Genomic DNA, 72,089 nt, shown 5'->3' with positions numbered 1-72,089 from the left:
GCGCGATGAGTTTACTTTCAGCGCAGCAGCGCCACCTGGTGGACGGCGGAAGAACTACCTTATTAAATCCCGGCCGGACCCGAATCCAGAGCGGAGAAGCCGCCGCTGGAACGCGAATGGACCGGGTAAGTAAATGTGCCCCACTGTTTCCATTATGCATTCCATTTTCTTTTTTTTTAAATCTTAGATTATAGTTTTATTTCATATTTTTGATTGCTTGTAGCCAAAATTGTAGCGGTCAACAAAGATTCCTGGGTTCATGCAATTAGGGGAAATACCAAAGTCACCATTTACTATATAGTCAATATTTATACGCTCAATATATATGGTCATGAGAAAAAGAGGGTACCCCCCTATGATTTTATGTAAGACAGTCTAAAAAAATCATATGACCAACAACACACCACAGATACTGCTATGTAATTATTTAACACACCCTTTTCATAGAGATTATAAGGTGCTGGGGCCGAGTGCTTCTAATTATATGCCCCAGTATTTGCATTCAATGCAAGCAGGGGTCAACAAGGAGATCAGCAGGTAAGTAAAAAAAAAACAGAATCTTAGATGAAGAGCAAGTCCATAGACTCACGAATTATAATTTAGGGAAGCGAGAAGACTCCCAGAGGCATAACTACCACCATAGCATCCGTAGTGGGTGCTATTATGCCAACGGGACCAGGGGGAGCAGCAAGGGCAGTTTTAGGGGTGCAAACTTCTCCACATGGTCCCCTGACTCTGCTCTCGATAGTGCCTGATGTGGCTACTTGACTACATGTATGGGACCAGTGCTGCAGTTCTTCTCCCTGCTGCTTCCTTTACACAGGCAGAGCAATGTAATGTAATGACGCCAGAGCCAGGGCAGATGGAGATGTACTGCACTGTGTCATCAGATAGCACCTGTCCCAAATTTGTTATTTGTGTGCAAGGGGTAGACAGCTCCACCTATTTCCTTCCTATCCAGTTATCATTACCAGTAAACAATGTGCAGTTAGATTGTCTGACCAGTCCTACTGCAATGAAATTGATGAAGGTTACTACTTTCGCTATTATGATTATGATTATAAGTTTTAGATACAGTTACTTAGAAAAAAAGTTTATGAACCATACAAATTTGTATTTGAAATTTGGTCAAACTAATCCCTTGATGTGTCACACACCCATGTGAGGACATTCCTTGGTGATGTCTAGGATGTTGGCCCACCAATGATTTCGTTTAGACTTACATTGGCGTTTTTTTTCCTCAGTGATTTTTAAAAGAAGCCATTTTGGCTTAGGGCTCTTTCCCATTGGCTTTGATGTTCAGCTTCAGTTGCGTTGTATTTTGTCTCCATTATGTCTCCTTTTTTATTCCATTTTGTCTTCGTTTAACACTGCTTTGAAAACTTCACACCTGGTTTTTCAGCCTGATCAGTAAAAAAAATGGATGTTTGAATATATATTTTTTTTTGCGGACCCATAGACTTCTATCGCCTTCCGTGATCGGCATTCGTGAAAAAAATAGTTTGTTTAATAATTTTTTTCACAACGGATCAGTGAAACTACCAGCCAATGTGAAAACAACCATTTAAAACACCCATTGAGAGGCATTTGTGGATATCATGGAACCACGGATGTTTTAAACAACGCCAATGTGAAAGAGCCCTTTGGACAGATACAAATTAGTTTTCGCTTCCAGGTTTCAGTGATTTTTTTTTTTCAGTGACGCCTTACTGAACCATTCTTATCAATGGGCTATTTAACAGTTCAGGTTTTTTCACTGTGGTCAGTTTAGGACCTGACCTTTATGTGTTCACTGTCAACATTCGATCATTGAAAAAAGAGAAGTCTTTAACCCCTTTGTGTCTAAGCCATTTTAGACCTTTAGGACCAGGCCTTTTTAAAATTTGCCCTGTGTCATTATAGGTGGTTATAACTTTGTGACGCTTTAACTTAACCAGGGGATTTTGAGATTGTTTTTCCGTCACACATTGTACTTCAAAGTAATAGAAAAATTTTGATGAAATCTTTTGGGTTTAGTAATGAAAAAAATTTAAATTTGGCAAAAATTTCTTAAAATTATTCATTTTCAAAGTTCAAAATTTTCTGCTTTTCAGCCAAATAGTCATAGCACCCAAGTAACTTCATAACTAACATTTCTGGAATGTCTGCTTTATATCGGCATAGGGTTTTATACATCCTCACCCTTTTTTAGGTTGTTAGGAGGTTCATAATTTTGGGTGCAATTTTTCTCATTCTCAGGTTAAAACAATATGGAGGGGTAATTTACAAGCTGTAATTTTTTTTAGACAATATATTCATTTTTGCCAAAAATTAAACAGTTACAAAGTATTAAATGACAAAAATCTCCACAAAGTTGATACCTAATTTCTCTCGAGTATGAGAATGCTCCATATGTGGTGGTGACTGCTGCACGGACACATGGCTGGGCATAGAAGGGAAGCTGCGCCATTCAGAGCAGATCTGCAATGTCACATCTTACAGGCTATAAAATGCTTATTTTTTGTAATTTGGACATATGGGGGATTATTTTTTTTGTGGATGAGATCCACTTTTTAGGTACATCATTTACGGGGGGGCTCAATAGCTAATAATCAGATTTTATTAACTCTTTCTTGGTGGAGGTTAAAAAAATCATTAATTCTTGTTTATGGTTTTTAGCATTCTTTTCGCCGGAGGTTCACCGTACCATAAAAATAATGTGTTATCTTTATTCTATGGGTCATCACGATTACGGCGATACCCCATTTATATGGCTTTTTTATGGTTAACTTGTTTTGCAGAATATAGAACTCATTTTGTGAGAAATTTGCTTGTTTTTGTATCACCATGTAACAATGGGCAGAACATTTATATTTTTTTGTTTACAGAGCTAGTTTAGAGCTTATTTTTTGCGGGACAAGCTGCACTTTTTCTTGGTATCATGTCGGGGTAAATGTTACTTTTTGATTACTTTTTATGCGCTTTTTATGAGGTCAGATGTGTAAATTTCATAATTTTTGCAAGTTTTTTTGTGTTTTTTTAACTGTGGGTGTTTTTTTACTGTGGGATCCCAGCTACCGCATACCGCCGGGATCCCGCGGCGATCGCACAGGCTCAGCTTCTGAGCCCGGGCGATCTCCATGAATTGATACTACGTCAAGGTGCGGGAACGACCTGTATCCTATGACGTAGTTTCACGTCAAGGTGCAGAAAGGGGTTAAAGAAGTCTGCTGGATCCTACTGATCTCCAATTATCATGGACTCATTTCACCTATGACTAATTTCATTTGACCAATGATAATTTATGGATCATGGACCAGAACTTGGCACCTAGAAACTGACCACAACTGACCATTAGAGATCTGGCATTTCATCTGGTGCTCAATAATTGGTACTTTGTACATCATAATCTATTCCCAGCTGGTGTAAGGTGGGCTAGAATTATTTAGAGACTGGCCTATTCACCCCATAATTAAAAACAATGCAATTTAGTTACTGGTATAGATTCCAGTACCAAGGTTTTGCCATTTTTATAGTAAACAATGTTCGGCCAATGTGCCCCAAGCCCATCTTGCTTAATCAACTCATTGCACAAACCAGTGGTTTGTCTATAGTCCTGCTACATTGGAACATAACACAAGAAAAAAACACATATATATATATATATATATATATATATATATATATATATATTTATATATATATATATATATCCCAGAAAATAACATATGTATGCAGCTGCCTCCTGTAATATGCCTGATCTCTGCACACCAGCATTATAATGACATATTGTATCGTCCACATTTGTGTGGTGACTCATTTCCTGTTTCTACTTTAAAAGAGCCATAAAGTTCATTGCTTGGCAAATCCCTGTAGTTGTTGATAATTATTGGGGATAACTATCTGATCAGCTGCAGACTAGTCAGACCCAATGGGCTAGATTAATTCCTCTCTTAAATGCTTAGCAAAACAGACCGTTTTAGAGACTTTTATGACTCTTAAAACAAGAGGTGCATTGGCTCAGAAAATGGGGGTGGCTTTGTGAAAAGGAGGCACGCACTAAAATTAACCGGTTAAGGGCCCTTTCCTGTTTTTTCATTTCCATTTTTCACTCTCCACCTTCAAAAATCTATAACTTTTTTTATTTTTACAGGTAAAGAGCTGTGTGACGGCTTGTTTTCTGCGTAACAAATTGCACTTCATAGTGGTATTGATGGTATTAAATATTCCATGGCATGTACTGGGAAGCGGGAAAAAAATTCCAAATGCAGTGAAAATGGTGAAAAAACGCATTTGCGCCATTTTCTTGTGGGCTTGGATATTACGGCTTTTACTGAGTGCTCCAAATGACATGTCTACTTTATTCTTTGGGTTGTTACGATTACAGGGATATGAAATTTGCATAGGTTTTATAATGTTTTCGTTACAAAAATGAAAACCTCCTGTACAAAATTTTTTTTTGGATTTTGCCATCTTCTGGCGCTAATAACTTTTTTATACTTTGTTGTACGGAGCTGTGGGTGGTGTAATTTTTCAATGATATCATTTTTAGGACTGTACGACCTTTTGATCACTTTTTATCGATTTTTTTTATTTTTTCAAAATGGCAAAAAAGTGCCATTTTCGACTTTGGGTGATATTTTCCGTTACGGGGTTAAATGCATTGAAAAAACATTAATATATTTTAATAGATCAGGCATTTTTGAATGCGTGAATACCTAATGTGTGATTTTTACTGTTTATTTATATTTATGTCAGTTCTATGGAAAGGAGGGGGATTTGAATTTTTAGTTTTTTTTATTATAATAAAAACCCTAGGTTGTCTGTACGTTCCTATCATATACTGACATACTACAGTATGGCAGTATATGGGGATTTTCCTCCTCATTCATTACAATGTGCTATCAGCCCTGATCATGAGCCTCTTTGATGACTGACATGAGTGATTATATCTATGGGACTATACGCAGCAGCTAATGAGTAAATTAAATAATTGATAAATCCTCAATACATCTAGTAAAGACTGAAATACTGAACTGAATTTAGTATAAAATTGTGAAATTATCAGGATTCCATATAATGTCAATAAACACCTGTCAGTTGGCAATTTATACTTGGAAGTAGCATACAGAGGAATGTCTGCGGAATCTACAGTCCGGTGATTCCCCAGTAGGTCTCCTGTCGCAGCCAATATTTAACACAGAAGCAACCTCTGCATTGAAAAGTTTAGATTCTGCATCAGAATCTGCAACAAAAAAATTAAAAACTGGTAAAAGCGTCCTTAGTCTATGTCCTTGCGTACAAATATTTTGCTGTGCAAAGCAAATTAAAATGGTGTAAAAATTATGTTTCAGGAAGATGATTCATACAAATGCCAACTAGCCAACTGAGACTAAGGCCCCTTTTACACTTGAGTTGCAGATCAAGTCCAAGCGTGAGGGCACGTTTATGGGATGCGTTGCTTTGCGTTTTTTGATGCATTTTTGACGCATTCAAAACACTTCAGCCTTGATCACATGCTGAGATTACATTGCATTTCCACTGCATCTGCTAAAACGTGTGATCAAGGCTGAAGCCTTTGGAATATGTCAAAAACGCATCAAAAAATGCAATACAACGCATTGTGTGAAAGTGCCTAACGCATGAAAGAAGATGTTTTTGCCAGCTCTTTTCATCAGTTATTGATGGTATTTTTCATGTACTTTTTGGGCATTTTTAATACCTCTTTAATTCACATGCAGTCAACAAGCATAAATGTGTGTGAAAGACTCATGACTGTGGTCTATCTTTTCCATGAAAATTGATCAGTGAAAAACACATTACACTTGCACGTGTCTCAGAGTGCAATGTATTTTTGATGCGTCTCCAGACACTGGAAGGGTACGTTTTTAATGTGCGTGACTTGAGCTTGTTGAGAGTTTCATGCACGTAAAAAAAAAGCATGCAAGTATTCATTTAAAAATATACAAGTCTGACAAAACCCATTCAATGCAATGGGACAGAGTGCCAAGAAAGTTCTGCGCGTCATAAACATGTGCAGAACTCACAAATGAAAAAATGCTAGTATGAAAGGGACCTTAGGGTGAAGACACACATGGCGTTTTTGGGCAGTTTTTGGGCCGTTTTTACTAAGTGCGTTTTCAGATCGTTAAAAACGCATGCGTTAAAAAACGCATCCGTTTTTTAAAAACGCATGCGTTTTTTGAAAACGCATGTGTTTTTTGAAAACGCATGCTTTTTTGTCCGTTTTCCGATATTGCGCAATGAAAAACGGACAAAAACGCATGCGTTTTCAAAAACCGCATGCGTTTTTTAAAAACGGATGCATTTTTAACACATGCGTTTTTAACGATCTGAAAACGCACTTAGTAAAAACGGCCCAAAAATGGCCCAAAAACGCCATGTGTGTCTTCACCCTAAGGGTGCGGTAACACGTCGGGTTTAACGCATGCGTTTAAAAATGCATTGCAACAGCTGAAGAGAGATTTGCCTATATAAACAACTGTTAACAATTGTGTTTACAAAATGCTAACGTTAACGTTTGGATTAATGCATATGTTAACATTGTAATAACAACTGCATGCGTTAACACATGTGTTAACAATGTGTTAACTGTAGCATTTTTTAACAGCTGTTTAATTAGATAAATCTCTCTTCAGCTTTTGCTATGTGTTTTTAAACGCATGCGTTAAAAGCGACGTACGACCGCACCCTCAGACTTTAGTACCAGACAATACTTCAGATGTACATGGATACAATAATTTCACACACAGTACAATATAAAGTCTAAGAAGTGGGTGGATGTTACAAGGGTAAGATAAAAAGTTATTTAGGGAGATTTATCAAAGGTTAGGAGACTTGTCGGAAATAATTGCAATGCCTGGTGGTTTGCTAGGCATTGTGATTATTTCAGGGCTGGTATGCGTGCAAGCCTTGATAAATCTCCCCCCACTAAGTATCAAGAACAACGTTTACCAAAGGGTCAAAGGTGGAAAACTAATAATTGTAAGGTAACAATAATAAAATCTACATACAAAGCAAGGTTGTATGAATCAGATTTCATAAGTTAGTAGTCACATGCAGTATGTTTTATTTGGTGATTTCTACATCATGAAATTCATTTATACATTGAAGTATAGTCAAAAGCATGTTGAAAAGATACAAAGAGGTAGAGGTTGTAAGGTTGCCTACATGTGGTAATACGATTACAAGTCTGTAATGACTAACATATATATTGTCATTACATTAAAATAAATAAGGCTCATTCTACTTTGTCAAAAATGTAAACCTTGAAAATCTGAAATCTAATTATGTCAAACAAACTTTCATTAGAATAAACCAAAAAGCCACAGCCTACTATACCATAGAAATCATGCTATAAAGAGAGCACAAAGCCTCTGATCGGCAGGAAAGGAGTCCAAACAGACAGCACGTGACAAATGAGTTGTACAAAGGTCTAATACACCTCAGGAATCTATTGTGAGCTACGGAATACACATAGACTTGAGCGTGGCCTCAATACACCAGCAGCTGGATCAATCATTTCCATTTTGCCTGCAGATTGTATTTCTGTTTTACTAAGCAAAAGAGACTCTGCCCTGGTAGGTGATATGAATGAGGACGGGGTAACCTGAGGAGTTCCACCATTAAGTCTCTAGAAATACAGGATTGTACCTCAGACGAGATAAAGTGACTGTAAAGTGAATTAAAGGGGTTTAACTCATGTTTTTAGCTTTAGGCCGGCGGCACACGTGGCCTTTTGAACTTGTTTTTGGGCCGCTTTTAAGCAGTCCGTTAAAAAAAGCATGGTTTTTGAAAAATGTATGCGTTTTTTGAAAACTCATCCATTTTTGACCGGTTTTACCAATTGTCTTAATTATACTGAGAAGAAAAGACGTGTGCTACACTGGACCAAAATTCAATTTTTAATACAATCCAATCTTTATTCCAAAATATCAAATTGTTGTATATTTTTGATATTTTGGAATAAAGATTGGATTGTATTAAAAATTTAATTTTGGTCCAGTGTAGCACACGTCTTTTCTTCTCAGTATATATAGTCTCCTATTTGTGTGCGGACCAGTATATACTCTAGCTGTGCACGCCCCACTCTGTTTAGTGTGTTGCCAATTGTCTTAATTAAAACGGGTCAAAAATGCATGAGTTTTTTTAACGGACTGCTTAAAAACGGCCCAAAAACTGGTTTAAAACGCCACATGTGCCACCGGCCTTAGGGGGTGGCCCATATGGCGTTTCGAACCCCATTTTAGTCATGCGTTTTCAGATAATAAAAAACGCATGCGTTTTAAAAATGTGTGTTTTTTTGTGTGTTAAGATAATTGGGAAAGCAGGACAAAAACCATTTTTTTTAAAAAAGCATGCATTTTTACAATCTGAAAATGCACGACTAAAAACGGCTTCAAAATACCACGTGTGCCATCATGGTTAGGGGGATGCCACACATGGCCTTTTTAGTCCGTTTTTATCCCATTTTTTAGCACTTTTTAAAAAAACTGCATCTGGTTTTGACTGTTTTTGTCCGGTTTTCCCAATTATCTTAAAGGGAACCTACCACCCCGATTCTACCTATAAAGGTAGAAGGGGTGGTAGGTGGATGAATGGGACGGGAGGAGAGCTCTTTTTTGGGCTAATCCTCACGTCCCGGGTGTCTTTTAGAAAACTTTATTGGAGGCATATGTACATTTTTTTATGAGGCTACTGAGGCGTGGAGTAGCCAGACATGAGGCTACTAGTCATGGCTACTCCACGCCCCAGTAGCCACGTTAGTCAGCTTACCATTTAATCTTCAGCGCGCAGCTCCTCGTAGCTGCGTGCCCTCGTCCTGGTCCCCTGGCATCTGCGGCCTTCTGCGCATGCGCAGTAGCTACGGCCCCGGAGCCACGGCCGTGCAGCCGAAGGCCTGCGTTCTGCGCATGCGCAGAACGCAGGGGACCAGGACGAGAGCACGCAGCTACGAGGAGCTACGCGCCGAAGATTAAATGGTAGGCGAAGTAACGTGGCTACTGGGGCGTGGAGTAGCAGCGACTAGTAGCCTCATGTCCGGCTACTCCACGCCCCAGTAGCCGCATAAAAAAAGTTACATATGCCTCCAATAAAGTTTTCTAAAAGACACCCGGGACGTGAGGATTAGCCCAAAAAAGGGCTATCCTCACATCCCATTCATCCACCTACCACCCCTTCTACCTTTATAGGTATAATCGGGGTGGTAGGTTCCCTTTTACAGATCAATAGGTTGTAAGCAGCCATGGTAAACGTCCAAAAATTGTCAAAAACGGATGCGTTTTCAAAACACATGCGTTTTTAAACTGACTGTAAAAGCATGTTAAAAACGTACCAAAAACGCCATGTGTGGCATCACCCTTAGTGCAATGCCACACGTGGCGTTTTTGCTGCATTTTAGATCATACGTTTTCAGTCCGTTTAAAAACGCATGCGTTAGGCGAGGAGAGTGTAAATCTTGATAAGGGTATTTATTGATAAGGGGCCATGTTGGTTGTACTCACTTATTAGGGAGCAGCTTCCCATATGGCAATGTTGTAGAGCTGAGCTGTGGCTACTTCTGGAGCCCTGGATTATACATGTGCTGCTCCCTATGATCAGCAATGACAGCTGTATAAGCAGGAGATGACTGGTGCTGTGCAGGGGGTGATAATGGAGTGAATATAACTCAATATTGCTATATCTCTTGTGGGTTGAAAGTCCTAAACACAGAAATTTTCTATAGATCCTCATCTTCAGCTTTGTGTGTAATGTCTAATTTCTCTGGTGCCCATTTATGTGCCCTCATCCCATTTATATGGCTATATACTACTGGGGGCTAGCTATATACCATGGGGGCTGGCTATATACCATGGGGCTGGCTTGCTATATACACTGGGGGTTAGATAGTATGGGGGCTATATACTATGGGGCTAGCTATATACTACAGGGGGCTGACTTGTCATACACAATGGGGCTGGCTATATACTACGGAGCTGGCTGGCCGGCTATTTACAGGGAGCTGGCTGGCTTAATACTACTAGGGACTGACTATATACTACTGGGAGCTGGCTGGCTATATACTACTAGGTGATGGCTATATACTACTGGGGGCTGGCTAGCTATATACTGAGGGTACGGGGCTGGCTATATACTGGGGCAAGGGTTGGCTGCCTATATACTGGGGCAAGGGTTGGCTGCCTATATACTGGAGGCAGGGGCCTGGCTGTCTATTTACTACTGAGGGTTTACCAGCTATATACAGGGGGCTGGCTATATGCTGCTGGGGGATGGCTAGCTATATACTATGGGGCTGGCTGGCTATTTACTTAGTGCATGGGGATGGCTGTCTACATACTATAGGGCTTGCTATATACTGGGGGCAGAGGGCTGGCTATATACTAGAGACATGTTCTGTCTATTATACTGGCTGGCTATATAATGAGGAGGAAGTATACAGTAGTATAGATGAGAATATATTGAATAGAATATATTGGGTCGCAGTGTATTATTTGTATATGCAGGTGGCCCAATCTGGAGCACCTAGCAGTTATCTAGGGGACATTATATTGACTGTGATTTTTTAGGGACGGAGTGTGGAGATGTTCTCCAGAGACCAAATTAACCAGAGCTGAAAATCCGGCAGTAATAAGTCACGACTGGGAGAAGTTGCCATGATGTTCTCTACCTGATGTTGAAGGATTTCCATCTATGAGGAGACTTTAGGAAGAAGAACGGGATGGACGAGACCACCACAGACATAGAAGGAAATAGCTGTGGCATAACAGTAAGTGATGTCTGTGCCAAAGTGCAGCCCAGATGCGCAGGACATTTAATGCTGATAAATAATGTGCTGTAAATTTGTTTTTGGTATACATTTATATGTGTGGCCTACTGGGGGGGCTGCTGGCTATATACAGGGGGGCAAGTGTTTGCTGGCTATATACGGGGGGAGGATGTGACCAATGCATTTCGCACCGTAGGTTTATACACGAGTCAATAGGTTTTCCCAGTTTTTTGGGTTAAAATTAGGTGCCTCGGCTTATACTCGGGTCGGCTTATACTCAAGTATATATGGTATATAAGCAGTGCAGAATATATTTGAATGGGAAACTGCTGCTTTACCAGTTAGTTGGTAGCATAACAAGAGGCATATGCACAGTAGTAAGAGCCAGGCCCCTTGGTAATACCCAATTTTGGGGTGTCCCGACTTTCAGACCTACACAAGTTCATTGCCTCAAGGTAATTTAAAATTACAGCAAACTCATACAGCAAACAATAACCTAGTTCACATCTACGTCATAGAAGCATAAGAGAAACTAAATATTCAGGCTGAACCCAAGGTTCTTTATCCATTCTCCATATAGTTACATATACAGAATATTCTATGCCATCATATTTACATCATTTATAACAGCAACAATTATTTTGGCTGCTACAATGTTTTATATGGTTAAAAATATCAGAATGACATAATTGAAGGGGCATAATGCAGATCTGTAGCTTCAACATATAATAGTAATTTTATATTAGTTTTGCCAGTAAGATAATCGCTTTAGTGATATTTTTATTATACTCAGTACTGAAGGAGAGTTCTTGAGTGCAGATATGAGCTTTTATATCATGTTAATGATTTTCTCACCAGATGTTTACAGGTCTGTCACCACTTGCTAAATCCTTCAGCTTAAAGGAGTGAAAGGAGTGCAGCCTATGATCTTCTACCTTTCATATGCCCCTAATTAAGTAAAGCCTTTGGGGATATAACCACTCCTCCAACTTGCAAGCCCTAACACTGAGTACAGACCTATTAGCTGAAATCATGACGCAGTGATCTGTACTATCCAACTGTGTATTCTATTGTTCTAGACAATGTTAACAGCTGATGTTAAATTTAGTGCAATAACTAAAACAGAAACATAATTATATATATGTATATTATTGTATATGTATATTATTTATATGTATAATGAATATCATTTTACATTTGAGAAGATTTTTTTAAATACCCTAAATTTATGTCACTTTTTATAATACAGAAAAGCTATAGATTTTTTCAATGTGTTTTGTTGGTCTTCTTTTTTTTTTCTTTTTTAACGTTCTATGATTTTTTTCTTCTCTAACGCTTAGAGAGTTTTCTCCAGATCCCAGTGTCAAAGACTCAAAGACGTAGCAGGGTTTCCTATGGCCTGCTTCTTGCACTTCTCCCAGTCAAAGTGTCATTACTTGTTGTGTCTCCAGAGAAGGCGGGCAGCAGGGATCCAATTGCCCAGATTGCTTTGTTCACAGGCAAACGATCCATGTGGAATAAAAAGCAGTTAAACTGGCAGATCAGGCTGGAATTAAATGTAAGAAGCACGGCCAATACGCCCTCCCCCATGCTATCATGTCTAATTATACATCACTTTGCTAATTAGAAAGGGTGTCATTACACTGAGCTATTCCATTCTTGTCACATTAAGGTACTGATTCCACCCCTATCTTTTAGGTATTTAAAACTTTGCTACAGGTGACAAAATAGATAATAGTGACAAAAAATAAAGCACTTTAATATGCAAATAAAACATAATAATAATTAATTAATATTATTTGTATAGCACCATCATATTACGTACATATCATACGGGACATATACAAATAAAATAGTACATTACATAGTACAAACAGTCATAAGGAACAGGAGGAGTGACTGCCCTGCTCACAAGAGCTTACAGTCCATGAGGATGAAGGGGTAACACAAGAGGTATAAGAGCTTGTATAATGATCCAGCCATTCTGTATAAGGGAACGGAATAAATTAATTTAAAAATGCTGCCGCTTGAACCAGCCATCAGCCGCCATCTTATACACTAAGACCAAAGTCAGTGGGACTGCAGAGAAGCCTGGAGTCTGGTAAATATCTGGTGTTTTCCGGATAACAGGCGGGAGGAGGACACAGGATGGGTAAGTTAAGGGAGAGTTGGCATTTCATGCAGTTAGCGAGTGTGATAGGTTTGCATAAAGAGATGGGTTTTTAGAGTATGTTTGACACTTTGGAGTTTGAGCATTAGTCTGATAGTCCGGGGAAGGACATCCAGAGAATTGGTGCAGCTCGGGAGAACTCCTGGAGACGTGAGTGAAAAGTTTGAATTAAGGTAGGGAGCATTCTAACATAACTGGCAGATGGAATACCAGCATTAGAGTGAGATAGAGAGGGGAAGTAGGAAGGTGCAGCATTATGTATACCTTTGCAGATGAGGGTGATTATTTTAACCCCTTAACGCTCTGCGCCGTAGCTCTAGGCGCAGAGGTATAAGGGATGTATGAAGAGGGCTCACGGGCTGAGTCCTCTTCATACAGAGGTGGGGGTTTTTGCATTTTGCACAAAACCCCCACCGCTAATAACCACGGTCGGTGCTTGCATCGATCGCGGCTATTAACCCTCTAAACGCCGCCGGCAAAGTCGCCGGCGGCGTTTAAAAGACGGCGGCGCGCGGGCGCCGCCATCTTTTTTTCGATCGCCACGCCCCTGAACGTTATCGGGGGGCGGCGATCGGTTACCATGGTAGCCTCGGGTCTTCTTTTGACACGAGGCTACATGGTTTATGCAGGTTCGTTACAATGAGCCAGTGGCTCATTGTAATGTATGACCTGCAAAAATGCCATATATTGCAATACTGTAGTATTGCAGTATATGGTAGGAGCGATCTGATCATCTAGGGTTAATGTAACCTAGATGGTCTAAAAAATAGTGAAAAAAAAAAGAAAAAAAAAGTTTAAAAAATAAAAAAAATTAATAAAATATTAAAAGTTCAAATCACCCCCCTTTCCCTAGAACGGATATAAAACATAACAAACAGTAAAAATCACAGACATATTAGGTATCGCCGCGTCCCAAAATGCCCAATCTATCAAAATATAAAAACGGTTACGGCCTGCGGTGACCTCCGAGGCGGGAAATGGCGCCCAAATGTCCGAAATGCGACTTTTACACCTTTTTACATAACATAAAAAATGAAATAAAAAATGATCAAAATGTCGCACAGACCTCAAAATGATAGCAATGAAAACATCGCCTCATTTCGCAAAAATTAACCCCTCACACATCTCCGTGCGCCAAAGTATGAAAAAGTTATTAGCGTCAGAAGATGGCAAAAATTTTTTTTTCTTTTTTGTACACATTCGTTTAATTTTTGAAAATGTATTAAAACACAATAAAACCTTTATAAATTTGGTATCACCGCGATCGCACCGAACCAAAGAATAAACTAGGCTTGTTATTTGGAGCGAAGAGTGAAAGTCGTAAAAACTGAGCCCACAAGAACGTGACGCACGTGCGGTTTTTTTTCAATTTTTCCACATTTGGAATTTTTTTTCAGCTTCGCAGTACACGGCATGTTAAAATAAATAACATCACGGGAAAGTAAAATTTGTTACGCACACGTAAAAATGAAAAAGTTATGGATTTTTGAAGTTGGAGAGCGAGAAATCAGCCGAAAAACCCTGCGTCCTTAAGGGGTTAAACTGTATGTTAATGCAGTGACATTAAACTAAATAAATATAGCAGTACATATACATATATATATATATATATATACAAGCAGAAAAGTATAATCTTTTTTTAATGCAGTTTTGAATGACAAAATCGTGTACTTTAGCATTGGCCATTTTATGATGAAAAAAAAAACTTTATGGGTCACATTTACAAAGGATGTGTCTGATTTTTCTTCTTTCTAGTTTCCAGTATTCACTATATACAACCCCCAGCTATCATTATATACAGTACCCAGTAATCACTGTATGCAGCCCCCCCAGTAATCACTGTATACAGCTCCCCTAGAAATCTTTGTATAGAGCCCCCCAGTAATCACTTTATACAACCCCCCAGAAAACACTGTATACAGCCCCCAGTAATCACTATATAAAGCTTTCCCAGCAATTGCTTTATACAGCCCCCAATAATCACTATATACAGCTCCCCCAGCAATCATGATATATAGCCCTCAAGCAATCACTGTATACAGCCCTCCACTAATCACTGTATACAGCTCCCCCAGCAATCATGATATATAGCCCTCAAGCAATCACTGTATACAGCCCTCCACTAATCACTGTATACAGCTCCCCAGCAATAAATATATACAGCCCCCCAGCAATCACTATATACAACCCCCAGCAATCACTGTATACAGCCCCCCACTAATCACTATATACAGCTCCCCAGCAATCAGTATATACAGCTCCCTAGCAATCAGTATATACAGCTCCCTCAGTAATTATTGTATACAGCCCGCCAGCAATAAATATATACAGCCCCATTAATCCCTATATACAGCCCCCAGCAATCAGTATATACAGCTCCTCAGAAATTACTATATACAGCTCCCCGGTAATCACTATATACAGCCCTTAGTATTCAATACATACAGCTCCCCCGCAATAAATATATACAGCCCTCCAGCAATAACTATGTACAGCCCCCAGTAACCACTATATACAGCTCCCCACTAATAACTACATACAGATTCCAGTGATCACTATATACAGCCCCCCAGTAATCACTATATACAGCTCCCTGCAATCAGTGTATATACAGCTCCCCATCAATCACTATATAGAGCTCCCCGAGTAATCACTATATACAGCTCCCCAACAATCACTATATACACACCCCAGAAATCACTATATATATAGCTCCCAAGCAATCACTATATACAGCTCCCAGTAATCACTATATACAGCCCCCAGCAACCACTGTAAACAGCCTCCCCAGTAATCACTATATACAGCCCCTCAGTAATCACTATATACGGCCCCCAGCAATCACTGTAAACAGCTTGCAGTAATCACTGTATACAGCCCCCCAGCAATAACTATATACAGCCCAAAGCATTCACTGTATGTAGCCCCCAGAAATCACTGTAAAGTGTTAAAGGTGCACTAAAAAAAAGTGGCGCAGTCTGTCGGAACTGTGGGTGTCAGATTCGTGAAGAACAGGAGCCAGAAATCCTGAATCTGTTGCACTCTGCACTATACACATGCAAACTGCATATAGTACAGTTTGCACTGTTGTCAGTAAATGTGCCTATATTTGTGTGGCCATGTCAAAAAAACACTTCCAGACAACATAGCACAACAAAATGCCCTATTAAATGGGGTGATGATGGGTCCAGTTCTCAGGATTAACAAATAATAAAACTGTATGGGTTTGCTTTAGTGATCATTCCTCCCTGTAGTCTACCTCAAATAGAATATTCTGATACAAAAACATGCCAAAGTGTTGCATCTTCAATCAGTTCTGCATCTATTCTTCGCTGACCTATGTAATAGGGTCTTTAGTCTGGAGCATTGTCCTGGGCAATCCCTCCTGCATGAATTCATTGTAGGGTTAAATTCCTCCCTGCAGGATGTATCCAGCTCTTAATTTTGACTACATCTAGAAAATGAGAATGCATGACAGCTGTAAAACACAAGTGACCCCCAGAGAACTCAAAGAACAACCTTAAAAACAGTCTATGAACACAATGCTTGTAATCCTGCAACCTACGTACATTAGATTTTAGTGACCTCACCCAATCCCCAGAACTTTTAGGAAGGTCAACCAAAGATTCTATCTGTGACAAGAGAAATAATCTCTCACATAAATGAACATTGCTGAGACAGAAGAGTACTGACAGTATCCCTGGGTGGAGGATGAATGGCTGGTGAGGTGGCCAGAAAATCTATCAACCAATTTTACCTTTCATGCATTTGTGACAACAAAATCCCTGAAACCCCAAGCATGTAGAAAATATCCTTCAAATAGACATACACACACACAAATCCATGCAAAAAACGGTGGTTATAATACATAAGTGGCAACATATTGGCTCTTATGCAAACTGAGCATTTCTCAAGTAAAATTACAAGTGCAAGTGAACGTATTTATGCAGTATGAGTGGAATACATTATAATCAATTAATAATATCTATAATATAATAATATAATTATAATATAAAAATGAATGAATAATATCTAAACAAAACATACATATTCATATAATGTTCAATCTATAAAAATCTCATATACCCACAAATAGCTTCTAAAATTCATAATCATATATTTATTGTGCAGATGTAGATGTCCGCAGCCAATATCTGCTTGTGCAAAATACTAATGCGCATGCTTCTGCTGTAGAACTACAAGGTTGTAACACAGAGCAGGCACACTAGTGCCAATGTACCAGCTCAGTGCCCTATTAGAGCAAGGAATATTCCAACATATAATTAGAGTGTCATGCGCAGACCATCCATAAAGAAGTCATTTGAGCCATATTAAAACAGCCATATTTAATATTCCATGCCGTGTACTGGGAAGCGGGAAAAAAATTCCAAATGCAGTGAAATTGGTAAAAAAAACGCATTTGTGCTGTATTCTTGTGGGCTCGGATTTTACGGATTTCACTGTACGCCCCAAATGACATGTCTACTTTAGGTTTTATAATGTTTTCATACATTTAATAAAATTAAAACCTGTACAAAAAATTTTTCTGGATTTTGCCATCTTCTGGCGCTAATAACTTTTTTATACTTTGGTGTTGTGCGGAGCTGTGGGTGGTGTTGTTTTTTGCGGATTTTGGGATTTTTAGGACAGTGCGACCTTTTGATCACTTTTTAGAGAATTTTTTATTATTAAAGTGGCAAAAAAGTGGCATTTTCGACTTTGGGAACGATTTTCCAGTACAGGGTTAAATGCAGTGAAAAACTGTTATCATATTTTGATAGATCGGGCATTTTAGGGCCAGTAATCATATCTCCGTTCAGTTGCCTTCTGTTATTTTGTTCAGTTATTGTGTGCCAAAACCATAGATCAGGTAGATGAGGTATAGTGGTAGTCCTATGAGTTTGTCCACCCTTGTTTTTTGGCTAAAAAAAACTGAAGAAAATAGCTGAATTGAATGGAGATGTGATTATTGGCCTTCACCGGTAGTGTTTTATTGTGTCATTTGTTGTTGACAAATTGTCTAAAAGCTATTCAAAAAATTGTAAGCTGTATGCAAGCAATCTAGACAGACAATGAACTTTGTGAAAAAATAAAGGATGTTTAAAAGTTCATATCTATATCTTGATTACTGGCAAGAAGAGCTTGGTAGTACTTGAAACCTGTGTAATGACCTGATGGGTCTGGATATGTGTCACAGATCTTTGTTACATCACAAGATGGGATGGGAATTCTCTTATGTTGTTTAAGGTAGCCGTGGATCCAGGCAGTATAAGAGCAGTATGCAGCAAGCGTAACGACCTAGGAAAATACAAAGCATGAGGTTGGAGAGTTTTACAGTTCATGTTTGTTTCAAACAAATGCTGAAGTTCATCACATTCATGACAACAAATAGACACAGTGACAGACTTCATGTCATAAATTTGTGGCCTGATATACGTCCCCCATAGGTGGACGGCCTTGGTACGGTGAGTACAAAAAGTGGCTATATTTTCTATGGAGATGGTGGGCGTGAGCACCGCTCACCTTTCCTCCTCTCCAGCGTACCTGAATTCACCCTTAGGCACATGCACACACACCGGTGGCCGCCGTACCGTAGCACAGTGGGCACATGTTGGTGCCGGGGAGAGGAAGAGGGGGTGAGTGCCGCTCACCCTGCCCCTCTCCATAGAGCAGTGGTGGCGAACCTATGGCATGGGTGCCAGAAGTGGCACTCAGAGCACTTTCTGTGGTCACCCAGGCCTTTACCTCAGCACAGAGTTTGCCAGGCAGGACTCAAGGCTTCTTCCTGCGGTCCAAAACAGCCCAGGACGTGACATGCTCAGCGCTATTTTAAAGCGACATACTTGGCTGCCAGGACTACAGGACAAGCAAGAAGGTGTGGACATAGATGGATTATTGTTGGAGCTCCTGCTCAGGGTCCCCTGATTCTTCCTCAGGGGACCCTGGAGAGAAGCTACAATTCAAATTTCTCCATTTTTTTTCTATTGTATTGGTGTCCTCAGGATGCCAATACAATTGAAACCTGTGATACAGCAGGGATCAATAAGTTATTGCCTAAATTGTCATGTCGGCACTTTGCGACATGTAAGTGGGTTTTTGTTGAAGTTGGGGCACTTCGTTTCTAAAAGGTTCGCCATCACTGACATAGAGGAACATGGCACACGGCGGCGTATGCTTAGAACAGATAGGACATGTCTACAGAACGGTATGGTGCCGCACATGTACGGCACCTTACTGCTCCATACGGACCCGCGTGCCCATTGCCGGCCTATGGGGGACGTATATCAGAAGTATATACATTGCCATATATACATCGCCCAACGGCTGTGTGAATGTTCCTTACTCTGTTGACTAGGTTTTGTATGTCCTAAAACTAGAACATATAAAAAGTTGCATGTATTGGCTACAATGTTTTTTTTAAGTAACAGTAAATATGATGTTCAAATCATTACCTGACTATAAACTCTACGATTTGTTGAGGTATTTTCATCATTCAAGTCTGATTTATAAGCAGTTTGTAAGAACAACATTGTAGTAACCAAGATGAACAATAAACTTTTAGCTCTGCTAAAATAATGTACCTCTTGCAAAGTTTCAATCGCATTATAGGTATTAGTGCACACTATTCACCGACAAAAGCCCCTATACAATGTAGATATTAGTGCACACTATTCACAGGACTTCCTTTACAATCTAGCTATTAGCGCATGCTCCTTACTAACAGGAGCACCTTTACAATCAAGTTATTAGTGTGTGTTATTCACTAACAGGAGCACCTTTAAAGTCTAGGTGACAGTGCACACTTTTCACTGACAGGAATACATTTATCATCTAGGTATTACAGCAGGCTATTCACTTACTGGAGCACCTTTACAAACTAGGAATTAATGCACTTTATTCACCGACAGAAGCACCTTTACAATCGATGTAGTGCATGCTACTCACCGACAGGAGCACATTTACAATTAAGTTATTTGTGTGTGCTATTTACTGACAGGAGCCTTTACAATCTAGGTAACATTGCATATTATTCAATGACAGGAGCACATTTATGATCTAGGTATTACTGCACCCTAATCACTGACTGAAGCATCTTTACAATTTAGGTATTAGTGTTTGGTACTCACTCAAAGGAGCGTCTTTACAATCAAGATATTAGTGAACGCTATTCACTGACAGAAACACCTTTACAATCTAGGTATAAATGTGCAATATTCACTAACAGGACTATCTTTACAATCTAGGTATTAGTGCATGCTACTCACTGACAGGAGCACCTTTACAATCAAGTTTTTAATGTGTGCTATTCACTGACAGGAGTAGGTTTACAACCTAGGTAACTGTTCTTGCTATTCACTGACAGGAGCACCTTTACAACCTAGGTAACAGTGCACGTTAGTCAATGACAGGAGCACATTTATGATCTAGGTATTACTGCACACTATTCACTGATTGGAGCAACTTTACAATTTAGGTATTAATGAACACTGTTTACTGACAAGAGAAACTTTAGAATGTAGGTATCAGTGCACGTTATTCACTAACAACAGCACCTTTATGATCTAGGTGTCAGTGCATACTATTCACTGAGAGGAGCACCTTTACCATCTTGGTATTAGCAAGCACTATTCACTTACAGCAACACCTTCCAATTTTGCTATTAGTGCACACTATTTACTGACAGGAGAAACTTTACAATGTAGGTATGAGGCCACGTTATTCACTAAAACAGCACCTTTATGATCTAGTTATTAATGCATACTATTCACTGACATGAGCACCTTTACAATCTAGGTATTATCATGCACTATTCACAGATATCAGCACCTTTATGATTTTTCTGGAGCTGAAAACTATACAGACACAGGACATTCAAGATCTTGCTGGATGTTGCTTTAAATACTAATATTCCTGTTGGTCTTTATGCTCTAGGTCAGTGGTGGCGAACCTATGGCACGGGTGCCAGAGGTGGCACTCAGAGCCCTCCCCATGGGCACCTGGGCCTTGCTGTACTCAGTGCTATCTTAAAGCGACAGTGCTGTTCGAGACTACAGGAGGAATGGGAAGGTGTGGGCAGGTCAGGATTATTAATGTAGCTTCAGCTTCAGGCCCTAATTTTCCTATTCAGGGTAACCTGAATTTGTCACTCTCTCTTTCTACTATATTGGTTTTCTTGGGATACTGATACGATTGAAAGCTATGAGCGAGAAGGGAGCAAGAATTTACTGCTTAAATTGCACTTAAATGTTGGCACTTTGCGATAAATAAGTGGGTTTGGTTGTAGTTTGGGCACTCCGTTTCTAAAAGGTTCGCCATCACTGCTCTAGGTATTAGTGCATGCTATTCAATGACAGCAGAACCTTTATGCTATAGGTATCAGTGCACACTATTCACTGACAGAAGTACCTTTACAATCTTGGTATTAGTGAGCACTATTCACTTACAGCAGCACCTTTACAATCTAGGTATTATTGCACACTATTCACTGACAAGAGCACCTTTACAATATATATATCAATGTGCGCTATTCACAGATAGCAGCACCTTTATGATTTTTCTGAAGCTGAAAACTATACAGACACAGGACATTCAAGCTCTTGCTGGGTGATGCACTAAATACTAATATTCATGTTGGTATTACAAGTATTTCTGCATAATCCTTCATAAGCAATAATAATATCCCTGATCTACAGCAACCTAATACAGTTCTTCATTGTGCCCTAAAAAGGGTTATTATTTCATATTTCCACTTATCCGTAATAATAGCAGTCTCCTCTCTATACCTAAAAAGGGCAATTACTGGTTTTGAGAAGTCCCTGCCTATCTGATCGACCATACGAAGAGCAGCAACCTCTCCCTAGTTCTGTCTCCTGTGTGGAATTGCATCTGGACATGTGACTCTGCTATTATACTGTACATGTCGCGCCGCCATTCACAGGCATTTCGGTCAATCAAGCAGATTGACCCGGATCCCGAATAGCAGGACTTGTTCAGTCTGTGGGTCCCGAACTTTGCAGTTGGGGTTGATTCATCATTAATCTCACAAGATCCATGTGAGTAGATTCTAAAAAGGTTGAAGGGGAATGGTCAAGTATAGAGCTGATTTTATACACAGGACATGTAATTTTGGGGAGGATCGCCATCATTATCCAGGAGCGAATCCTCCACAAAATTCCCGCATCAAGTGCTGCCGATATGCACGGCCATAGCTGTGATTTTACCAGTGGCATTTGCCAGGTGATTTTGCCAGTGGCATTTAAAGCGTTGGGGTTAGGCCAAACCCAGACCCCAACTTCAATTGAAGATTGGGGTTGAGCGTGGAGGACCTGAACCCGCACAAACCCAGACTTTGCAGTTAGGGTCCACTCAACACTAATTAACTTATTTATATAAAGAGTTCAATGGCTCTACATAAACTAGGATAACGTACTCTTTTCATTGGTGCCAGGACAGGATCAATCATTTTGTATTATGCACCCTGTTCCCTCTTGTCTATATTATATGTAATACATGTTAGTTTATGTCCTACACCAATTATAAAAAAAGAAATGATAATGTTTGATGATCTTATGGAGATGCTTTGGGAAATGCAGCTTAGTTCCGGTTGCTTGAACTCTTCCCGTTGCTGCATTCCCAGCTGCCATCAACCAGGAAAGAGTTAACACGGACAGGTGATGAAACTCATGATGCTTTCTGAAGCTTCTGATGCAACGTGATCCAGGAAGGGGGATGTGAAATCCCCTTAGACTGTAAATTTAGTAACATGATGGAGAGTGTTGTTTACAGGTAGGAGGTGAGTTTGTTGTATCCAGTATTTCAAGTGTAATTATAATGGCTTCCATTACAAATGACAGGCTCAGTGACAGGTTTGTATGGGAATGTATATGTGATATGCCATGAATATAACATGGTGGGACAGGACAGGAAATAGGATGTATGTTACTCCTGCTGCCTGTCCACATCCCGGGAAGAAAAGAGCAGAACACTTTTTGGATCGAAGTTGAAATATCACCTGGAGGAAACCAGTTCAGCTGGTTCTGCAAATTGTATCTGAGTGCCTTGTGCTGCCAAAACCGGGAGTAAAGTGCTGAACATTATCATATCCTATATGTGTGTCAAGCTTTTACATAGCTAATGAGGGAATTGGGAATAACAAACAGCAGTTAAAGGGACAGAAGCAATATACATGGAGACCCAGGGAGATGGTATCCTTTTCCTCTTTTCAAAGAATAAATAGATATGTAGCTGAATCAATCCATCTCTTGTGGCAGGTTTATACCACTGCCTTTATAGTGTAGGTGAATTGCATTTTATAGTAGCTATTGGGGGTCATTTACTAAGGGCCCGATTCGCGTTTTCCCGACGTGTTACCCGAATATTTCCGATTTGCGCCGATTGTACCTGAATTGCCCTGGGATTTTGGCGCACGCGATCGGATTGTGGCGCATCGGCGCCGGCATGCGCGCGACGGAAATCGGGGGGCGTGGCCAAACGAAAACCCGACGTATTCGGAAAAACCGCCGCATTTAAAAACCGAAAAAGTGTCGCTCGGGACCCGCTTACCTTCACTCAGACGGCCTCGGTGAATTCCGGCGCGTTAAAATGCTTTTCAGCGCAGCAGCGCCACCTGGTGGACGGCGGAGGAACTACCTTATTAAATCCCGTCCGGACCCGAATCCAGTGCAGAGAACGCGCCGCTGGATCGCGACTGGACCGGGTAAGTAAATCTGCCCCATTGTGTCTTCAATGCCAAGTGAACTGAAATGTCATCATGGTTCCAAATTAGGAACTAAATCTCCCTCCTAGAAAGAGAATGGCCATGAAGGACAGATGAACCCTCTCGCACTGCAGAAATCTGGGACAGGCAGGAATTTCATACATGTACAGTTACAAGCAGAACAAGACACACCGGTCAGGGCTATATTTTTATCCAGAGCCTAATATCCTATCCTTCAAGAATCACATATGATAAATGTGGATACAGCAGCTAAGCTAAATAGAATCACTCATTATAAATCGGGTTGCATCAGGTTGCATGTATGCCATATATTAATAGATATAGGTTATTAACAGACTGTTGAGGCTGCAGTTAAAGGCATTCTGGGCTCCAGGCTGCTGTATATTTTTTCTCTTGTGTAATAATTCCGCTTTATTCTTTATGGGATACAGGAAGTGACATGAAAGGCAACAGCTCTGTGCGGGAACCACAGAATCTTTAATGAGAAACTGAAATTACAGTTGCAAAAACTATTTGTATTGGCCCGTAAAAAGAAAGAGAGAACAATTGAACTCCTGAATTTTTTCCTCAATTGTGAGGATATATCAGGAGGATTCCCAATACATGCTTGCAACAAAGAGCTTCAGCGTATTCCACATGTATGCTCACACAGTGGTATTTGGTCTCCAGCTTGGCTCCTCACCCCTGAAAACAGGAATAGGAGTAGGCACCAACAGTTACAACACTATGGAAACATCCGTAGCAAACGCTCAGTGGAGGCCTGACATGGAGGCACCACTCTGACCATAGCATAACAATGCTCTCAAGTTCACGCTCTTTGGAACCAAACAAGCCACAGTAAGGCTCAGTTCACGCATGGCCGTTAGGATTTCCGTTTCTCTTTCCGCCTTAAAATGTAAAATAATGAAACTTGAACAGATCCGTTATAAATCCCATTGAAATCAAGGTAAATTGTTATGTCATCCGTTGTCATCTGTTGTCATACAGTGATCGTTTATTCTTCAGTTTTTTTCACAGAAAAATGACAGAGTTTGCAGTTCCTTTTTTCCATTTAAAAAAAAAAACTGATTCATAATGGATGATGCCAAAGTGACCATAACATATGACAATAAAGGGGTATTCCAGAAATCGGCATAATTCATATACAAATTGGTCCTCAAAATATAAGCTAATATATAATTAATTGTTATTAAAAATGTTGCTCCTCTTAGCAGAAAAATGCTGCTGACATGAATTTAATGAAGAATTAAAATGCTACTGGCCCTTTAATCAGTCCGTTGATTTCTTCCACGCAGAGCAGACACAGGACAAAAGATGGCTGCTAGTCACATGTCCACATCACATGTCCTGCACCTGCTTGGGCAGGTCATTTTATTGTCACTAAGTTTGGCTGTAGCTGGTTGGTTGCAGTGCATCCAATTTGGCCAGTCTTGTGGTGAGACATTATCTTAGTGAGGTAATGTGCAGTGAAACCAAAAAAGTATGTTAGATCATCACTGGGTGCAGAACAGAGGTAGGAGGAGTTACTGAGAACTAAAGGATCATGAGACATGTAGTTTCCAGTGGCGGCCATCTTGGTGATAACTCTGCATACTTTAGAGAGTCCATAAAATTTTGTAAATCACAAAATCAAACTATTTAAGCTCCATTTTGTGACTAATGACATTGAGTTTTGTTGTATTAATTTATTTATATCATCATGGGTATTTGTATCAGACGTTCATATTCCCGGAATACCCCTTTAAGTGATTTTTCTAGTTTAAAAATTTTTTTAGATGAAGAAATAGACAGATATAGATAGTCAGAGTCTATATCTGTCAGAAATAGTTAATATATAGTTATATATATAGATAGATGGATAGATAAATGGATAGAAAAGCAAGATAGTTACATAAATAGATACATAAATAGATACATAGACAGACAGATAGAAAAGCAAGATCAATAGGTAGGTAAAAATTAGACATATATCGATGGCAACTATTCTGAGATATAGATAGATAGGTAAAAATATAGAAAATCAGCAGCACGGTCCTTCCAGCAATAAAAGAGAATGGGTGCTATCATGTAATTGTCACCTGCAGAGTATGGCAAATAGATCCAAAAGAAAAAAGACAAAGGCTGGGTTCACATCTGAAACGTTGCTAGGTGGAATAAACACCACATTTTTTCACACTCTGGAGTGCTTCCGTTTTTCTTTTGGATCTAGATAGATAGATAGAATTGAGGGATGGAAAGATATACAGATTGAAATACAATAACTTTGAAATGAATCATCAATGATAGGACCAGGTCTGTCCTGAAACAATCAAAAGAGATCTGCAGCATATTTTGTGTATTATTCACTCTGTGAACTTCACATAAAAACTCACATGCAAAGACGCTTAATATATTGAGGAGCATTTATTATTTTTGGCGCTAGGTGTTCTTTTTTGGCACCCTTAGCTGTGATTTGCAGTGTGATGTTATATTGTGACACATGGCCTTAATGTATTAGGCACACTGTAAGAAATGTCAAACCACCTTCATGAAGGGTTTAGAAGTTGGTAGACTTTCTTTTTGTTGGTCTAAGTTTGCGCCAAAAAATGCACCAAAAAAGAGTTGTGAGGGGACTAGAAGTGCCGGAAAAGAGTTGGGATACAAAAGCTGTGCCCTAATTGAGTGATGTTTCAGGAAAGAAGCTAAATAACAGCCATGGTTAGTAGGTAGGGGCGTCATCACATAGATAGGGCCTAAAATTTCTTCGTGGGAAAACCCCTTCAAGGACACAGCAAATTTTCACTTTAAGGACCCGGTCCAATTTTTTAAATCTGTGTCACTATATGCGATTATATCTTTGTGACATGCTTTACTTCATCTTACTGGTATATTTTGGTTGAAATGTTTTGCATTTATTTATGAAAATTTGTAGAATTTGGTGAAAATCTTGAAAAATTTGTGATTTTCTGATTTCTATATGTTGTGCTCAACACACAGTACGTCTATCCTCTCAAATAGGTTACTAACTATCAATTCTCAAGACCATGGACAGATTTCTATCCACTGGAGAAAACATAGAAGCTTTCTATAGCAGGACAGCAAGCAGAGATCTAGAAAACTGTGAGGAATTGATATATAAAGTATATTGAAAAATTGTATAACTATTCATTACACAAACAATATCAAAGATTTACTGAAAGTAGACAACCCCTTTAACCATATGTCTGCTTTATGTTGACATCATTTTTTAATGTTATTTTATTAGGATGTTAGGAGGCCTATTCATATTTATAGGGGTTTTAAAAGTTCTATTTATTAGATACTCCCCATACAGTACAACATTTTTACATTTCTTCCATCAAACTATTCAAAACAGCCCTTGTTAAGCTTGTTAACCATTTAAGAATTGAACATGAAATTTTGAATATAAAATTTTGACAATAAAGTGTTTATTTGGCCTTAAAATTTACATGTTCAAGCAGGATAAAATGAGGAAACACATCTCAGATTTTGTTGTACAGTTTCTCTCAAGTATGCCAGTACCCCACATGTTGATGTAAACCACTTTGTGGGCCCATAAGAAGGGAAGGAGCACCATCAGCCTTTTGGAGGGCAAAATTTGCTGAAACAAATTTCAGGCGCCATGTAGCATTTGCTGAACCTACAACATACCAAAACTAGAGAAACCCCTACAAAGTGGCCCCAATTGAAAACTAAATCCCTCAAGGAGTATATTTTGGGGTGGCTGTACTCCATCGATTATATTTTATTACCCTTCTTGGCGTGATGGCAAAAAATAATCTACCGTATATACTCGTGTATAAGTCGAGTTTTTCAGCACAAAATAACTGAAAAACCTCACCTCGTCTTATACACATATACATACTCAACCTCTGGATCTGGATCCTCGTCATGGCTCCCGATGCTCGGCGCGGCTCCTCTTCTTTCTTCTCTGTGCTGTAATTAGCCGGCAGAGTCGCTCCATGCGATCTGCCGGCCGGCGCACACTATGATGACGTCATAGTGTTCGCTGGCCTCGGTCACGTGGAGGCGTCTGTGTCAGCTGTTACAAAGAGAAGAAAGAAGAGAAGCCGAGAGAACCGGAACATCAGGGAGCTGTGCCGGGCCTCAGGACCGGTGAGTATGTAAGTTTTTTTTTTTATGCGCTTGGCTGGCTGGCTGCATACTATATGGGGCTTTGCAGGCTGTATACTACTGGGGGGCTGGGCAGGCTGTATACTACTGGGGGGTGGGCAGGCTGTATACTACTGAGGGGGGTGGGCAGCCTGTATACTACTGGGGGGCTGGGCAGGCTGTATACTACTGGGGGGGGGGGCAGGCTGTATACTACTGGGGGTCTGGGCAGGCTGTATACTACTGGAGGGCTGGCAGGCTGTAAACTACTGGGGGGCTGGGCAGGGTGTTTACTACTGGGGTCTGGGCAGGCTATATACTCCATGGGGGGCAGGGCAGGCTGTATACTCCATGGGGCTTGGCTGGCTGAATACTCCATGGGGCTGGGCTGGCTGTATACTCCATGGGGCTGTGACCGATGCATTTCCCATCCCAGTCAATAGGTTTTCCCAGTTTTTGGTGGTAAAATTAGGGGTTTCGGCTTATACTCGAGTATATACAGTATTTTGCTACAGTTTTTCACTTCTATGTTTTGTTTTATATACCATATGGCATTGATATCATGTTATTTAATATGGGTCAGTATATATATTTATTGGAATGATTGTGGTGTAAATGTGACATTTTGATTTTTTGCTTGGTACAATGTGAAAAAAATCTTTTTTCTTACAGTATTTAAGGTACAGGTTCATTAATATGAGGCATTTAGGGGACTTTTTAATAATTTTTAAAATTTTATTCTTTTATTTGGAAAATTTTCTATCACTCTACCACTGTTGTCCATGGTGCCTGTGATGTGTCTGTAACTCCACTGGAAAACATTGGGGCAGATTTATCAAGCTGTCTAAAAGTAAGAATGTTCTTAGTTGCCCATGGCAACCAATTACAGCTCAGCTTTCATTTCACTAGTGCTCATGAATATTTTAATGGGAGCTGTAATTGGTTTTCAGGGGCAAATAAGAACATTCTTACTTTTAGACAGCTTGATAAATCTGCCATTTTGTGTCTGCTCATGCCAAGGACAACCAACTGGAAAAGGGATGCAGATGCCTTAAAATGGACTGTTGGCTGGTTGTCCTGCTGCCAAGTGGCTAAGTGTGAGAAAGTCAATATTGCAACACAAAGTTTCAGTTGCTAAGGGCACCCAACAGCGGCAGCATGTGGGCTGTCCCATCTGTGGAGAAGATGGAGCCGTGTTGGAGGTGCAAACTTGTAGATGTCCATGCATCTCATTGTCCTCTGGTCAGGAGGCTGGAGAACATGCCAAATAAAAGTCGTTAGTTGGTGGAATCCCACTATCTGTCTTCAGGATGTATTAATAGTGAACCCAGACATGTTACCAGTGACTGGCAAGACTAGATGGATTGAGTTTAAGGCTACATTCACACTGCCGCATAGGGGACATATATAGGGCCGATATACGTCAGCTCCGTACCCCGTGAAAAGATAGGACATGACCAATCTTTTCACGGCATACGGCGCCTTCGCCATATATCCCTATGGAGAGGGGCCGGGGTGAGAAGCGCTCATCTCCTCCTCCTCTCCCCGCACCATGCCGTGTGCCCGCCATGCTACGGTACGAGGGGCAGCGGCAGTGTGAATCCAGCCTAAAACTGGTTTTGCGACTGTGACACATGTGTTTGAAACCTGTGAAGACCAGTTCATGGTCAAGTTCATATTGGGCAAAAACTTTCCTTATTTCTTTCACTGGTGGGAGAGTATCCCATATTGTGCCAAAACTGCATTTTCAATAGGAAAAACCTTCTGCTCTGTGTGCTATCCAATGATCTAAAAGGGACAGAACAGAGGAGTTACACACAAAACTTCCTGAGGTGATGGTGGGCCGAGTCTCACTGTCTAAACTGAGATCAAAATGGGTTGAATCCAAGGATTGATGAGTCTCTACAGCTGGGACTTACAAAGTCTTATGGACTATTGACAATGTGATATTGACAATGATATGTCTTGTACTGTGCATAGCCTAACTTTAACCCATCACACAGATTGATCTTTTAAATGCAGGTTCTCATAGAAGTGCAGCCATAGGTCAGGAGGGTGTTCCTTCCCCTAGAGGTTGTGGGTCAATGTAATTAGGCAAATAAGAAGTTGTAATACGTTTCAAACGCAATGAAAATGCAACCAAAACGCAACGTATAAACACGCCCTGAGGTTTATTAGGAGGTTTGTTTAAAGAATATGTGTGTGAACAATGCCAAAAGTGGCATCCACAAAAAGGAATGACCTATGATATTTGGTTTGGGTAAAGAGGTTTATGAATGCTGTATTTGTCATGTGTCGTAAGGTGATGCCACACATGGCATTTTGAACCCGTTTTTGGTCCATTTTTAAGCTGTCCATTAAAAAACGCATGCATTTTTTAAAAATGCATCTGTTTTTTGACAGGTTTTACCAATTATCTTAATTAAAACTAGTAAAAAACTGATGCGTTTTCAAAAAACGCATGCGTTTTTGGACAGACTGCTTAAAGGGGTTGTGTCACCATAGCAAATGGCTGTAATTGGGTCCAATGCATTGTGACAAGTACTTTCACCATTTACACTTATTACAAAATCTGCAGCCTTACTGAGATAACTCCTTTTGTCCTGGTTGCTGGCGCCCCTGCTGGTAGCTGTGTCCCGTCCTGAGCTACAGCTGATCTGGACGCGTCTGCGCACAGGGATTCCCCCAGCTGCTATGCACTACAGATCACTCCACGGGCTCACAGCTCCTCTCCACACTGAGAGATCACCTGACACACTGCAGCCAATACGAAGTGAGAGAGGAGGAGGGGCAGAGATTGTGCTGTGATGGCCACTACTTACCAGCTCCTCAGGAGCTTCCAGCAGCAGATACAAGGTAACTGCAGCCAGACACTGCTGCACAGAGGAGTCGTCCCCCAACATGGATCATAGCAATGTAGCAGCCCTCTCCTCCCTCCACCATTAGTCAGGTCACACAGGAGGCTACAGCAACAGATACAAGGTAACTTCAGCCAGAAATGACTATCTGCTGCACAGAGGAGTCCTCCCCTAAAATGGATCATAGCAATGTAGCAGCCCTCTCCTCCCTCCACCATTAGTCAGGTCACACAGGAGGCTACAGCAACAGATACAAGGTAACTGCAGCCAGACATGGCTATCTGCAGCTCAGATGAATCCTCCCCTAACATGGATCATAGCAATGTAGCAGCCCTCTCCTCCCTCCACCATTAGTCAGGTCACACAGGAGGCTACAGCAACAGATACAAGGTAACTGCAGCCAGACATGGCTATCTGCTGCACAGAAGAGTCCTCCCCTAACATGGATCATAGCAATGTAGCAGCCCTCTCCTCCCTCCACCATTAGTCAGGTCACACAGGAGGCTACAGCAACAGATACAAGGTAACTGCAGCCAGACATGGCTATCTGCAGCTCAGATGAATCCTCCCCTAACATGGATCATAGCAATGTAGCAGCCCTCTCCTCCATCCACCATTAGTCAGGTCACACAGGAGGCTGCAGAGATAACACAAGTAACAGGCTGAGCTCTGACCTCTCCTGATGCAGTCCACCTCCTGTACTCGCCACCATTCACTTTCCCTCCAAGCTACACTGCTGTCCTGCAAAGGGGCCTGACTAGCAGGGAAGTAGCTAAAGATCAGTAACATGTGAGAAGCTGTCACCTATTTATCTATCCAAGTCCTATTATCTATCACCTGTCATCTTTCTATCTATCTCATATCTATCTATCTCATAAATATCTATCTATCTAGTGATTTAGTTGCAATTCAATGTATTCTCACAGCATCATGTTAGGTCAGGCGGACAGTATAGTGTAAATGTGTCGGAGGTCTAGAAAAATGGAGGGACGGCAAACTCCATTGGTATCCTCACTTTGAAGTGACTTCCTCAGGGGTAAGTGTCACTTTGGAGTGACGATACACGTGGGGTTTGCCTCCCCTGCACCCACCTAGACTTCCGCCATGCATGTCAGCCTGACCGACCATGATGCTGTGAGAATACATAGTACATGTGTAGTGTGCAGGGGGCGCCAGATTCAGGATTTCTGGTGCACGTTCTTCATGAATCTGGTGCCCCCTGCACTGCTTTGACAGACTGCACCAACTTTGGTGCACTTTTAACATGGGGCCTATGACACATTTCTATTGGACTACTATTGGATCAGTAAATGCAGGGACTATTTGAGCACAGCAGGTGGAAGGAGACTCTGAAGGCTGAGCGCACTGTAGCACTGAGTTGTGCAATAACTGCCGCTGTCAGTGCTGTGCATGTACCTGGCCCCTCCCACATCTGCTTCTGTGTGGAGCAGAATAGAGGCTGAACAAGCATCATAATAACAAATAGAAAGGTATCTTTAATTCCAGGTAACCATTACAAATAGATTTTTGAAATATTTTAACCTCTTTGACAGCTTTTTGCAGTCAATTGTTTCGTGGCATAACCCCTTTAAAAATGGACCAAAAACGGCTTCAAAACGCCATGTGTGGTATCACCTTTATACAAAAAAAAGAAACAGTGAAGACCAATTTGTAATGCTTTGTGCAGCGCTGCGTAATCTGTGAGCGCTATATAAATAAAGAATTATTATTATTTTAGTGAAAAGACATATCACAGAAGCATGTGGTGAAGATTAATATTTTGTACTGTTCATCCCGTGATACATTTGTTACAAAGAAAAGTGAATGTGATGTTCACATGTGTAAGTTTTATGGGAAAGACTGGAAATACCCATGGCGCACACTTTCACAAATGTTATATAATTATGCTGAATCAGAAGTTTCCCAAAAAAGTGACCAGTGTGACATGTCCATAAACCTCACATGACGCATGATTGCATCCAGTCTGAATTTGTGTTGGAGTAGTGCTTCCACCCTGTTCAAAGTGATGTATATACTGATGAGAAGCCTGATGGTTCGGAACGAGAAGAGGAAGAAATAGATGAACCAGAGTCATCAGTAGTTTGTGTGAGGGAATCTGAACAACCACTGATTCCACTTCGTCCCTTCTAATAAACCCACAGGTAAGTTAATGAAAGAATCCAATCTTTCAAACCTCACTGTTGTTGATAACCCAGTGTATGATTAGATGCCAATAGACTACAATCACATGGTGAGGTAGATGGTTGTGTTATTACACAGGTCACTCATGTCTCTCAAGCTCTGAATGTTTTAAAAAGCAAAATGATGAAGCAACATTATCATGAAAAACCTAAAATGGAAACTGAGTGCATGGATGGTGGCATTCACCAAGAAGATCATTGTGAGGTGGTTGATGCCAATGAGAACGCTGCAAGTTCCATTTTTTTTTAGACATAGTTTTCTATCTCCAAAGCAGGAGTGCAGTAAAAGAAAACAGAGGAGTAACCCCTTCATTATCACACATACTTTTGGCTTTGAAACTGCATTGGAAGAACCGAACATATAAACTAAGGGCGCTGTCACACGTTGCGTTTGCAGACGCAGACCAAACCGCGCCCACCGGGGCGGTCCGCGGTCCAATCGCATCGGCGTTTCTCTATGTTTCTATGGAAATCGCCGATGCGATCGGACCGCGGACCGCCCCGGTGGGCGTGGTTTGGTCTGCGTCTGCGTCTGCAAACGCAACGTGGGACAGCGCCCTAAGGGAAAGCTGAGTAGAAGAGAGAGCTGGAAAAGTTGGGTATGTCTGATTAAGTTTAATTAGTTGCCAGCTGGAAGTGTTGCAAAAGTCATCACCATGCTTCACAATGGGGATAGTTTGTTAAGGGCGCGTTCACACGTTGCATTTTGGTCGCGTTTTCATTGCGTTTGAAACGCATATACAACAGCTGATGAGAGGTGATTTGCCTAATTACATTACCGTTTAAGTTTGTAAATGCAATGTTAACGTATGTGTTAACAAAACCCATGTTTATGATGCGTTTTGTAAACGGAAATGTTAACAGTGATGTAATTAGGCAAATCACCCCTCCTCAGCTGTTGTATATGCGTTTCAAACGCAATAAAAGTGCAGGTCAAAACGCAACGTGTGAACGCGCCCTCAGGGGACATTGTCAGTCTGGGCCTGGGATCCATACAGGATAAGTAACATAATGGGTGTAATTTATTATATTCAGGCGGTCCCCTACTTAAGAACACCCGACTTACAGATATCCCCTAGTTACAAACAGACCTCTGGATGTTGGTAATTTACTCTACTTTAGCACTAGGCTAAATAAACAGCTGTAACAGTTATCAAAGGTGTCAGCAGTTAAGCTTTATTGTTTTATCCCGTTTCTTATGACAATCCAACATTTTTCTCGAATTTTGCTCAATTTACAATTATGAAATATACAGCTGCTACTTGCATACAAATTCAACATTGATAACCCGATCGCATGCGTTTCTCTGGAAACGCATATGCGATCAGGCCGAGTCCCACCCTCTTTGTGCTAGCGTCGCATTATGAACGCAAAACTAGTGGACTGTGTGACCGCCCCCTAAGAACAAACCTACAGAACCAATCTAGTACGTAACCCCGAGACTGCCTGTACTGGCTCATCATGCACCAGCATATGATGAAAACAGTGCGGCTGTCGTACGATTGTACACCAGCCCCTGGCATTTCTGGAATATAACATATTGTAATTTTAGATCACTACAAATATTGTAATGTATTGTTCTGTATGAAAATAGAGTCTTCAGGATTATACTGAAATAAGATTTGTAAAATATAATGCAGGAATGAATTTAAGATCAGGACAGATGTCATTTATGTTCAGCTGTGACGTAGTACATATGCTATGACTCTGGATATGCCAGTTGTCTAGCAGTAGCCTTTTCACTTCCCATTCCAAACATAAGTTTGCTCAGCTGAGTCAAGTGAACGCCTGAGCACTTACAGCGCAGTTCGGCATTCCTATTGTACAGCACGGCAGTGTCTGTTAGCGTTATCTGAGGTTTCCAATAACACTAGCAGTGTAACACTGCTGCATCTGTTGTAGCACTAGGAGCTGCTTACTTTAGTGAGCAGCTCCAAGTGCCTTTTTCATAGGTGACAGATCCTCTTTACATTTTTTTTTTTTCAGGGCGCGTTCACACGTTGCGTTTTGGTTGCGTTTTCATTGAGTTTGAAACGCATATACAACAGCTGAGGAGAGTTGATTTGCCTAATTACATCACTGTAAACGTTTCCGTTTACAAAACGCATCGTAAACGCGATGTTAACGCATGCGTTAACAAAGCATTAACATATGCGTTTTGTTAACACATGCGTTAACATAGCGTTTACAAACGTAAACGGTAATGTAATTAGGCAAATTAACCTCACATCAGCTGTTGTATATGCGTTTCAAACGCAATGAAAACGCAACCAAAACGCAACGCGCCCTCAAACTTTCTGCCTTTTCTCAGACATCCTAACAATTTTACAATGCATTGTATATTTATCATCTTTGTTTATAATGTTTAACCTCTTGATGCTCAGCGTCCGATATCTAAGTCACCGCGATCAGCGTCCAATATTTCAGACGCTGAGCTGATGCCGGTTCAGCTCAAGATCTGAGCCAAAACGGCGTCGGGAAACATGGGGTGCCGCCTATACCTAATAGCCGGCACCCCAGTGTAACTAACAACCGCGGTCAGCGCGACAGCAGCATTTAACTTGCCTCTGGGCGGGTCTTTCCCCCACAATCGACCCCCCCCCCCCGAACCGTTTTCGGGTGGGGGGCGCCGATCGTTGCTATGGCATCTCTGGTGTCCGATCGGGACCCCAGGGATGCCTGCAGGCACTGCCTGTAAGATGGCGTCTGTGACGTGTGCATGTGCATAGGCTGACACTGCTAATACCCTGCAATACATCACTATTGCAAAGTATTATCATGAACAAGCAATCAGGTGAAGTAGTAAAAATAGTAAAAATATATCACAAAAAATGCCCATAAGCCCCATAACATATAAAGAGACATATAACGCTAAAAAAAGTCTACATCATAACAAAAACCCCACATATATAGTATCACTGTGTCCGTAACAACCTGTAGTATAAAAGTAAATCATTGTTGAACTGCATGATGAACGCCGTTAAAAAAACTGTTAAAAACCTGCCAAAAATTATTATTTTTACCTATTGAATCCCACAAAAAATACAATAAAAAGTGATCAACAAAACATATGTACTCCAGAATGATACTGTTGCAAATTACAACATCTCCCGCAAAAAAAAAAAGCCAGAAAAGTTAAAATGTTATGCTACTTGGAAGATGGCAATACAAAAATGATAGATTTTTCCCACAAATTTATTTGGCAAATTTAGTAAAACGTAAGAAAATATATTCATGTCTGATATCCCCGTAATCGTATCGACCCATAGAATAAAGATACCATGGTTATTAGGCTTTACGGTGAACAAAGAAAAAAAAAAGGAAAACCCAGTACAGAATTGATTATTTTCTACTCCTGCCCTCAAAAAAAAAGTTCTAAATTTTCAACAATAGGGAATACCATTCCCAAAATGGTAACACTGGAAAAAGCATCACATTCCGCAAAAAAAAATCCCATCACATGGCCCCAATAATGAAAAATTTTATAGCCTACAAAAGGGGTCAATGAGGAAACTAAAAACCTGGCAGCTGCAGGGTGCTCCTTCCCTTCTGCGCCTCACTGTGAGCCCATAAAACAAGTAATGGCCACATGTGGGGGGTCTCTGTACTTGGGAGAGATTGCAGAACAAATTGTATGGTGGATTTTATCTTTTGGAAATGTGTAAATGAACGTATAACCAACACAATTTGACCATTCTAAATTTCACCTCCATTTTGATTTCATTACTATGAAGATCTCAAGGGGTTAACAATCTTCCGAAAAGCTGTTTCTGGTAGCTTGATGGGTGCAGATTTGAAAATGGGTTGATGCATAGGGGGATTTTGATGCTAAATATGTAAAATTTCATTCAAAACTGTATTTATCCCCAAAATAGTCAATTCGGAAAATACGGAAAATCGAAATTTGATTTGTAAGCACATCAAAATAAATTATCCAGACATTTCAAAAATTATGAAAATGTAAAGTAGACATATGGGAAATGTTATTTAGCAACTTATTTAGGTGGTAAATCTATCTGCCTGAAAAAGCAATGATTTCGAATTTCGACAATGGCAAATTTTTAAAAAAATTCATAATTTTTTCTTTTTTTGTAAATAAAACTATACTAAATTGAAGTACAATATGTGGGGAAAAACAATCTCAGAATCGTTTTGACAAGTAAGTGTTCAAAAGTTATAACCATATAAAGCGACGCAAGTCATAATCCAAAAAATCAGGCTGAGCCTTAAGCTTTAAACTGGCTACGTCCTTAAGGAGTTAAAGGGGTATTCCAAGAATAACCATAATTCATATACAAATGGGTACTCAAAATATAATCTAATATGTAATTAGTTGTTATTTAAAATTTTGCTCCCCTTAGCAGAAAATGTTGTTGTAATACACTGTAATGAAGAATTAAAATGCCACTGGCCCTTTAATCAGTTGGTAGTAGTGCATCCAGTATGGCCAGTGTTGTGGTGAGACGTCATCTCAGTGATGTAATATGCAGTGATGGCAATTACACATCATTACTATGGTAACAGAGCAGGACAGTCTGTTATATCATCACCGGGAGCAGAGCATAAGAGGTAGGAGGGGTAACTGAGAACTAAAGGATCATGGGACTTGTAGTTGCCAGTGGCGGCCATCTTGGTGATAACTGCATACTTTAGAGAGGTCATAAATTTTGTAAATCATAAAATCACACTATTTAAGCTCCATTTTGTGACTAATGACATTGAGTTTAGTTATATTCATTTATTTGTATCATCATGGGTTTTGTATCAGACGTTCATATACCCAGAATACCCCTTTAAGCTTTTAATCACATCAATTATCAATCAACTATAGCTCCAAATCAAATGAACATGCACCAAAAAATAGAATTGTTAGAAATTGTTATTCAAATATAAATATAGTCTAAATATCTCATAAAATGGAGCTCACAAACTTTATTGTATTTTGTTTCAAGAGGAGGAGGCCTGATGTTTAGCTGTCAATGGCATTTGTAGTTCACCAGTGCATTGGTGCAGCCATTACTATTTCAGGGTGCATTCACACGTTCAGTTTTTCAGATGCAGTTTTTGATGTTCAAACAATGAATGGAGTGAAAGTAGGAGGAGGAGCAGCACCTTCCAATTATATGCAATAGAAAGGGGAAAGAGTCAGCTCACCTGGAGTCCATACGGCAATGTCAGGAGTGTTGGAGTACGGTTAACGTGCGTTTTTTCAACATGCATCCGTTTTTGACAGGTTTGACCAATTATCTTAACTAAAACGGGTCAAAAACGGATGCGTTTTCAAAAAACGGGTGTGTTTTTTGCCGGACTGCTTAAAAACATCCCAAAAAGGCGTTCAAAATGCCACGTGTGCCATCACCCTTAGGAATAAAGAGAAACTGAGATCAAGATTGGCATCACACTATACAAACTGAGGTAGTGGGAAAACTGTATTGAAGTGGCTGGAGTCAGATGACATGAGTTTTGCTGCTTGATAGGTATTTTTATATGAAAATTAGAATTAATGTAAATGCTTTTTCTTTAAGCCCATGTTAACAAGTGGGAATGATCCAGTGAGTGATCATTAAATAAACACTATCACAATTTGCTGTCCACTACATTGATACTGTATGTGTGACTGGTAAAACACAGACAGTAACGATGAACGCTTCAGGTATAACAAGTTAAACAAGTGCTGAACAACGGGTTATAATGCAACCCATGGCCACATCGTGGATTGTGATTTCCTTTACCAGTCTCCTCTGATAAGATCCTACCACCCTTTGTGTCACATACAACTATATATTTGTCATACGAGTAAATGTCTCCACTGAGTGACAGTATGTGACCAGTAATGTGCAGTATCTCCCGGGGGCAGATATCTGACCTCACACACTCAACAGACTCATGCTCTGCCTGGTAACAGCGAGTGATTGGTCAACACAGGATGACTGAAGTAGCAACATGAACCTGGGCTGCACCGTCCTGTATGTGAAACTCTAAACACCCTGGGCTTCTCCACAAATAGAAACAAAAATTGGGAAAGTCCTTGTTCCATAGAAATTACATTCAGTAACCAAAGAAAGAAAATCAATTATGCTTAAAATTTCATAAAATAGAGACCTGGTACTGTGTATTTTATTGTGTTTTTTTTGTTGTTTTATTAAAAATTATTTTTCTTATAATCCATTTTTGTGGAATCCACAGACACAGATAATGTTTTAGGACATGGCAAACCAAAATATGGAATTCTTTGAATTGTTTTAAATTGTCGTTCAAAATAATTTATTTTCATGACGAAAAAAAGGGAATTAGAACATTTTTTTTTTTACTTTTGTTTTTGTCCCAGGAAGGGACTAGAAAATGTGACAGCAAGCCCATTAGCTTCTGTCTTTGGAAGGACCTTAAAGGGGATGAACTGTAGCAGCTGCATCTGCAAACATCGACTGCTGCGTGTGGGAGGGGATTATCAGCACTTTTATGTTTTTAAGACCTCCTTAGGTTCCCTGGTCAGGATCCTTCTGTGATTGCACAAGTGGAGATCCTGAGCCCATGCAAAATACATGATGTAGCTTAAAGGGGTATTCCAGGAATATGAACGTCTAACACCAAAACCCATGATGATCTAAATAAATGAGTATAACAAAACTCAATGTCATTAGTCACAAAATGAAGCTGAAATAGTTTGACTTTATGATTTACAAAATTTATGGCTTCACTAAAGTGTGCAGTTATCACCAAGATGGCCCCCACTAGAAACTACAAATCCCAAGATCCTATAATTCTCAGTTACCCCTCCTGCCTCTTATGCTCTGCTCCCAGTGATAATGTAACAGACTGTCCTGCTCTAGTACCATAGTGATGATGTGTATAACTGCCATCACTGCACATTACATAACTGAGATGACGTCTCACCACAACATTGGCCATACTGGATAAAGGGCCAGTAGTATTTTAATTCTTCATTACAGTGTATGTCACCAGCATTTTCTGCTAAGGGGAGCAACATTTTTAAATAACAACCAATTACATATTGGCTTACATTTTGAGTACCCATTTGTATATGAATAATGCTTATTCCTGGAATACCCCTTTAATGTAAGGCTATCCAATGAATGCTTATTTGTCATGGTGTGCTAACGGTTAAAATACATTAACCCCTTAAGGACGCAGCCAGTTTATAGCTTAAGACTCAGACTCATTTTTTGTATTCTGACTTGCATCGCTTTGTATGGTTATAACTTTTGAACACGGTTACATATCTAAACAATTCTGAGATACTTTTTCCTCACGTGTTGTACTTCATTTTAGTGGTAAATTGTGGCTGATAAGTTTTGTAATTATTTACAAAAAAAATTAAAAAAAATAATGAATTTTTTTGAAAAATTTGCCATTTTCGAAATTCTAAATCATTGCGTTTTCAGGCAGATAGATTTACCACCTAAATAAGTTGCTGAATAACATTTCCCATATGTCTACTTTACATTTACATTTTCATCTGATTGCTTGTTCATGATAATATCTTGCAATACTTATGTATTGCAGGGTATTAGCAGTGTCAGCTGTGCACATGCATAGGCTGAGACTGTGCCTCTAAGATGACATCATCGATGCCATCTTTCAGGCAGTGCCAGGATGCAGCTCTGGGGTCCTGATCGGAACCCCGGGCTGCCATAGCAACGATCGGCGCCCTCCGAAGACCGCGCGTTGGAGGTGATCTTGGGGGTAAGACCCCCGGAAGGCAGGTTAAATGCCGCAGTCGCACTGACCACAGCATTTAACAGGTTAACCACCCACAATCGGAGCTCACTCTGACCGCTGGTGTTACACTAGGGTTACACTGTTAGTGCCACTGTTACACTGGGGTGCCGGCATCAGCTCAGCAGCGGATATATCTGCCTCGGCGCGGGAAGGGGTCAATAATTATATACATTATAATAATTTAATACATAACTAAATAATTATATTGTTGTTTCATTCTTGTACACCTTGGCATTATAACAGTAGTTATATTCTTTGGCATAGGAGCAGTATTTTTGTAGGTATATTCATGAACATATGAGGCCGTATTAAAGTATTTATAGTCTTGTACATAGGTGGCAGTATAATTATATAACTACAATTATTCTTATATTTGTACATAGGTGGTCATATTGAAATACTTATGTTCCTGTACATGGAAGCAGCATTAAAAGGCTTACAGGGAATCCACCATCAAAATCCAGTATGAAAACCGGGGACACTTACTTGTACATCCAGGCTTCGTGACTGCGGTAATATTCTTATATTTGTTATCTATGGCCCCTTCCTTCTAAAATCAACTTTTAAAAATGCTAATGAACCTGAAGGGCTCTACCAGAGCCCCTTCATTCTCTGCTGTTACACTGTGAGGATCACCTCCCCCTCCCACTATGTGCTGCTGCTGAGAGAATAAAGCAAGAAGAAGGAAATTGATGAGAACAGCCTTCAACAGAGTGGAGGGGGCTCAGGTACAGATCTTCTGGCTCATTACCATAAATATAAAAGTTTAGAAGGAAGGAGGCCATAAATGACAAATTTAAGAAGGTCACCACAGTCAAGGTGCCTCGATCTATGAGTAAGTCTCCTGGTTTTGATGGTAGATTTCCTTTAATTTCATGTATATAGATGACTTTATAAAAATCATATGCATTGTGTAGTTTGTCATGACAAATAAAAATATTTTAGGCATATCGGCTGCCAGTATCGTAAATGTTGAGTGCATTTTATAAAATATTATTTTGATACTATTATTTATCATGTTATTTATAGAATGATCAGTATATATTGCTTATTACACAATATAATTTCGTATTTGACATCTTACTTAACACTTAACAGAATTTTTTCACACAAGAGAAAAGCCTATATTTTATAGTATATTTTGGTGTATACATATACACTATATACACTATATGTATATATACATATACTGTATATATATATATATATATATATATATATATATATATATATATATATTTTATAGGTTTCATATATTTTTATATATATATATATTGGTTTCATAGTTTATTTTATTTTATATTTATTTTGAATTGTTATATTCTTTTTATTTATAATTGCTTCTTTAGGGTTTCCCAAAATTTTGTCACACTAGTTGTGAGTATGACCTCATTGGGTTTTACTATTTTTACAGCTGGTTTCTTCTGTGAGCTGAAGGGAATTGCTCTATACAGTCATCGTAAGACAGGGAGTGTGGAGGAGGTGCAGCCACAGGAAGTAGATTTTACTGTGCTTGTTCCCAGATCTTGTCTGTTGTATTGTAGGTTTGATTTTTTTTTGAATATTTGAGATCGATACAACATTGCCTGCCCTTGCTCACTGCTGGTAAATATAAGAGGAGCTGTGAGTGCAGAGTAGTGAAGTTCACCTCTGACCCTAAGTGGTCTAGTTATCTACCCAACTAGAAGTAACTGATCACTATCAACAGCACAGACAGCAGGCAGAAAGTTTCTATGTCAGCAGCAAGGATCAGCTCATTGTGAAATCATTCATTAAAGAAGCTTCACAACAGAAAGTAAGGAGGGGAAACTAAAGTGAAACTTGTGTGTAAAACTCTACACATGTTCTCAATCTTTTAAAACATTTTATATGATAATTTTTATAGTTGTTATATACTAAGAATTTAATTAATTCAAGTTCATTTAGTCTTGATCCACACTTCTGTAATGGCACAAAAGTTATTGCCCATTAAATGAATAAGAACAATTTAGACAATTTGGATCCATACAGTATGAGTACTGCCTAAAAATTAATTTTCACGAGAAGCGTGCCGTCTTTACTCTTTGTTTAGCCACTGGCCATTTAAATATTATTTTTAAATAAATGAATTGTTGATTTCATGTTTCCTTATTTGGCACATGGAAGATTTGTTGCAAAAAAATGTTGATAGCAATGATACAAAATAAAAATCTGCTATATAATTTTGATTTTAGATTTTGTCACCTGTATTTTTTATATGCAAAACTTGACAATCATAAAATGATTTATTGCTTCAAGGCATCCAGCATGTTATAAACAATAAAATTCCATGTATTCAAGGGTTAACCAGTTCATAGTGCTAACTGATAAAACAACCATGGGCTTAGACAAATACTTGAGGTAGACCTGAGCTGTGTAAATAAAATAATGCACATTGTCTCTGCATTGTCTTTGTCTAAAGCACATTGTCTCTGCATTTTGGAAGGTTCACCTACAATGGTTTAGTGAAGTGTTTTCAGACTTTTGCAATGAAAGTGTAAATGTAGCAAACAAATAGACTTCATGGAGCACAGAGAATAGCTGGCTCAGATGGATTGTTATTGTGTTTATGGCTATCCTTTACTAGAAGGAGCACATGAGTATTAGAGAACAAGGCAAGAAGCGACAGGCCCTCAACACTTGACTTTGAAGTTGGCAATGCCATTCTATGCATATTACTTTACAGAACGTCTGCTGACAAAAAACTGTATAAATAAGGACTTATATTTTTCTGTCTCACAGGTTTATTTTCTTAAAAAAAACACATGCATGAAACCTCTCTTAAAGTACAGAACTATTGTATGTATTTAGTAATGAATGAGAATTGGCTTTAAAGGGGTATTTTCATTTTAGCAAATTAATGTTAATGTATGATAAAAGTATACAATTTTCCAATATACTTTGTGTTAATTCCTTCTCTGCTTGCTGTCCTTCTATAGAAAGCCTCTAAGTTTACTACCAGTGGACAGAAATCTGACCATGATCACACAGGTGCAAGGCAGTATAATGTGCACACAGGTGCACTGGTATAATGTTTTCTAACCATGAACCAACTTATTTGTAAGGTTGCCTTGTCTTAAAACTACCACCTGGCTTATAAAGGCTTTCAACTGACTGATACACAATATAACTAACATAAATGACCCACAGATCGCCAGGGTGACGGGGTCCTATTCCCCTTTCCCTGCAATAAAAGGACTACATATGAGCAATGAACACCAATAATTACACGTTTATCAAAAATATATGAAGGAAAAAAGCTGAAGGGCAGGAATTCACCAATGGCAAATACATTGCTAAGATATTCAATAGGTCTCATGTATTATTAGGGTACTTTTGAAGCTACTTTTCTAACTTGTTTGCTTTTGACCTTTCAAAACTGACCACACGGGTCAGGATGGGTCCGGAGTCTCATAGACTCATTTTTGATGTGTCTTGTTTCTCCAAACAACATGCCACATGTTTCCAAAATTCTTGGAAAATGGCACAGAACAATAATAAATATGAATTTATTGAAAATTGAATAGAAAGATTTATACAATAGCCCCACTGTATTCAGTAAGCAGTCTTGCATTTTCAAGATACTGGAGAGAAAACTACCAGAAGTCACGGTGGCCTACATCTTCGTGCTGACTGCACGCTCCATCCACCATTTTGCCAGCAACCGCCATTTGCCTGCTTTATGAACTGTTGCGTGATTGTTAAAAACATTTTTCTTGTTTGCAGGTGGACCTGGGGTCATGAATAAAATACCAACTGGTAGATAGATATGTGCAACTGGCTCCCTGTGTTATCAATCCCCACACAGGCCTTTTTAGGGATGAATGTGCTGTCGTTCAATAATGCATTGTTCCAGTCGGTGTAAATAATCAGCCGATGCCACAAGATCATACGAATCTGGACATCTTAAAATACAGAAAGGTAAGCCAGTGGCACTTCATAGTGGCATGTGTTGTTGGTAATCACATGGATAGCAGACGTATAAATGGATTCATAAAAAACATTGCAAGATACCTATCACGTTAACTGCTTAATAGCTGCTGCCAATGATGGCTCTGCCAAACAGCATTTTGCAATGGCCTCTTCCTAACCAATTCCTATATCCTTGTGTGATTTTATCAGGCACAAGATGTGCCTCCCTAGATGTGAATATAGCACTGTAACTTCCGCCATATCAACCATCTCATCTGACACAATAGCTGCATCATATTACGAGGCAGAGGAACTGTGTACTGGAGTCCCACCCTCTCTACAACCTGTGGTTATCCAGCTGCAACTCTCAACGGATGACAGATTGCCGGCCACAGCTCTGAGCCCTCCAGCCAACATAACTCAGCCATCTAACAATGGGCTCATAGATGATAAAGTAGAGAATGTACACAGCAGATTATAGCTGTTGCGTCCCCGTATACATATCCATGTCACATCATAAACAAGGTTTACTGTGCTTTTTTTATCACAAAATAAAATTGCCACTAATTTGTATGTGTCTTTTTCCAACCATATCACAGTTACATAGTACAGATGAAAAATGGCATTGGTCCAACTAGTTCATCTAAGGAAGGTAAGGGACAGGGCTTAGGGGAAGAGATGTAAAGGAACACAATTGTAAATTATAACACAACCATCAATGTTATTTTGCTATAACAAGGCATCTAGGCTCTTTTGAAGCTCCCTGAAGTTCTTGCAGTAGCCAACTCCTGCAGTAGGCTATTCCACAGATTCACAGTTCTGATGTTAAAAAGGGACTTTCTCCTCAGGAGATTAACGTCAACACACAAAGTGATGTAAATTAACCTCAGTATGCTGTAAAGGGTATATGAAGAGGACACAAAATACAGTTGTGGTGTAGTATATTGTATGAGTGTTCAGACCCCGCCTATGGTTCTAACATTGGGTGCATGAAATATTAGTAAATAAAAGAAAAAAAAGGAAACATTTAAATGAACCACTTTTCTGTGGAAGGCATATATAAACAAATAAAATCATGTACATGCTAGATATCCCTGAGACGCAAAACAACGATATTTCAAAATACAAAAATATTTACCTCATACGCATGAACAAAGTAAAAGGAAAAAACATTCAAATTGTTACTTTTTGCCATTTTGCCACCCATAAATAAGTGAATTAAACTTATCAAAAGGTTGTACAGTTTTCAAAATGATAGAGAGGCAGTCCCTGAATTAAGAACATTTGACTCCTGGTTACAAACAAACCTCTCTGCCACCTCTGATTTCTGGTGATGGTCTCTGGATATTGGTAATTTACTGAACTGTGGCCCCAGGCTGCAATGGTCCACATAAGAGTTATGTAAGGTGTCTGCAATGAAGCTTTACTGTTAATCCTTGTTCCCATGACATCCTAAAACTATGAAAATCTTATTATCAAAGTGATAAAAAATACTTTGTCTAAAGTTACACATCTAAAATATATACACAGTTCTTACTTGGACAGAAATAGTCCAAGAAAAGAACAAACCTGTAACCCGGGGACGGACTATAATTGAAAATGTCAGCTCATTTTGGAAAAACATGAGGCTATACACAGGGTATGCCAAAATATGAAAAATTGTCAGATTTTGGTGATGCAAAGACAATTTTGTTGGTTTTTTTACTAGTATATAACAAAAATATGTATTTCCTTGATTGTACTGACCCAAAGAGGATCTGTCATTTGGACCTGACTGGGAAAGCTGAACAAAACAAAGCCCGTAAGAAAAATGGCACAACTGCCATTTTAATGAGCTCCGTTTTTTTCTAGACCAAAGTAAGCTGTACGATATAAAATGTAGGCCATTCAGGAGTAAGTTTGTAACACCCAAATGTAATGCTGTTGTACACTAGGTCTTCTGTAATCAGATAAAACACAACATGCAGGACAACTCAAGGACGTACAGAAATGGGGATATTTTTAATTTTAAGAACAAATCCTGTGTGTTGATGTAACACGATGTGAGGATTATTCTTCTAGTGATAATTGTGAGGCAGATCTTTGTCACAGTAACCTACCCAAGATGGTGTGTAAACTGCATTATACAAGCAGAAGTAGTAATGCAATGGGTACAAAGTGCAAGGATGTTTTAACTCCACAACATTATCTGCTTTAGAAATTTGAAACTATGGTTATTCATGGGCTCTAGATTCCCATGATTGTTTTCCTGTTTTGTTGTTACACACACACTTTTTTTAATTCCAGGTTGTATCATTGGGGGTTGTCAGGCATTTGATTTTCACAACATGCATAACATTTTATAGGTGCTAAATATTTTTCACTGTGACACTAACACTACTTAAGATGAAAAAACTGAATTTTAATATGTACACCCAGTGTCGGACTGGTTTTCCTTAGGCCCACCAGAGAAAATCTATTTGGGGGCCCACTCTTCATTATCGCCCAGGAAATATACTCTAGCAGGCTCCAAATTGTGGTGTTTTCTGATGGACCTCTGGGGTTCTGTATTGGGTTGAGCCAGGGCCCACAGGAGGATCCTCTGGTACTCTGGTGGGCCAGTCCGACAAAGTGTACTCCCTGAGGGTGCGTTCACACATGGCGTTCTGCCGCATGTGTTTTAGAAGCATGTGTCTAAAACGCATGTGCTATCATGTTTCTATGCATTTGGCTGCTGCAGCTCAACGGATAGTAACATGAAAACGCAAGCGTTCTGACTCGTGACTAAAACGCATGTGTTTTCATGGAGACAGCTGTCTCCTTTTCACCCAGCATCTTGCTTATAGTTTTGTAGCCCATTCCAGCCTTGTGCAGGTCTATGACATTGGTCCATGACATTTTTAGAAAGCTCTTTACATTTATACCATGTGATTTTCTGAATTTTATACAAAATCAGCCAGGGATCAAATAATTATTTCCTTCACTGTAGGTCCGTGTGTCTTTCATCATATGGCATATGATAAATTCCCCCCCTGCCCACAAACATTGGGGGTCATTTACTAAGGGCCCGAATCACGTTTTTTTTCCGTTGGGTTACCCGAATATTACCGTTTTGCGCTGTTTTTCCCTGAATGACCCCAGGGATTTTGGTGCACGTGATCGGATTGTGGCGCATTGGCGCCGGCATGCACACGATGGCCACAAGAAAACCCGACGGATTTGGAAAACCCAGGGTAGGATGGTGAACTTCAGTGAACTCCGACGGACTTCTGCGCAGCAGTGACACCTGGTGGACATCGGGCGCACTACCTTAGTGAATCGCCAGAAGACCCGAATCCTCCACAGAGAACGCGCTGCTGGATTGCGACAGGACCGGGTAAGTAAATCTGCCCCATTGTTTTTGTCCTTGTGCTATCTGTAAATTCAAATGACAAATTCATTTTCATGGGCCATTGCACAAAGCCATGGTTTTCACATCTGTGTGAGAGCCTTAAATCCAAGCCAAAAAACATGGAGATGGTCCTGTTCCTGCTTGTTTTCACACGGCAATTAACACATGGATCGCAAATAGACTGGAGAGCTATTTCTTGTATTTCTAGCCCAAGAAATACACATGTTTGTTTCCAGGTAGTCATAATTGTCTTTTATTTCCTATGACCAAACACCTATTATTACAGGTGCTCTTGTATTATTTGGAAACTTCTGATATTTCCAAGGTTGCAGCAGATATGATGTTGGTAGATGTCAGTCTGTGATCAAAAAGTGAATAAATGTTTGCTCCAGCCTCAAGTTCTAAAGTAAAATGACTTATTGGGCAGAAATGTGGCCTGAGAGACTTCACACCAGACAACAGAGGCCCAAACTAGAAATCTGTGATCCGTATGTCATTGTATTACACCTACTGTGTGCCATCCAAGCACAATGACTACACATTATAGAAGCTTTTCACATGGAAAGTCAGTGGCTTTCTGTACAGCCGCTATTGTCTTTTACCTTTTCTCTTATTATTCCCAGTTACAAAAAGGAAGCAGGAAATAAAGAAAAGAAGCTATCAGGTAGTTTGCTAGTACAGAAAACATGCAAATGTATGTCCACATTCTATTGTTTCTGTAAAAATACTAAACTAATGAATAAAGACTAAACTATTTAGGCTGTGGTATTAGATTCTGCAACATATACACCTGCATTCATTTAATAATATTTTAATGACAATATAGTGCTGCAGAACATGTATTGTATACATGAATAAAATTAAGTATCCTTATTGTTATTTCATTTTATTCCAATTCTAGTTTGCTAATAAATTACTAAAATGCTCTGTGAAATCATAAAGATGTTAAAGAGGAATCGTCAACCAATATCCATGTACAAAGTGCTTACCGTACTTTGAATTGAATCGATGACACATATTAAATTGATCAGATGTAGTTTGTATGAGTTTTCATGTTAGTGTGACTCAATCCCACTTTTGGGAAATTTTTCCACTTGATAGTACAATAATAGACTCGGGAAGCTGCAGTATGTAATGTAGATTCTAGTAAGCTCTTCTAGGAATGGACACATTCAACATTCTGCAGGAATTCTCACTGTGTCAGAAAGCGTCAGCAAAGATCTGTCTTCTAAACCTAATGAGAAAATGATTATGTCTGCAGTTTTTATTTGCAGCATGTGGACTTGTAGAAATCTTATCCACTATGCTGCCCATGTCCATTGTTGTAGAATATCCACAGCGATTCTACTGCAGCTGACCCACAGAAAACATGTCCCGAGTCTAACTACCCTTAAAAGATTGTCAGAGGTTTCAAAAAAGAAATTGCTCAATGTGATCAAATAGAAATAAGCTGTAAAATTAGTCATGACTCTGCCGCCAGAGGTCCTTGAATTCCTGCCACAATGATGAAACATCCATATATTTCCTGCAGCCAATCCCTGACCTCTCTGTTGATACATGCATGTTTTACATGAACCTATGTTTCTAGTCTGGTGGATATTTATGCTATAATGAGATACACACAGGTATTTGCATAGAGAAGATAACAGTGTAATCTAGATGGAGGCAGACTCCCAGTAAACCTGTTCTGCGTGAGTCACAACAAGCAGAACAGATGTGCTGGGAGACAATGAGAAGCAGCAGGAGTCTGCATCTCGTCTCTCTGAGTGCAGAGTCTGATGAACAAAAGCAGGATTGTGAAACCGTTGGCCAGAAAGTGCACATCCTGAATATGTCTCTTGTAAAGTACATCTATGGAGATTTTAAAGAAGCACTCCACTGACGCAAGGCGTTCCTTCTTCCATATTCACTATTTCACTTGTTTCAACAGTGCCTTTACCTTCTTCAGATCTCTTCATATTAGTTTAGCAGCCAATATAATTAATGTTAGGATTACACAGAAACTTTGGTGATCATTTATTTTAGGATTTTTTTGGCAGACATTTTTTATTATCTTTTTTTCTGTCACTGCACCATGTGCCACAAATTAGTTTATGTTCCGACACTAACACTGTGCATGAAATAAATAAAAAAAAGAAGCTATCAGATTGTTTTCTAAAACATGCAAATGTATGACCACATTCTATTGTTTCTGTAAAAATACTAAACTAATGAATAAAAACTAAACTACATAGGCTGTGGTATTAGATTCTGCAAACAATACAGCTGCATTCATTTAATATTTTGACAATACAGTGCTGCAGAATATGTAATAATTCTTTGTAGTGTATTGTAATATTTTTTCACAATACACTCATTTTAGGTGGAAAATTAAACATTTACAATGGATTAAATGATAAAAGGCTCCACAAAGTTTGATACCCAATTTCTCCTGAGTACACCGATACCCTATATGTGGTGGTAACCTGCTGTATGGGCGCACGGCCGGGCATAGAAGGGAAGGAGGCGCCATCCAGATCAGATTTGCTATGTCACATTGTACAGGCTATAATTTTTTTCTTTTTTTAATGTGGACCTATAGGGGCTTATTGCCACATGAGATGCACTTTTCTGGTACATAATTTTGGGGAATCTATAGCAAATTGGTGAGATTTTATTAACTCTTTGTTGGTGGAGGAAATGAAAATCATCAATTTTTGGGAAAAAATTTTTGTGTTTTTTTTTTTGGCGTTAACCATACCATAAAAATAGTATATTATTTTTATTCTATGGGTCGCCACGATTACAAAAAGACCTCATTTATATAGATTTTTTTTCCCCATTTTTACTGAATAAAAAGTAATTTGGCAAAAATTTTTGCATCACCGTCTTTCATATGCATAACTTTTTTATTTTTTCGCCTCACAAATCTGGTTAAGGGCTTATTTTTTGCGAGAAGGATTGTTCTTTTTAGTGGTCTTATTTTAGAGTGCATAACATTTTTTAAATTACCTTTTATAGCATTTTTTATAGGGTATTAATTAAAAATTATCTTTTTTTGGAGCTTTTTTGGATTTTTTTTCTCTGGCGTTTACCGTGCAGGTCCAGTAATGATTTTGTTTTATTATACAGATTGTTACGGAAGCGGCAATACCAAATATGCGGGGCTTTTTTGCGTTTTTGTGGTTTTTATACTTTATTAAGTGTTTTTATGGGAAAGTGACATTTTAGGTGCTTATATTTTAATTTATTCCTTTTTTATTTATTATAATGTGTAGTGTTTAGTGTTTTTCACTTTTTTTTTACTTATACTTGCTTGAACTTAGAGCAGTGTAAACCCGGAAGGGGTCTGACTGGCAGGGACATCGAGCAGCCCCGGAGCATTAGGCAGACTTCGGGGCTGCCCAGAAGAGGATCGGATCCCCAGGTAGGCGCCGCGGGGGATCCCATCCACAGCGCAAACACCCTTACATGCCGCGGTCATGCTTGACCGCGGCGTGTAAGGGGTTAACACCCGCGATCGGAGTCAGCTCTGATCGCGGGTGTTAGCGCAGGCTGTCAGCTGTGATAGACAGCTGACAGCTGCTGCTTCTGGTGCTGGCTCCATTTGTGAGCCGGTGCCAGAAGCAGGACATTATAGCACGTCCCCGTGCGCTTAACACGTAGCCCCGGGGACGTACTATAACGTCCTGGTGCGCCTAGGGGTTAAGTACATGTAGATTTTAAAGAAGCACTCCACTGACACAAGATGTTGCTTCTTCTCTCTTTAGTATTTCACTTGTTTCACGCCTCTACCTTCTTCAGATCTCTTCATTTTAGTTTAGAAGCCAATATAACTAATGTTAGGATTACTCAGGAACTTTGGTGATCATTTATTATAGGATTTATGCCATTTTTTTGGCAGCCACTTTTTTATTTTTGCACCATGTTCCACAAATGAGTTTCTGTTCTGATATTAACACTGTTTGTTTTGGTCACTCAATTTGGGCACTACTTGTAAATCCTAACACATTGCCTGCGCTTCTAGTTTTCCGACAGTTTTTTGTGGTACACAGATTCACAAAAAGCAAGTCTACCAAGTTCCATTTCTCCTTCATGAATGTGAAGTCATTTTAGACATTGTCATCTTAAGTTCATGCAACACGAATAATAAATTACCCCCTTTGTCCACAAAACAGGTTGGATGGCCTAAGATTACCGTGTGCATTTCATTCAAGTTACTACATCTACATCATTACTAGATATGAGTAGAGTGACCTTATAATAATAATTCCTTTATTTATATAGTGCATACAGATTATGCAGCACTACACACAGCTTGCCAAATTGGTCTCTGTCCCCATGGGGCTCACAATCTAATCGACCTACCAGTATGTTTTGAAGTGTGGGAGGAAACCTTACAAATTCTTGTCGCGAGTGACGTGTTTCTGTGTAGCCCTAGCCATATAGTAGCCCTTCATTTCAATGCTATATGGGGTGGCTGTCTTAATGAGGGTACACTGAAGAATGAGGTATGGAGCTGTATCAGTTATTTTAATTTTTTTTACATACAATGTAAATTTTAGTTGTTTCAGTAACAGCATATACATTACTGCAAGTTTCACAATCTGCAGCATGTGAAGCCAGTGAAGGTACCCTCATGCTGGGGACATGTAGAGGACGGACAGATTTGTACCTTTGCATTACAAAAGTGTACAAAAGTATACCTAGCCAGTTACCAATACAGTAACTGTCACCTTGCCTGGCATGTCTATTATAGTAATTAATTGCTTTGCCTATGAAATTACGATTCTGGACTATACTCTAAATTGTGTGATTCTGTTGTTATTCTTCCTAGAAAGAAAAAAATCAATTGAAAAATGGGTGTGGCATATTATGATTGTTATAGTGCATCAGCCCTAATTGTTAATACCCACTTGTTAATTTGCTAATTGCCTACATCAGGGAAAGTTTCAACCTTCCATTCCCTGCAACCCACCAACCCAACAATGCCCTCCCACTTAACCAACTTCCCTTCCCTTACTGATAAGAAAGTTTCCTCCATGCTGTGAAGCAGGGGCGTAACTAGGATAGGCTGGGCCCCTATATATACACTCACCGGCCACTTTATTAGGTACACCTGTCCAACTGCTCGTTAGCACTTAATTTCTAATCAGCCAATCACATGGCGGCAACTCAGTGCATTTAGGCATGTAGACATGGTCAAGACAATCTCCTGCAGTTCAAACCGAGCATCAGTATGGGGAAAAAAGGTGATTTGAGTGCCTTTGAGCGTGGCATGGTTGTTGGTGCCAGAAGGGCTGGTCTGAGTATTTCAGAAACTGCTGATCTACTGGGATTTTCACGCACAACCATCTCTAGGGTTTACAGAGAATGGTCCGAAAAAGAAAAAACATCCAGTGAGCGGCAGTTCTGTGGGTGGAAATGCCTTGTTGATGCCAGAGGTCAGAGGAGAATTGGCAGACTGGTTAGAGCTGATAGAAAGGCAACAGTGACTCAAATCGCCACCCGTTACAACCAAGGTAGGCAGAAGAGCATCTCTGAACGCACAGTACGTCGAACTTTGAGGCAGATGGGCTACAGCAGCAGAAGACCACCCCGGGTGCCACTCCTTTCAACTAAGAACAGGAAACTGAGGCTACAATTTGCACAAGCTCATCGAAATTGGACAGTAGAAGATTGGAAAAACGTTGCCTGGTCTGATGAGTCTCGATTTCTGCTGCAACATTCGGATGGTAGGGTCAGAATTTGGCGTCAACAACATGAAAGCATGGATCCATCCTGCCTTGTATCAACGGTTCAGGCTGGTGGTGGTGGTGTCATGGTGTGGGGAATATTTTCTTTGCACTCTTTGGGCCCCTTGGTACCAATTGAGCATCGTTGCAATGCCACAGCCTACCTGAGTATTGTTGCTGACCATGTCCATCCCTTTATGACCACAATGTACCCAACATCTGATGGCTACTTTCAGCAGGATAATGCGCCATGTCATAAAGCTGGAATCATCTCAGACTGGTTTCTTGAACATGACAATGAGTTCACTGTACTGAAATGGCCTCCACAGTCACCAGATCTCAATCCAATAGAGCATCTTTGGGATGTGGTGGAACGGGAGATTCGCATCATGGATGTGCAGCCGACAAATCTGCGGCAACTGTGTGATGCCATCATGTCAATATGGACCAAAATCTCTGAGGAATGCTTCCAGCACCTTGTTGAATCTATGCTACGCAGAATTGAGGCAGTTCTGAAGGCAAAAGGGGTTCCAACCCGTTACTAGCATGGTGTACCTAATAAAGTGGCCGGTGAGTGTATATATATAATATATATATGGCAGGCACACGTCTGGCACACTGGAGAGGAGGAGAGGCGAGCGTGGCTCACCCCTCCCCTCTCCATAGAGAATAGAGCCACATGGCCGTTCTTACACCCAAAGATTGAGCAGGCTCTATCTCTTTTGCTCAAAACAGTGAGTACTCGTTGTGCTCGCCGTACCGAGCCCCGGCGTATAGAAGCCTATGGGGGAAGTATATCCGGCAGCAAATTTTCAGCCAGACATAGGTCCCCCATATGTTCTTGGGAAGGTACCCCTATACAGTCATGTTTATACAATTACACACATTTATACACTGATATACATTTATACACTAATACACAGAGTATATACAAACTCATTCAGTATATACCCACATACAGTATACACATTATATACATATACAATATACACACACACATAAATAAATATATACACACACATACAGTATACACTGACCATATATACACATACATGCAGGATAAAAACACCATATACACATATGCTGCATATACATACAGAATATACACACATACAGCAAATTAACACACATTCAGTATATACAGCATACATACTTACCATATACACAGCATATACAAAAACACACATACATCATATATATATATTATATTTAAATGTGCACATATATATGCTTATATAAATACAGTATCTGCTTCTATGCATTTATACACAGTATATACATATATATACATAAATACACCGTAGATGCATATATACACATATACATAGTATTAAAACATATATACATAAATACACACAGAATATGCATATATAAACAGTATATACATATATACACATGTACACAGTATATACATATATTTATACTGTATTTATACAGTATATACATAAATACACACAGAATATGCATCTATAAACAGTATAACATATATACACAGTATATATACAGTATATACATAAATACACACAGAATATATAAACATATATACTGTTTATGCATATATATACACAGTATATATACAGTACATACATATATACACACAGTTTATGCATATAAGTACATATATACACACAGATAAATACATCTGTATATACTTAGCTTTCAAGAAGTTTGGGGGCTGTATTGGCGTCAGGTGGGTGTCCGGTGCCATTCAGACGGAAGGGGGGGGGCGCGGGGGAAGGGGGGGGCGAACGGTGGGGGGCGAGCGGGGGAGGGGACGAGTGCGAGCTGGGGGTGGGGGGGCGAGAGCGGGGGGGGGGCGAGAGTGAGCGAGGAGAGGGGGGGGGCGGAGTGTAAACAGTGCTTCCCTGCAGGGAGATGAACGGGCGGGTCAGAGAGGTAGCAGGCGGGTCATTGAGATGAGCGGGTGGGTTATTAAGATGAGCCGGCGTGTCAGGGAGATGAGAGGCAGGAGATCCAGGAAAGATTTGGGCAGACCAGGAGAGATGTGGGCGGTGGCCGGGACACAGTGGGAGGGGCCCGGGGGCACGATACGACAGGCACTCGGCAGTGCAGCCCCCCCCCCCTGCCGTGGCAAAGCACTAGTCTGCAGGGAGTGGGACCGTGCATCCCCGGGCCCCTGAACCTCACGGGCCCGTAGCAACCGCTACGGCTGCTACGGCGGTAGTTACGCCACTGCTGTGAATCTCACATCCCCAACCTCACCACTGTGCTCATCACAGCTCTAACTCACCGCTTTAACCTTTCACTATCCATTGGCATTGATCCATCTTTCTTTAACCCCTTTGTGTCTAAGCCATTTTAGACCTTAAAGGAGGTTATAGCTGTGACGCTTTAACATATCCAGGGGATTTTGAGATTGTTTTACCGTCACACATTGTACTTCAAAGTAACAGAACATTTTTGATGATATCTTTTGTGTTTAGTTATGAAAAAAATTGAAATTTTGGCAAAAATTTTAAAAAATTATTCATTTTCAAAGTTCAAAATTTTCTGCTTTTCAGGCAGATAGTCATAGCACCCAAGTAACTTTAATAATAATAATAATAATCTTTATTTATATAGCGCCATCAAATTACGTAGCGCTTTACAAATCATAGGGGACATATACAACTATATTACATTACAAAGAACAAACAGTCATATGGAACAATAGGAGTGATGGCCCTGCTCACAAGAGCTTACAGACTATGAGGATGAGGGGGTGACACAAGAGGTTGTATAATGGTCCAGCCATTCTTTATAAGGGAACAATATAAAATAATTTAATAAATAATTTACTAAACAACGATGTTGCTGCTTGAACCAGCCATCAGCCGCCATCTTATTTACAGGGTCCTAGGTGAAAAAGACTGCAGAGAAGCCTGGAGCTTGGTATATATCTGCTGTTTGCCCGATAACAGATAGGATAGTACATAGGATGGATTAGTAAAGGGAGAGTTGACATTTCATGCAGTTAGCGAGTGTGATAGGCTTGCCTAAAGAGATGGGTTTTAATAGCACGTTTGAAGCTTTGGAGGGTGGGTATTAGTCTCAGAGTCTGGGGAAGGGCATTCCAGAGAATTGGTGCAACTCGGGAGAAGTCCTGGAGACGTGCATGGGAGGTTCGAATTAAGGTAGAGATTAATCTAACTTTATAACTAACATTTCCGGAATGTCTGCTTTATATCGGCACAGGGTTTTATTCACCCTCTCTCTTTTCTAGGTTGTTAGGAGGTTCAGAATTTTGGGTGCAATTTTTCTCATTTTTATGAAAATCGCCAAAACCCTTATTTAGAGGCTTTAACTGACTTTGAGGGGCCTAAACAGCATTAAAACTCCATAAATCATGCCATTTTAGAAACTACACCCCTCAATGTGTAAAAAATCTACTTTAAGAAGTGCGTTAACACTTTAGATGCTTCCCAGGGGTTAAAACAAAATGGAGGTGTAATTTACAAGCTGTAATTTTTTTTAGACAATGTATTAATGTATCAATTTTGGCCAAAAATTAAACCGTCACAAAGTATTAAATGATGTAAAACTCCACAAAGTCTGATACCCAATTTCTCCCGAGCATATGTGGTGGTAAACTGCTGTATGGGCGCACGGCCGGGCATAGAAGGGAAGCTGCGCCATTCAGAGCAGATCTGCAATGTCACATTTTACAGGCTATAAAATGTTTATTTTTTTGTAATTTGGACATATGGGAGATTATTTTTTTGTGGATGAGATCCACTTTTTAGGTACATCATTTAGGGGGGGCTCAATAGCTAATAATCAGATTTTATTAACTCTTTCTTGGTGGTGGTTAAAAAAATCATTAATTCTTGTTTATGGTTTTTAGCATTTTTTTCGCCGGACGTTCACCGTACCATAAAAATAATGTGTTATCTTTATTCTATGGGTCATCACGATTACAGCGATACTCCATTTATATGGCTTTTTTATGGTAAACTTGTTTTGCAGAGTATAGAACTAATTTTGTGAGAAATTTGTTTGTTTTTGTATGGCCATGTAACAATGGGCAGAAGATTTATATTTTTTTTGTTTACAGAGCTGGTTTAGAGCTGTTGTATGGGCACACACCAGGGCATCGAAGGGAAGCTGCGCCATTCAGAGCAGTTTATGCATTGTCCCTTTTTTTGGCTATACAATATTTATTTTTTGGGAAATTTGGACAAATAAGGGCTTATTTTTTGCGACATTAGATGCACTTTACAAATACTTCATTTAAGTGGGTCATTAGCTCATTGATGAGATTTTATTAACTCTTAAATGTATTGAAGAAAAATAACTCGTAAATTTTGGTTTCCTTTCTTCTTGTATTTTTTTGGGGCCATTCACCGTACCGTAAAAATAACATTTTATCTTTATTCTATGGATCACTACGGTTATGGTGATACCTCATTTATTTAGTTTTTATATATTTTTACAATTTTACTGAAGAAAAACTAATGCAGAGAAAATCTCATTTATTTTTGTATCGCCATCTTTACAGAGATATAACACTAATATTTTTTGGTTGACAGCTGGTTTAGGGCTTATTTTTTGCATGTTGAGTTGTTCTTTTCAGTGATTCCATTTTGGCGTACATAACTTTTTTGATCACTTTTAAAAACATTTTTGTGAAGGGATTTAACCTCTTAACGCTCAGCGTCCGATATATCGGACGCTGAGCTCAGTGACTTAGCGCTCAGCGTCCGATATATCGGACGCTGAGCTGATGCCGGTTTGGCTCAAGATCTGAGCCGAACCGGCATCGGGAAACACGGGGTGCCGGCTGTGACTGATAGCCGGCACCCCAGTGTAACACCCGCGATCGGAGTTGACTCCGATCGCGGGTGCTTAACCCGTTAAATGCCGCGGTCAGCGCGACCGCGGCATCTAACATGTATCTGGGGGGTCTTTCCCCCACGATCGGCCCCCCCGAACCGTTTTCGGGGTGCGCCGATCGTTGCTATAGTAACTCTGGGGTCCGATCTGGACCCCAGAGTTACCTGCAAGAATTGCCAGTAAGATGGCGTCTGTGACGTCATCTTACTGGCACAGTGCCAGCCTATGCAAGTGTATAGGCTGACACTGATAATACTCTGCAATACATGAGTATTGCAGAATATTATCATGAAGAAGCAATCAGAAGATTGCTTCTTCATGTCCCATGGTATAAAAGTGAAAAAGTAAAAAAAAAAATGTTATTCAATAAAAAAATAAAGTAATAAATCACTAAAAATGCCCCAAACCCCCAAAACATATAAAGAGACATATAACTAAAAAAAAAGTCTAAATCATAACACAAACCCCACATATATAGTATCACCGCGTCCGTAACAACCCGTAGAATAAAAGTAAATCATTATTGAACCCCCACGATAAACGCCGTAAAAAAAAACTGCTATAAACCTTCCAAAAATTATGATTTTTAGCTATTCAATCCCACAAAAAATGCTATAAAATGCGATCAAAAAACCATGTGTACTCCGACATGATACTGGTGCAAAGTACAACATGTCCCGCAAAAAACAAGCCATCAACCAGCTCCGTAGCCAAAAAAGTAACAATGTTATGCCACTTGGAAGACGGCAATACATAAATGATAGATTTTTCCCCACATTAGGGTTTTGTTTGACAAATTTAGTAAAACGTAAGAAAATATATTCAAATCTGGTATCCCCGTAATCGTATCGACCCATAGAATAAAGATAACATGATTATTAGTCTATACGGTGAACACCAAAAAAAAAAAGAGTAAAAAATCCAGTACAGAATTGATGCTTTTCTACTCCTGCCCTCAAAAAAAGTTCCTAAATTTTCAACAATAGGTGATACCAACCCCAAAATGGTAACAATGGAAAAAGCATCTCATCCCGCAAAAAAAATGGCATCACATGGCCCCAATAACGCAAAAGCGAAAATTTTATAGCCTTCAAAAGGGGCCAATGAGGAAACTAAAATCCTGGCAGCTGCAGGGCGCTCCTTCCCTTCTGCGTCTCGCTGTGCGCCCATAAAACAAGTAACGGCCACATGTGGGGGGTCTTTGTACTCAGGAGAAATTGCAGAACAAATTGTATGGTGGGTTTTCTCTTTTTATATTTTAGAAATGTGTAAATTTTAGTGCTAAATGAACGTATAAGGGAACAATTTGACCATTCTAAATTTCACCTCCATTTTGATTCAATTACTATGAAGATCTCAAGGGGTTAACAATCTTCGTAAAAGCGGTTTCTGATAGCTTGAGGGGTGCAGATTTGAAAATGGGTTGGTTATATAGGGGGTTTTGATGCTAAATATGTAAAATTTCATTCCAAACTGTATTTATCCCCAAAATAGTCAATTCTGAAAATCCGGAAAAGCGATATTCTTTTTGTAAGCCGCGTGACATCAAAATAAATTATCCAGACATATCAAAAATTATGAAAATGTAAAGTAGACAAATGCGAAATGTTATTCAGCAACTTATTTAGGTGGTAAATCTATCTGCCTGGAAATGCAATGATTTTGAATTTCGAAAATGGCAAATTTTTCAAAAAATTTATCATATTTTCTTTTTTTTTGTAAATAAACGCAAAACTTATCAGCCAAAATTTACCACTAAAATGAAGTACAACATGTGGGGAAAAAAACAGTCTCAGAATCGTTTTGATAAGTAACAGTGTTCAAAAGTTATAACCATATAAAGCGACGCAGGTCAGAATCCAAAAAATCGGGCTGAGCCTTAACCTGCAAAATGGCTGCGTCCTTAAGGGGTTAATGAAAATTTTTCATTTTTGGCAAGTTTTTGTTTTAACGTCGCTCACCAAGCGTCCAATAATGTTACTGAGTTATTGTACAGATTGTTACGGACACGGCAATACCAATATGTGTTTTTTTCTGGTGATTTTGTTTTTTGATTTTTTTTTTACTTTATTAGATATGTATAGGAAATGTTTGTGTTTAGGGGACTTTAACTTTAGCTAATTAATTCTTTGTATTAATAAATGTTTATAACAAGTTTTTTTAACATTTTTTAAATTTTTTTTTCCTTTTACAGGTTGGCTTGAACAAGTGATCCTGTGATCGCTTGTTCAAGCTCTTCTTCACCTAATACAGTGTAATACAGATGTAATACATCTGTGACATGCATGCTCAGTGTGTCACAGACGGGTCCTGCCTTCATGGGGGGCATCCCATGCTTCTGGTACCGGCTCCGCGTGGGAGCCGGTGCCAGAAGCATGACGTGTGTCAGTGTGTGATGCTCAGCTTAGTGTGTCACAGACGGGTCCTGCCTTCATGGGGGGCACCCCATGCTTCTGGTACCGGCTCCGTGTAGGAGCCGGTGCCAGAAGCATGACGTAATAATACTACAAAATGTGGGAACGCACCTCCCACTATACAATATTATTACGTCAAATGTCGGAAAGGGGTTAATTTTTACTCAAGATGAATTTGTATGTAAGTCGGAAGTGGTATGTTTTATAATTGTAGCTCCAGACAAGAAAAAGTTATCCCTGTGTAAATTTAATTTTCAAAGTTTTGTGCTGTCATGGGAACAAGGATTATCATTAAAGCTTCATTACAGACACGTTACAGCTGATCATTGCAGCCTTTGACTAAAATAAAGCATCCTGAGAGCTTCACCAGTGGTCACAGTGGGCAGAGAGGTCCGTCTGTAACTAGAGGTCCTCTGTAAGTGTCCTTGAGTTGGGGACATATTGATGTATTTGTCTGTGGATGTTCTTAGCTCTTGACTTCTGTGAAATAAAGTAGTGTTCTTGTAAAGCTAGGAGTTTTATGAAAGTTCTGATATTTATCTTGAAGATAATACAGTGGACTCTCTTGCCAAAAATGGCAGATGACAGAAAATGTAGGTTTCATTCAAGTGCAAAACATTATATTTATACTGTCAAAATAGGAATCACTGTGTATCAACACACCTGACAGTAAAGGGTTTCTCTTTCATATGATCTAAGACCTGAATATATTACCAAGGTTTTTATGTACAGTGAAGATGCATTAGAAATATACTTACACTATCCTAAATAATCCTCCTTAACTGTTGTGTTTGTCTGACCCTCATCATATGATTCCTTCTGTGTGCAGAACAAACCAAGAAAACTTGTTTGTGTTGTAGGCAGCAGAAGATCGGTTGGATGTGTGCTAGAAAGATAGCAAACAGTGAGGCAAATTCTTGCTGGAGGGGGGATGGGAAATGTAATCTCTCATGCGTATTTACTGATCAAAGAGAACCTAAAGCACAAGATCCTCCTTTGGTTATTTCTCTACAAAAGACACCATTGTTCTTCTTGCCTATTTAAGAAATGATCTTCTGCTATGAATGTATGCCGGCCCTTAACATGATTATTGTTTTAGTGTGAAAGTCAAAAAAAGTGCTGCCCTGTGTATGGTCTTATAGGGGTCGGTGCATGTGAGAACCATGTGCTTTCACTTCCTATAAATGAAGAAAGATAACAACAATGAAGTTTGTTCTCTGCATAAAAGATAAGTATAAAGTACTGTGTAAAGCTATACTATAAAAAAAAGTTTTAAATAAAAAATAAACGAATAAATCAGAAAGCCCCAAAGCCCGATGTACATTACACTTACATATACAATAAAATAAGTGAAAATCAGCATACAAACCCCAATATTTTGTATTAAATCCATAATGAACCGTTCAATAAAACAAAATTATTATTACACATGCTTGATGAATGCCGTTTTTTTAAAACACACCAAAAATTAGGATTTTTACCTAACGTATATACTCAAGTATAAGCTGAGTTTTTAAGCACAAAAATTGTGCAGAAAACCCCAAACTCGGCTAATATTCGGTCTCCGGCAGCGGCAGGTCCGTGCAACGTCACAGGCTCTAACATCAGCCGCTGGTGCCACAATATTGTGTGTGCCACACACATTCTGATGTCAGTGATGGTTGATGTCAGACCCATACGCTGCACATCGCACGGACCTGCCGCTCCTGGACGGAAGAAGAGAAGACCTGTGGGGTGGGCGGTCAGAAAGGTGAGTATTGACTATTTTTTTATCAATTGGGAAAAAGTTCGGCCACGCCCCCCCCCCCCCCCATTTCCGTCGCGTGCATGCTGGCGCCGATGCGGCACAATCCGATCGCGTGAGCCAAAATCCCGGGGCAATTCAGGGAAAATCGCCGCAAATCGGAAATATTCGGGTAACACGTCGGGAAAACGCGAATCGGGCCCTCAGTAAATGACCCCCATTGTGTGCCCCGCCCTCGGTACACACTATGATGTCAGCAAGAGTCTAATGTCATGGTGTATGCGACGGTACCCTGTGGGGAGCTGAAGATGGAGCCGGAGCTGAAGACAGAAGAGGACCTACGGAGGCTTCGGAAAGGTGAGTACAGAGTTTTGGGTTTTATTTTACACTGGGCAGGGGGCTGCTGGCTGTATACAGGGGAGGGCAGACACTGGCTATATATGGGAGTTGCAGGCACTGGCTATATATAGGGGGGGTGCAGGCACTGGATATATACTGTTGGGCAGGCACTGGCTATATACGGGGGGGGCATGCACTTGTTATATATTGGGGGCAGACACTGGCTATATACTGGGGGAAGGCACTGGCTATATACAAGAGGACTGCTGGCTATATACTATGGGACAGCTGGCTATATACTAGGGGGCTGCTGTCTATATACCGGGGCAGGGGGCTACTGGCTTTATACTAGGGGGCAGGGGCTGGCTATATACTGGGGGCTGCTGGTTATATACTGGGGGTCATGTGACCAATGCATATCCCACCCTCAGCTTATACTTGAGTCAATAGGTTTTCCCGTTTTTTTGTGTTAAAATTAGGTGTCTCAGTTTATACTCATGTCAGCTTATACTTTCTGATAGTTTGAGGGGTGCAGATTTGAAAATGGGTGGATATATAGGGCGTTTCTAATGTTATATATTTCAAATTTCATTTAAAACAATAATAATAAATATGGAAAACTGATGTTCGATGTGTAAGGCACGTGACATAAATTAATAAATTATCCAGACATTTAAAAAATTATGAAAACGTAAAGCAGACATATGGGGAATGTTATTTAGAAGCTAATTTAGGTGGTAAAACTATCTGCCTGAAAACAAGATAATTTAAAATTTTGGAAATGGCAAATTTTGGGTATCAGTGTGATAGACCAGAGTAGGACATTCCAGAGCATTGGTGCAGCTTTAGAGAAGTCCTAGAGATAGGAGTTCAAATTAAGGAAGAGAATAATCTAAGATCACTGGCGGATCAAAGAGCACGGGATGGGGGATAGACTGAGAAAAGGGAAGAGAGGTAGGTCAGTTCAGCATTATGAAGTAGTAGTAGTGTAGACGACGGTGAATCAGAGTGACAATTAGTGTTTTAGAGGCTTCAATTATAAGAAATTCTAGAAATGTTTATAAGGTGCATCCGGCAAGAGCGAGCAACAGATTGAATATACGATGCAAGGGAGAGTTTGGAGTCCAGCACAACACCAAGACAGCCTCTGGGTTATGGTGACATTACAGACAGAAATCGAGAGATCAGGGTTAGGTCAGTTAGTAGACAGTGGAAAGACCAGAAGTTTCATTTTGGAAAGATAAAGCTTCAAAAAGAGAGAGGACATGATGTTAGAGACAGCAGAGAGACAGTCACTGATGTTCTGCAGTAAAGTGGGTGTGACATTAAGTGCAGACTTCTATATCTGGGTATCAACAGCATAAAGATAATGGGTTTGGAGCTTTTGCAAAGGTGGCCATTGTCTGTGTTGAAATATTCAGACTGAGGGAGGTACCACCGCATCCAGGGCACTTTTGAAGTTTTAAATATAATGGTTAGTAGCCAGGTTGGGACAGAAGAGAGTAGAGATGGGAGACAGTGAAATCCGCCAAGTTTCTGTAAGACGGTGAGTATCAATGGCACGTGGGTTCTGGGAAGTGTGATAGGTGGGGAGGTTCTGTAAAGGAACCTGCCCTTCTCTATTAATGGTAAAAAGAGAAGGTTATGGTTTTGAGGTGGAATGGCAGTATTAGTGAAGTCCGAGACTGAAGAGAGTTGAGCACTAAAGAGGAAGTAAGTGATAAAAGTTGAGAGGTTGAAGGGGAGATGCGGGTGTTAATAGGAATCTTAGTCTCCCATGATGATCCAGGAGGATGATATATTACAGATACACAAAGGGAGAAGGGTGGAATATGCTCATTTTAAGAAATAGGATTGCTGGCAGGTAAGTAATGTATTGTGTATTGACTCAAATAATTAATTAATTATATTTTAGGCGACATAGTACAAATTATAATTATAATAACAGAGTGGGTTTTTTTAATATATGCTGCAGCTTAGGCTGGTCAGTTGTGAGGGGTATCTCTCAGTAGCACAGTGCTATACTGTTTTTGTTCAGCAGTTATGTAAGGAGTTGAATACATCTGGGGGAGAAATAAGCAGAGATAAGTCATAACTGGGAGATGTCACCTGACATTTTGGATGTGAATTGCCGTAGTCACTGACCACCCAGCATTTAAAAATAATTTGTATTCCATTCCTTACAAAAATGGCTGGACCATTATACAAGATTTTATATCTCTTGTGCCACCCCCTACTTCGTCATAGACTGTAAGCGTCTGAGAAGAGGGTCCTCACTTATATTTTTAATGTGACTATTATTACTCTGCAATGTCTTATTTTATTTGTATATGTTTCCCAGAATCTGTAAAGCCCTACAGAATTTAATGGTGCTATATAAATAAAGATTATTGTTATTATCTTGATTGTGAACTCTCAGCATGTGTGGCGTCATTGAGCCAAGTCTGTGATCTGGTCACATAATTTTTGTCCACATAAAGCCCATAGACTTCTATGTCTCCTGGTCATTATGCCATGAGCAGACATTAGGGCACATCCCGCGGAAGCATTTTTGCCAGGTTTCCCAATTTTTTTACAGTTTTGTCCTGAATTGCCTCATGTTTTCGCCACACGCGATCAGATTGTGGCGCATTGGTGCTGGCTTGCATGCGACACAAATGGGGGGGGGGCGTTGACGTCGGACAACGCGACTGATTCGGATAAACCGCAGAATTTAAAAACGAAATTATGTCGCAAGATCAGCACTCACATGCACCAGGAAAAAGAAGGTGAACTCCGGCGGACCCCAGTGGGGGAAGCAACACGTGCAGGAAATTGGACGCACAATCTTAGTGAAACGCAGGATGGGTAAGTAAATGTGTCCCATTGTGTCAGCAGATTGGGAACGAGTTGGGCCACCACACCTCAAAATCAATCTCATGTACCAGTATAAGATCATTGAGTTATTGTCATAGGTAATCCTTTTCAATTGCACTGTTTGCAAGAGCAGATAGCACCATGAAACACAGCATGTTAATTAATATTCATGAAATTATTTGGTGGGGTAAAAAAAGAATGTAAAATACCAAAATATATTGATCTCATTCAAGGAGGTGCTGTATAGCACAGGAGGTGGGGAGCCATGGTTTTATACATCAGCCTGTGTATAAAATCAGATTCAGCAGGGTGGAAAGTTGGTAGGAGATAGCTGGTCCACATGCTCACAAACTGGTGATAGCTTCGGGCTGATCTGGTAAAGATGGAGCTAAGTCTGGACAGTGGACCTCTGCTCTGGGGCTTAGTCTCCTGACTTGCCCAAGGAGTCAGGCACCTGGCCTGAAACACCTCTGCTTTCCTGTAGTGTGACACTGGCTTGTTCAGCACAGGCAGGTGCTGCACTCTCCTCTGCTTCTACTTAGACTCACTAAACTGCAGGACCAAGACCATTTTCTCCCACCCACAAGGATTTTTTTTTATACTCCCTAGGAAGGTGGCAGCACTCTCCAATCAGCTTCCAGCTTGTTTTACAGTAAGAACACATCATATAATTGGTTACATACAATCGATAACATTAACTCTTGCCTGTCAGGCTTAGAGGTTGTGGATCCTCTGAACCACTGCGGACGATGGCACAAGCCACTACCTGGGACCGGAGTCTAAGTGGCACCCGGTTTTCACCAGAGCCCGCCGCAAAGCGGGTTGGACTTGCTGCGGCGTGGTACCACCAGGTCGTTCCGCAGGCGTGACTTGTCCGCAGTGGCAGCCAAGGTCGGGGTACAGAATCGGCAGGCAATCTCGTAGTCGGGGTCAGGCAGGAGGTCAGGACGGGCAGCACAGGTTCGTAGTCAGAGTCGTAGCAACAGGTCAGGACAGGCGGCACAGGAGCGTAGTCAGAAACGGAGCAGGGGTCACAACGGGAAATCTCAAGAACAGCACTCGGCATCAAAACAGCTTTCTCTAGGGCGCAAGGCACAAAGAACCGGCAGGGCTTGCAGGAAGAGGCAGGCTTAAATAGAATTGGACAATTTGGCCAGCGCCAATTAATGGCGCACTGGCCCTTTAAATTTCCTAGAAGAGTCGCGCGCGCGCCCAGAGGCACGGGACCGCGCGCGCACGGAGCGAGGCCGGGACTCGGGAGCGGGGAGAGGTGAGATGCGCTGGCGTGGCGCCTGCGGGGAGCGAGAGGCACGGGTGAGCCCGCGACCCGCGATGTGGGTCGCGGGTCCACCCGTGACAGTACCCCCCCCCCTTCGGCCTCCCTCTCTTCTTTGGTTGAAGAAATCTCTGCAGAAGATCACGGTCCAGAATATTGTCCTCCGGCTCCCAAGACCTTTCTTCTGGACCGAACCCCTTCCAGTCGACTAAGAAGAACCGCTTCCCCCTTACAGTCTTCATATCGAGGATGTCTTTTACCTCATAGGTGTCGGTGGAGTCAGCCACAGGGGAAGGAGGAGGTACTTGCCGGGAGAAGCGGTTCAGGATGACAGGCTTGAGCAGGGAGACATGGAAGGAGTTCGGGATGCGCATGGTGGGAGGAAGGCGCAACTTGTAGGATACAGGATTGATACGGGTCAGGACCTCGAAAGGACCCAAGAAACGAGGACCGAGCTTGTAACCAGGTATCTTCAGCCGGATGTATTTGGAAGATAACCAGACCTTGTCCCCAGGAGAGAAGACGGGAGGAGATCTGCGTTTCTTGTCGGCCTGGATTTTAGTGCGAGCAGATGCCCGAAGTAGAGATAGACGAGTCTGTCTCCATACGGAGCTGAGGTCTTGCACCAAATCTTCCACCGCGGGAACATCCGAGGGAACTGAGAGAGGGAGTGGAGGGCGTGGAATTCTTCCATAGACAACAAAGAATGGAGCAGCACCAGCAGACTCAGAATCCAGAGAGTTGTAGGAGAACTCTGCCCAGGGCAACAAAGTGGACCAGTCGTCCTGACGGGCAGAGACAAAATGACGCAAATAGCAGCCCAGACTCTGGTTGACTCTCTCCACTTGACCATTGGACTGAGGGTGGTAGGCTGAAGAAAAGTCCAACTTCACCTGCAATTGGCCACAGAGTGAGCGCCAGAAACGGGAGACAAATTGAACTCCACGATCAGAGACAATGTGCAGAGGAAGCCCATGTAGCCGGAATATATGTTGGAAGAAGAGACTGGCAAGACGTGGAGCAGACGGTAGACCTGGAAGAGGAACAAAATGAGACATCTTCGAAAACCGATCTGTTACCACCCAGATGACAGTATTGCCCGAAGAAGATGGAAGATCCGTGACAAAGTCCATAGCCACGTGAGACCACGGGCGACTGGGTATCGGCAACGGAAGCAAGAGACCAGCTGGTTTTAGACGAGAAGGCTTATTTCGAGCACAGGAGGTGCAGGATCCCACAAAGTCCCGAACATCTTTGACCAAGTCAGGCCACCAGTAGTAGCGGGAGATGAGGGCCACGGAGCGTTGCACCCCAGGGTGCCCAGCCAGGCGGGAAGAATGTCCCCAAAACAAAATCCTCTTCCGCAGAGCAGGTCGGACATACGTCTTGCCAGGGGGAAGCTGCCGAAGATCCACAGGAGCGGCTGCAACCAACTGTTCCGGAGAGATGATGTACTGAGGAACCGGCTCTTCTCCAACAACATCTGAGGCACGGGAAAGGGCGTCTGCCTTGATATTCTTCTCTGCTGGCCGGAAGTGAATCATCAAATTGAAGCGGGAGAAGAATAGTGACCAACGGGCTTGTCTGGGATTAAGACGTTGGGCAGTCTGGAGGTACGAAAGGTTCTTATGATCCGTATAAACACAGACTGGATAGCGAGCACCCTCCAAAAGATAACGCCATTCTTCCAAGGCAAGTTTGATTGCCAAAAGTTCCTTGTCACCAATTGAGTAGTTCTTCTCTGCAGGAGAAAAGGTTTTAGAAAAGAAACCGCACGTAAGAGTTCGCCCCCTGGGTCCTTTCTGGGTAAGCACAGCCCCTGCACCGACAGAAGATGCGTCCACCTCCAAGATAAAAGGCTTCTCAGTATCAGGTCTAGAAAGGATCGGAGCTTTAGCAAAGGCGGACTTTAACCTTGCAAAGGCCTCTTCAGCCGCTGGAGGCCAAAGGCGTGGATTAGCGCCCTTCCTGGTTAGTGCCACGATGGGGGCAACAAGGGTAGAGAAATGAGGAATGAACTGGCGGTAGTAGTTTGCGAAGCCCAGGAATCTCTGAATGGCGCGAAGACCCTCTGGACGAGGCCACTGAAGAACGGCAGACAGCTTGGTAGGATCCATCTGGAGACCCCTGTCGGAGATGATGTAACCAAGAAAAGGTAGACTCCGTTGATGGAAGAGACATTTCTCGAGCTTAGCGTAGAGACAATTGGCTCGAAGGCGGCCTAGAACTTGCTGTACGTGAGATTGATGAGTCTTGAGATCTGGAGAGAACACCAAGATATCATCCAGGTAGACCACTACACACGTATACAGAAGGTCCCTGAAGATGTCATTGACAAACTCCTGGAAGACAGCTGGAGCATTGCATAATCCAAAAGGCATCACAAGGTATTCGAAGTGACCATCTCGGGTGTTAAATGCTGTCTTCCATTCGTCGCCCTTGCGGATACGAATAAGGTTGTAGGCCCCGCGAAGATCCAACTTAGAGAAAATCTTCGAGCCGCGCAGGCGATCAAACAGTTCAGTGATCAGTGGCAGAGGGTAGCGGTTTTTAACCGTGATCTTATTAAGTCCACGATAATCAATACAAGGACGCAGGGAGCCGTCCTTCTTAGTAACGAAGAAGAATCCTGCACCCGCAGGAGAGGAGGACTTCCTTATGAAACCTCTTTGCAAGTTCTCCTGGATATACTCAGACATGGCTGTGGTTTCAGGAACGGAGAGTGGATACACTCGACCTCTGGGAGGAGAAGTGCCCGGCAATAACTCAATAGGGCAATCGTAGGGTCGATGCGGTGGCAAAGTCTCAGCCTGCTTTTTAGAGAAGACGTCAGAGAAGTCCTGGTAGCACGCGGGTAAACCCTCCAAAGGCTTCTTAGACAGAGAGGAGGCCAATACAGGTACAGGCAGGGAAGCTCCCATACAGCGGGACCAGCACTCAGGACCCCAATGAAGAATCTCCCCTGTCTTCCAATTGAGAACAGGAGCATGGAGCTGCAGCCACGGAAGACCCAACAGGATAGAGGACGTGGATCGAGGTAGCACGTAAAAGGACAGTCTCTCCTTGTGTAACACTCCGACTTGCAAGGACAGAGGCTTGGTGCGGTACAAGACCGGGTCAGAGAGGATCTGGCCACTTACGGATGAGATGACCAACGGCTTCTCAAGGCGAACCACTGGGATGTGATGCCGGGAGATCAGAGCGGCATCCACGAAATTCCCCGCAGAGCCGGAGTCCAGGAATGCAGAGACTTGGATCTGGGGACTGGCACCAACGCTGAGAAGCACCGGAATCAACAGACGTGGAGAAGCTTGGCAGACACCTAGGGACGCTTCTCCCAAGAACCCTAGGTGCTGGCGTTTCCCGGACGCTGAGGACGGATGGGACAGGACCCGATGAAGTGCTCCGGACTAGCACAATAAAGACAAAGGTTACCCTGGCGCCTTCTGATGCGTTCCTGGGAGGAGAGTCTAGCTCTGTCCACCTCCATAGGCTCCTCTGCGGATGGTAAGTCCTGGGGTTGGAGTGGTCTTTGGAAGACCGGGGCCAGGCGGGGAAGGCGTCGAGGACGGACTTGAGGTTGCTCGAAGCGAGATTCCTCCGCACGCTCTCTAAATCGCACGTCAATCCGAGTGGCCAAGGAGATGAGACCAGACAGAGTAGACGGAAGATCACGAGCGGCCAGGGCGTCCTTCACATGAGAGGCGAGACCCTTCTTGAAAGCGGCAGACAAGGCGGCGTCATTCCAGGCAAGTTCTGACGCCAAAGTACGGAACTGGACCGCATACTCTCCCACGGAGGAATTCCCCTGGCGCAAGTTCAATAAGGCAGACTCAGCGGAGGAGGCCCGAGCTGGTTCCTCAAACACGGCCCTAAATTCGGACACGAAGGCTGAGAGAGAAGCCGTAACCGGGTCGCTTCTGTCCCACAGGGGTGTAGCCCAGGCCAGGGCTTTCCCAGAGAGTAGGCTGATTAAAAACGCCACCTTTGATCGTTCCGAAAAAAACTGGGTCGGCATAAGTTCAATATGCAGGGAACACTGAGTTAAAAAACTTCTGCACATCTTAGGATCACCATCATATTTGCTGGGCATGGACAAGCGCATCCTGGGTTCAACAGCAGGGAGAGGAGTCGGAGCTGTAGAAATCGCTTGAGCAGCTTCCGGGACCTGTTGCGGTTGTTGGTTGGCCAATAGTTGCTGCAACATGGCAGTGACCTGCTCCAGCTGGTCACGCTGCGCAGCAATCTGCCGGGATTGGTGGATCACAATAGTAGCGAGGTCAGGCTTGCTAGGAGACGGAACCTCGGCGGGATCCATGGCCGGATCTTACTGTCAGGCTTAGAGGTTGTGGATCCTCTGAACCACTGCGGACGATGGCACAAGCCACTACCTGGGACCGGAGTCTAAGTGGCACCCGGTTTTCACCAGAGCCCGCCGCAAAGCGGGTTGGACTTGCTGCGGCGTGGTACCACCAGGTCGTTCCGCAGGCGTGACTTGTCCGCAGTGGCAGCCAAGGTCGGGGTACAGAATCGGCAGGCAATCTCGTAGTCGGAGTCAGGCAGGAGGTCAGGACGGGCAGCACAGGTTCGTAGTCAGAGTCGTAGCAACAGGTCAGGACAGGCGGCACAGGAGCGTAGTCAGAAACGGAGCAGGGGTCACAACGGGAAATCTCAAGAACAGCACTCGGCATCAAAACAGCTTTCTCTAGGGCGCAAGGCACAAAGAACCGGCAGGGCTTGCAGGAAGAGGCAGGCTTAAATAGAATTGGACAATTTGGCCAGCGCCAATTAATGGCGCACTGGCCCTTTAAATTTCCTAGAAGAGTCGCGCGCGCGCCCAGAGGCACGGGACCGCGCGCGCACGGAGCGAGGCCGGGACTCGGGAGAGGTGAGATGCGCTGGCGTGGCGCCTGCGGGGAGCGAGAGGCACGGGTGAGCCCGCGACCCGCGATGTGGGTCGCGGGTCCACCCGTGACATTGCCCTCCCAGGCAATGGTTCAAATTGCAATTACAAAGTTCCCCACTTTT

General features: G+C 41.0%; 1 long non-coding RNA gene across 1 annotated transcript; it reads left to right on the top strand.

Annotated features, from left to right (window-relative positions):
- The first annotated feature begins 18,194 nt into the window (after window positions 1–18,194).
- Window positions 18,195–45,044, top strand: LOC140066044 (uncharacterized). Its single transcript, XR_011848080.1, has 3 exons — window positions 18,195–18,255; window positions 44,330–44,524; window positions 44,726–45,044. It is a non-coding gene; the product is annotated as an uncharacterized lncRNA (long non-coding RNA).
- Window positions 45,045–72,089: the final 27,045 nt, after the last annotated feature.

The sequence above is a fragment of the Engystomops pustulosus genome, chromosome 6, assembly GCF_040894005.1.
Source record: "Engystomops pustulosus chromosome 6, aEngPut4.maternal, whole genome shotgun sequence".
Lineage (NCBI taxonomy): Eukaryota > Metazoa > Chordata > Amphibia > Anura > Leptodactylidae > Engystomops > Engystomops pustulosus.
The sequence above is the reverse complement of the archived record's forward strand: the minus strand, read 5'-3'. Positions and strand labels throughout refer to the sequence as shown.